Source organism: Platalea leucorodia (assembly GCF_965183815.1).
Source record: "Platalea leucorodia genome assembly, chromosome: 2".
NCBI classification, from domain to species: domain Eukaryota; kingdom Metazoa; phylum Chordata; class Aves; order Pelecaniformes; family Threskiornithidae; genus Platalea; species Platalea leucorodia.
Window position 1 is genome coordinate 122,195,333 of NC_138824.1, and position 72,089 is coordinate 122,267,421.

Sequence of the window (72,089 nt, forward strand, 5' to 3'; positions counted from 1 at the left end):
TTTGAATCAAGACCATGAAACATTTTTTTGTTCCTATTGTGACAGATGAAGCATGACAGACAAAGCAAGTCAAGAGCTTCACCTCTGACTCAGTGTAAAAAGAGACAAAAGTTCTACAATTCACAGTGCAAAGTATGTTGTTATATTTTATACAACTCAGCAGCTTTGGGGAATAAGGTAGCAAAGATCCTAAAAAACACCACAGAAACAACGAATCATGTTGGAGGAGTCCGCCTGCCCACCGACACCCAGTGAGACATTGGTACACATTGGTCATGAAGGCTCACCTATTTTAGCAGTGATGTAACCAAATCTGCAGCACTTGTAGTCTGGATGAGAAGGAAAAGGGTGAGCAGCCCTGTGACAACCCAGCCTAAAGCCTGAGGTTGGTTTTGACCTTCACCACCCCCTTGAGCTGGGCAAAATGGGGGGAAAAACGTTTAAAATTCACCTTTGAATTTTGCCTGCCCTCGCACAGGCACCCCGGGCACAGCTGAAGGCTATGCTCAGTGTCTCTATTACACTGACAAGCAGTGGTTTGAGTGCACATTTGATCTTTGGGTGTTGCCTCCCAATGAATAAAGGGAAATACTTCTCTTCAGTGGACTCCAAACATGCCCTTGCCTACCAGTACTACATGAACTCAAATCCATAAATACTACCAGTAGGACTACAGGCAAAACATTAGGGTTTTCCCTTTTCCTTCCAGTCCTAGCTTTAATTCATCACCTTCTCTCGTCACCATATAGAGTAACATGACCATCCAAATGAAAAAACAGGAAGCTCAGACAAATATTTGAAAGACCAGCACCATATTTACCACCTGACTGTACATGACCAAGCCTGCCAACATGGCCAATCAATACACTCAATACGCTCTCCACTGGCTCACTTTGCTTACCTTCGTGGCCCGAACTCTGACTATATTCGCAATGAAGAGCGTGCTCCACCATGCACAGCCAAGGCTTCGTTAGCAGAGCCCGCTTGGCTGGAGAGGAGCAGGGGTTTTGGAAGGCACTGTCTCAGTGCTTTCCCTCAGAGCAACTACCAGAAAAGAGCAAGCCTGCTGAGGAAAGGAGCAGCAGGCCACGTCCGTATCTCCTGCCATAACTCGGAGAAACATGCTGAGAGCCAGGAGTTCATGGCTTCAGTTTCTGCTGGAGGACTGCCTGAAGTGGACACGGTAGGACAAGATACAGGACAAGGAGCTGCAGTGTGTTTGATCTGCTACGTGTAAAGCATTCTGAAGGGGAAAACCACGAACAAGAAATGGGAAACAGCAGTGTCCAAGCTTCCCCCAAACACTGTTTGCTCACTTCACATTCAGCAACAGCTTTTTAAATCTGTCCTCCCACTGGAAATGCAGCTTCACGCACAGGAATTAAAAAATTCACTAGTATTTCCTGTACAGTGTTTAATACCCATGTTACTTGTCAGTACGTGAACTGGTTTTCTACTTGAAAGCTTTCCAATTTCATCCTGCGTGAAACAGCAGTAAAGTTACAGAAGGAAGCAAATCCCGATGAGTTTAGATGAGCTGTACATCTTAGAAAGAAACCACATTAAACAGGGAAGCCAAAAATGCAGCAGGGATATCAAACAACTGATTTGCTTAAGCAACAGAAAACAAACGGAAGTTTCAAACAGGTGAAAGGGATGGTGCATATGGATTCGCACAGCTAGGAAGAGTGGTTTAGCCCCTCTCTCATGCAGATGGGAAAACTGAAAAATTACTTTTGTAAAAGTTATGTAGAAGGCATTCACATCTGATCACGATTCACAAATTAAATATGACTTATTCACAAGATGGGAGAGTTCCCCCCTCACCAGTTTCCCCTGCCTTTCACAGCCTTCTGCTGGTAGGCATCCAAACCCAGCTCAGGACCCAAAGGCAAGCAAGCTGTCCTGGGTTAATGCATCGTCAGGAAGAATCCTGAACACTGAATTCAGTGAAATGGCTCAAACGAACGGTGCAGGGGCAAGACAAGAATCTGGCTTAGCATTCAATGTTTTTTTTCTGCAACGTTAGCTGCAAGAAATAAAAGTCATAACACTCAGTTTTACTCACAAAAGGAAATAAATATGGCTCAGTACGCTCAAGGAACAAAACTGTTACGTAGAGAAATGCTATTTCTACATATTGCCGTTACTTTTCAAAATACACATTTTTAATGGAACAATACAGAATAGCAAGATATGCATAATATGCATAATTTGCATAACAGATTCATATTTTCAGTGGTTGAAGAAAGATTCAAAATTATCTTCATTTCTCCTGAACACAGTTCTAGAATAGCTACAAAATATTTCATGAACTCAGAATACATCTACTTTCTTGTAACACAATCTGCTCTAGATATAAGTGTCAGGAGTTATAAGGTGAGCAATTATAACTGAGCTCCACATATAGCTCGTAGCCAAAGTACAAAAAATATGCAAGACCATAGGGTTTTAGAATGAGGGGAGAAATATATTGTTTTTATTAAAACACATTAGGATCTCATTTGTCTAATTCCCAGTTTAATGATGCAGCCTCTTGGCAAAAAATAGCTTTTCCATTAGTTAACTTGATTCTGTTGAGGGTGGATTTTTTTCTAAACAGAAAACCTTTAACATCAAATTGATTTTTTTCTCTATTCAAATGAACAAGCACAAACAGAAAGATCTTTTTTGTGGGAGTATTTTTATTGGGGAGTGGGATTTTTGTTCTGTTTTGGGGAAAGGTTTTGTGAAATGGATCATCACTAATCTAAGTTACATCTAATTGTAGCAGCCTATTTCCATGAAGTTATTCCTGAGTGAAATGTAGTTTTATTTCAATAGAAGAATAACTGTTGAAATGCCTCATTTATTCCTATTGATTTGAAAAGCAGCCAAAAGATCATTGTCTTGAACCTTTTGCAAATTTGTTACATAGCAGTAAGTTATCGACATAAACAGCCTCAATATTAAACTACTAAAAAGTTAACTCTAGGAAGATCTATTGAGCATTATTTGACCAAAAAAGAAAATCATGAAGTTGGGAAAGTCAAGATTTTATATACTTAGCTTTTCCTTTTCTAATTTCCCCATAAGCTATTTAATATATTATTTCTCTATGTTGTGTGTTTAATCGGAGCAACTGCTAGAACAGAGTTTTCATCTCAAAATTAAGACATGATTTAAAGTTATCAGTAAAGGTATATAGATTCATCTTTACTCCGGGTTTGAAGAAGCAGGGAAGTCATAATGATTAAGAAAGAAGGAAAAGGAAGGATACTAGGGAGAGGGGAGAAGGGTGTGAGGATGGGAGGAAACCAGGGAGAAGCAGGGAAGGCAGGGCAGGAGGAGCGGTGCCAGCAGCTAAGGACTTTTTCCACACCAGAGGCAGAAGATGAAGGTAAACAAACAAGCTGAGCAAAACCAGCATGTCAAACCCCCGACACACACCACCGCCACCACCTCTGCACCCCATTCCTCATGAGAGTTAACTTGCTGTGACATTACAGCATTTCTCACGCTTTGACATATTAGTCAGGACCCGCTTTCTGCACCATTTAACTCATTTCAAACGCAGTTTTGCAAACACACTTATTGGGAAATATTTATATTTTCACATGTTTAGTTAGCTACAAAGGGGCAGAGATGAGATTAAAATTCCCATGAAGCAAATGTTTTTGAAAGATACAGCTGTTCAGAAGCACAACCTATTGTGGAGCTTCTTATCAAGCTATTACGAGAAGTAGGTCACTGCAGCTCTGACTATTCAAATGTCACTCCTTCCTTCCAAGAATCAATCACTGCTAGGTCTTGGCTAATAAAAGGCAACTCTCCAGCAAAGGGGAGAAAAAAAACCCAAAAAAACACAACAGAGAAGCAATTTCCTAAAACATCAATGGCTCCCCACAAAAGCAATACTGACTTTGTGGTATCTGCTGATAGATTATTACTACTATAAGAAGTAGAAGGAGTGTAACTGGGAAGATACATTTCTTCAAATAACACTTCTGAGTTTCTCATACATCATTTAATGTTTAGGGAGTGTCCTGGTTTCAGCTGGGATGGAGTTAATTTTCTTCCCAGTAGCTGGAATAGTGCTGTGTTTTGGATTTAGAATGAGAATAATGTTGATAACACACTGACTGATGTTTTAGTTGTTGCTAAGTAGTGCTTACACTGGTCAAGGACTTTTCAGCTTCTCATGCCCTGCCAGTGAGAAGCTGGGAGGGGGCACAGCCAGGACAGCTGACCCAGACTGGCCAAAGGGCTATGCCATACTGTATGGTGTCATGCTCAGTATAGAAACTGGGGGGAGTTGGCAGGGGGGCAGCGATCGCTGCTCGGGGCTGGGCATCAGTCAGCAGGTAGTGAGCAATTGCATTGTGCATCACTTGTTTTGTATATTCTATCATCATTACTATTATTATTATTTTTCCCTTCCTTTACTGACCTATTAAACTGCCTTTATCTCAACCCACAAATTTTACATTTTTTTTCCCCAATTCTCTCCCCCGTCCCACGGGGGGGGGGGGGGGGGGGGGGTGGAGCGAGCGAACAGCTGTGTGGTGTTTAGCTGCCTGCTGGGTTAAACCACAACAAGGAGGTTTGTTGGCTTGAGTCAGCTATCCCTAAGATGTTTTTCCTTTTCTTCGTACAATACCCTCACTTTTATTCCTAAGCACGGATTAAGTCCATGCTATCACGCTGAGGCTTTTTGTTCTCCAACCCTTCACCTCCCACCATCTTACAAATAAAACAATATTCCTGTGTTCTCTCATGTGGTTGCTCCCTGCTTTGCAGAGGACATCTGATGATATTAACAGGTCTCCGCACTGTACTATTTCCCCCCTGCCATTCTCACAGAGGACACCAAAAATATGAGAAAATGTGAAATGCAATAAGCTCATGTGTCTGTCATCCACTGTCTTTCTAGGTAGGGCAGACTAACATAAAAAACCAAACCAAACTGGAGGTTATTACCCAAAGTCCTTGAGGCTCTCTGCTTATATTCTAAAGAGCTCAGGGTTTAGCAGTTACCGGCTCTGTGTAGTCCAATGATGACTCCAGAGAGCTTCTTTGCTACAACTGGACCTGGTAACGCAGTAGAAATTTCTGTGAGTTGACTCTCTATCAGGGCACATGGAGTAACACTTTGTCAGCTGAAAATTTATTGCCATTCTGCTTTAAGTATCTCCTTGCTCCTGGAGGTGCTCCACAACACACTACAGACTTGCAGTTTAAAGAGGCCAAAGACATTCTAGTTGGCCCTGAAATGAATATATAAATACAAGAGGGAAGAACAAGAAGAGCGCAGGAATGCTCTTTATGTTTTTTCATATCGTCAGTGCTTGGCACTGAATTATCTCCCCTTCTCTGTACCAAGGTAAGTAATGAGCGCTTTCTGTGTCCTCTGACATTAGTATACATAGCCCTTCCTATGCTGCGTGTCTTCACGACATTGCAGGGATGAATATATACATGGCATCAGTACCCCTCGCTGAGCTGAAGCTCAGTACTCCCAGTATCTGCTCATGCTGCCCCTCAGCCACTAAACCAAAATCATATGAATGAAGAGCTGGTGAGCGGCTCAGACACTTCAGCACACACTTATAGTACACTAGTGTAAGCAAGACATCTGCCACACAACCTACAGGAGGCACTCATCTTTATGGAGTGGAAGCCAGAGACCAGGCAGAACATTGCCACATGGTTTCGGCACCTGAAGGTTACCATCAGCGAAAATCCCTCTAATCCGAGTACAAGGGGATTACTGGTCTGACAGTTTTGAGATGTCACCTTTCCCAGCTTCCTCTAAAGTTAAGGGAGCTCGTGTGCTCGGTAAATCATTTGAAAAATCAGGCCAGCACAAAGCAAAACTGCTTAAATCTCATATGTAAACAGTTAACTGAACCTTCTAATGGATACAGAGGTGCCTTCTGAGAATGAAATAATTTTGCTCCTTTTGATAACTTCACAGGTTGTGAGCCACGAGAACATAAAGCAGAGAAAACAGTTAGTTACAGGAATTCAAACTGAAACAGAACAGTCAAAAAACTACCGGAGCTACTAGACTTCCAACAGTTTTGTTTTTAACCTATGGCACGGCAGCAACTCCGAAACAATGCTAACCTAACGGTGATGCTACATCCCGCTTGCCCTCAGGCAGGGGGCCTGACCTGAAAAACCACGGCGGCCAGGCCTGAGCTCTGTGAGGGGGACGCAAGGCAGCGCCCGGAGCCACCTGCTTCGCTGTGGAACGAGCGCAAGAGCAGCAGCTCCCAAGTCTGCCGCTGAGGGCACAAAACGAGCCCAGGCAGACCACAGCCTGCCCTGCAAACGAGCATGTCAGCAAGTCATGGCTCCTCATTAATGACGATACAAAAGCACGTATCCAGCAGATAATAGAGAGCAGATGGTCAAAAATCCAAACTAAATATCTAATTAACCATAAATCTGTATTCGTTGGGTGAGATCTGTCAAGGAACCCGTGCTTGCCTTGGCTGATAGGGATATTATGAAGTCTGAAATTACAGCTTTTAAATGCATCCCTTCGGATGACAGTGCAGAAGACTGTTCGGGCCTCGCTGCCTTGTAACGCCCTCAGCACCATACAAGCATTCACTGTGATGTATGATTTATTTATTACCCTTACCTGCCTGCAAGCAGAGGGGAGTCAAACCCTGAGGATCCCACACTAGGAGGTCACAGAAGCAAAAGTAATTTTTTTTTTTCTTGTCACTTGTTGGTATTTGACAGTTGCTCTCAACAGCTCCAACTCCAGCAGTGGCTTTCCTGCCTTTCCTCCAAGCCAGGGGGATCGCCACCTTGAAGCAGCTTACTCCAGGGATAATTTTGGAAGGACAGGCCTGAGCACGAAGACTTTCTAGGTACAGACATAGGGATTTTTAGTCAAAAAGGTGCTGTTCACTTCAAAACTTCAAACTGCTTCCTAAGTTTGTTTGCCTCTCTTCTACAGAGAAGAAAAGTATTTAATATAAAAGGAAACACATCTATTTGCACTTGCTGCTGACTTTTTAACTGCTTGGTCAGTACTTCTGAAAAAGCAACCTATTCCTCCTTGCCACCACCAAGGAGTTTATTACGCAGGCAACAAAGGGCATCTACTTGGCCTTTGTCCATGGAAAAAGCGAATAATGGTGCCATATTATAAGAAAAAAGAATCTCATATTGCAGTACAATGTACAGCATTATAAAAGCAAAACACAATATTACTCTGCAGCACAAAGTCATTTTCTCGGAACTCATCTGGGTGATGTGAAATGGCCTTGTTCAAGACTAATGATTGACAGACATGATATAAAATACCGAGATGGATAATATGAGTTGCAGGGCTCTGATTCCTCCCACCATTCATGGAATGAGCCAGTCCCAATAGGAAAGAGATATTGAGCTGTCATCGGAAACCACAGGACAGCAGCTTCACATCTTTCAACAGAAGGCAAGAGATCAGGTCAAGAATTTTAGGTCATCACTTTATGTACAAATATTTAAGTTCCTGATATGCCATACATTTTTATTTTTTACTGTTGATCTTTAATATCCCTATATGTCTTCTCCCTACTGCTAGATATGAAGTATGACAACTACAAAAGAAGTATTTTCCCCAATGCTACTCCAAGCAACCGTCTCATACAGCCAGTGCTATCAGCAGTGTTAATATAAGCAGTTTCTGAGCCTGCACCAATATTGCTGACACCACAACATTAAGTATACTAACCTGAATGATTCCCATTATGCAATGCCTCAGTAAATTTACTAACATTACCATAAACTAACAGCAGCAGCTCCTACGTCCCTCATGCTGGCTTGTATGAATGTGGAAACATGCTGGTTCAGAAACAAAATAGCACAACTTAAAATCTGATTGTAGCTGTGTATTAATTGTAATATTTGCTAGTTTACTGGTGCTACACCTTACTCCCTAGTCAGTAAATTGAACTTCAGAGTGTTGTTGTCTGGGACTATGATCTACCTACCCGATGTGTCCATACAGGGAAGGTGCTGCAATACATCCTTAAGACTACTCCAGTCTGGATTCAGGAAAACTTCCTGGACTTGACAAATTTTCAGCTTCCACCCACAAAACCTCTTTTTCGTTCTTGCTTGTTGATCTTAATTCTGACTCATTCCTGCTTTTCTGTCATTATCCGACTCACAATGTTAAACATTTGCTCCCTTTGGGATATGCCGCGAGGAAGATGCCCTACAGGATACACTGGTGTTGTTCCAGCCAAGCAGGAGACATGCACTCTGCACTCCGAAAAGCAGGCAGTCATCCTCTTGATGCTCCAGGAGTAAATGACACGCTAAGCCGGCCGTGGATTTACATTTTAGCTATCTTGGGGCAGCTACCCCATATCAGGTGTCTTACCCAACCCTGGAAGCAGGTGAAGGTGGGCAGTTACCACAGCGTAGTTTGCAAACTGCAACTTCGTACCTCAGCTTTTCCCGCAGTCACTTACTCAAGGCAGATGCTACCATACCAGTAAATAGTCCTTCAGCTGAGGGTTGCACAGGCTTGTCTCGAGTGAGCAGGAGTCAGCAAGCAAGCATCCTGTTGTCGAGGAGACATGCAAGTCCCAGCTAACAACTCATCTTCCCAGCCTTCCCATTTGGATATTAACCAAACCTGAACACCACCACCTCATCTGAACAGCTTCTCCCACCCTCTGCCACCTCAAAATGAGCGGACACATGATGTTGAGAGGTGTGCTTTCTCTCACGGGAATCTCTCTCCATCTCCCTGATTTTAAAGTAGCATAACTGTTCAGATGACTGAAGGAGTAAAATAGGAACAAACTTATTTTCTAATCTCTCCTTACAACCTTCACAGTCCCTATGTTCTCTGTATGCTACTACCCCACATTTATATTTCACTGGAAGAAACCCTGACCAGCCAAGTCACCCAATTAGAATAAAATGCAGATGAAGCATGTTCTAAAGTCTAGGAAGACAAGAGACATTTCAGCTAAGCTGGAAGAATACAAAGCTTTTTTCAAAGGAAAAACCTACACAAAGACTATTTTGCTAATCCTGTCTTTCATTGCTACACCCTAGCAAATACGTAGTCAAGGATATCTTGCAAAAATCAACAGAAAAAATTCAGATTGCTGTTTATTGTTTTCCTCCAGAAATACCTTTCCTATTGTCCCTAGCAGCTTTAAAAATAGCAGAAAAAGAGAAGCACTGTAACTATAATAGGCACCAGTGAGTTATAGCAGAAGTTAGAGGGTGAAGGACTCTGCTCTAGCAAATGAAAGGTGAATATTAGAGAAGGAGAGAGGTTTCAGAGAGCTTCTGAGGTAGGAAACTGAAATTTCAAAGGAAAGGAAACCTTTAACAGAATGAAACAAATGAGGAAAAGGAAGCACGCTGCCTACACCACAAAATTTACACCTCTATAAAATACACCCGTTTCAGTGTTTCTTTCAGCAATTCAAAGGGGGACCATTCGTGAGGCAACTGTATGAAAGACTGGACTGTTTTTACCACACTGAATCAACAGATACAGATACCATTAGCTATTCTGTTGTATATTCACTGCCTGGTAATCATTATAGAGGTATTTCTCACAGGGGGAAGCTGTTTCCAGACAGCGCAAACAACAGCAAAGCTCAGCTGCTTTGTCTGCAGGCAGGCAAAACCAAGTGATCTCCATACCCACCTTAAAAGAGATTATTGGCAGCCCCAACACACCTATAAGCAGAATTAACCCAGTCAATCACAGGAACAGAAACAAGAGGCAGAATACAAGTCTCTCTCCAGATTTCTTCCACCATAAAACTCATAAAACAATGCAAATAGCCTCTGCAGTGTCAGAGCAAACCTGTACAAATCATATGAACAAACAGCTGAGGAAGCATGCAAGAGGGATGCCCTCTGAGAACACAAAGTATCTTTATTTTATTAACTGTAGAAGGCCCTCATGCTAGATTCACATCCATGTAAATCAGAGTTTTTGCACAACTCCAGTCCAAAACAGCTACTGAAGCACATATATTTCAGTTTATTTTCAGTTATGAGGTAAATGCAAAAATATTACCATAAAGTTTTGCTGTTGCTTAACATTTTTTGCTTCCTCTTAATGCTAGTATTTCTTCTCTCCAGTATGACGACAGCAGCACAGCATGCTCAATATATTGAGCATCAAGATTTATTTGCTTAAGACCTACCCGGAGGAGCTGTAAGTTTGACATTTACCAAAACAAGAACTCATTTTCTAGACTGTTAGTCACTGTATACTTTCATTACTGTAACCAGAGGTCCCATGTGCCCTGTCCCAGGTAAGCAGAAACTGAGAAGGCAACAGCCACCTAAGAGAAGTTTGGCTTAACCAGCCCCACCCCAGGAGGAAGGGCACTGGCACTCAGAACCAGAATCAGAGTGGGGGTAGCGCCGACACGGCTGCCACACGGTCACAGCTTAGGGTTAAGCCAGGCTGGCTGGGCAGAAGCAGAAGAGTTGCAGTCAAGGCGGGTTGAGGTCAGGAAGGAGAAAAGGCAGGCGCCCGCCCACCCAGGGAGTAGCAAGAATTATGGCTGTGGGACAGCACAGAAGTTACAGTACCAAGGAGTCCTAAAAAAGAAGGCAAGGCCAGAATAACAGCAGACAGTGGTGGAAAGTTGTACCAGGAATGATACCAAGGATTAAGGTTAGGCTTGAGTAGACAGGATTTGGGGAGAAAGTTAAGAATTAAGGTACAGAGCACGACCTGAATTCAGTCTGTCAATTCAGCCCAGCCATATCCAGCAAGACTGACCCAGAAGCATTGCATAAATTAGCAGACCAGAATCAACCGGTTTAATCATGCAGCCGCCATCTCTCAGACCACTTCCCTGCCTCATTCACTGGAAACCATAACTTCTTTGGTAAGGGAGACAGGGTTCCACTGGGCAGTAACCTCCTTTTCATGTACTGCTTGAAACTATCCTGGTTCACTGTTCACCCTGTGCCTTGCAAAACAAGGCTCCATAGAAAATAAGAGCCTTTCCAAGAAAAGACACCATGCTTGAGCATAGCTTTAGTGCTTTACTTTATAACATTAGCCTTCTGTCCGGATTGGATTTCTGATGTAATTTCCTCATTAAAAATAAATTAATAAATCAACCTTCGCTGTGTAGCGTCATCATTGTCCCTGTCATACGTGATCAGCAGAACATGAACCTTAAAGTGACAGCAACAATCTCTTTCAGTTAAACAAATGGAGGAATGGTAGCAACTGCAGGCCAGTGTAATGACTGGTGAATGGGAAACAGACTTCAACCACAAGCTTCATAGCTACACTCAGCCTCCCGGGTTGAATCCCAAGTGTTCTTCAGCATTTGGAGCAATCATGCAGCAAGTACTCTTGAAATATATTTGTGGGCACATAGAGGAGGTCGTGGTGACTGGAAAAAGCAAGCATGGATTTACCAAGGATTAAAACAGTGCTTGACCAACCTGATAAAATGATTGGATCTATGATCAAGTGCACAGCACGTATCATTCACCTCAACTTCAGCAACGTTTCCACATGGTCTCCACAGCATTCTTCTACCTCAGTTAGAACGTTATAGTCTGGATCAGTGGACAGCCAGGTGGTAAAAATTTTGTTGGATAATTGAGTTCAGAAGTAGTGGCTAATGGGTCACTGTCTACCTGGATACCAGCAACAAACGGAGTACTGCAGGAGTCCTGTTTAACGCCTTTATCAATGACCTAGAAAAGGTGACACTAACTGTAAGTACATGGTGAGTACTTACCTCCTGACAAGAGTCATGGGCTCCAGAATCAACGCAAGCCCACACAGAATACATACCTAGTGAATGTGTGCGCTCGTATGTGCCAAATTACTCATTCAGTCCAGATCCCACACTGAGCTTTTACCCTTACATTCATTTGCAATTAACATTTGCATTAACAGGATCATTGTTTTTATTCACTACAATCTGGAGAGGAAAAAAATAAATCAGGAATATCTGCTATATAAAGTGACCTGTGATCACGCTGATGAATCCTGTTCACTAATTCCCCTTCCTAAGGTAAAAAAAATTAAATCTGTGTTCTAAAAAAGTTTTCAGAAAATCCCACAAAAACTATGCCTGTCCCTCAAAACAGCTGCTGAGCAAACAGATGTTACCACTTGCTAAAAATAATAAAATTGACTGAATAGAGGCAGACCTCAGCTTGAATCGAGAGACAAGGGATTAAAGCGCTGAGGGGAAAACAGTCACAAGAGCAGACATTGCCTCACCTGCTCTGAACAGTACCTGTAATGGACATCATTCAGCCTCTCCATTGTGATGGGAAATTTAGTGTGCTGCTGGCAGGAACATAAAGCCTCTCCTGATTCGTTCTCCAGTTCAGAGAAACCAGTTGAAAACATGCTGAAGCAAGCCTTTTTTCTTTTGTTTATGCAAAACAAGCAGGTTTGATAAACACACCTCAGAGACCTAGAATCTAAACATAAGCAAGCCAGTTCAGCATGTAAACAGAGAATGCAATACCTGCTCAGGCTAGGATACTGTATAACAACCACCATCTTATTAGTCCAAAGCACTGAAGATTTCCCCTTTTAGCAGGGGATTGCAAGTGAGCTTGCAGAACATTTGAGCTATTGCTAAACAGTATTTCTTGGTTACAGGCACTGGCGTAGGTCCTGCTTTAGCACAAAATACTTCTCACACTACACTGTGAAGTCTAAAAGCAGAGGTTATAAATGTAATATCAGCATTTGAAATCTGGCTGGCCAGCAACCCTCCTCAGTTTGCTGACAGTAATTAGTTTACCTTCTTCACAAGTCACTTGAGTAAATTTTCTGCCTTACATTTTCAGTTTCGCTGTCTCAAGGATGTGCTTCCTAATTGTACAAACATTCTTTTAAAGACTAGGAAAGAGTTAATTGACTAGTGAATAACAGAAACATTATAAAAACTTTTCAGAACAGACATCATGTCAAAGAGCCATAATATGACCCTGAAACTGCCAGTGTATCAAATGGCCAGTCCAGCCACTAGTGACTCTGCAGAGCTACTCTCTGCTGTTTCTTCCTCCTCCATCCTACCTCTTCTTCCTGAAAGGCATGGGAAGGGTCCAAGTGGCACCAAAATAAAACCTTGGAGTAACCTAAGGAAGGACCAATTCTCTACACTTGGAACATTTCCTAGTTTATCACAACACTCCTGCCTCTGTCTCCTCCACATGAAGAGATGAGTAGCTTAACAGGGCAAGGCTGCTTCTTCTGGCATATTTGTAGAGCCTAAGAGATATCAAGAGTAAGAAGTATTGCCTGCCAAATGAAGTGAGAAATGCGATTTACTTCCAGGTTCCCTTGCCAAGGCCTGTTTCTCAAATATCAGCTGAATTTATCCCAAGCACTGGTGTGCATAGCTACAGTTGGATATGCCATTTATTTCTTCCAAAGACAGGAGCCCAGGAAGTGTTTTCACCTCTTTATAGATTTATTAAATTCTACTAGATTTAGACCTAAGCTTAAAGTCTCGCTCAGTTTCTTTTCTGCCTGTCCCCCAGTTTGGGTCACAGACCTGAGAATGTTTCAGTACTCTGTGCTTACCTGCAGAAACCTGACCTCTATGCAAAAAGAGCATTTAAACACATGTAATGGGCACCCCTAATAGAAGTGATTTTATTAGCAGAGCCACTACTCTTAGTAATTCAGTTTCACACTTAACACCTGTGAGACCTCCATTATGTACCTGGCTAGAGTTCCTTCATCCAAAGTACAAAGTAGGTGTCGTCTTAATTCACTGTTCCATTTAAAACTTGGTATCTCGAGTGCCAGAAGTCCCTGCCCACTGTATGTAATTTATGTTTGCAATCCATTCCCCCTTCCCGCTCACCTAACATCCTACCCTTCAAAATGCAGGGTGTAACCTTCGTGCACATTCACCCAACTTCTACCTAACCTGTTTCTTGAAACGTGTGAGGTCACGAGTTATGGCCTCCACGTGTTCCTAAATACCTGTATACTTCTTTCAAACAAACCGGAATGGGGATGATTTTACAAATAGTCATCTCCTAGCTAAAAATATCTGGGCAGCCTGGCTTTTTACCTCCGCTAAAAACCATTCGTAAACCATTCCCATGTCAGATCTGCAAATGAATAAGCCTGGTTTTAGAGATCATTTTCCACCTGTGACTCTCCATGTTGCTTTACCAAGGAGGAACAGGTATTTATCTCATTTAATGAATGATGGAGACTAATATATTCAATCTATAGCAACCTCAGTAATGACTCCTACAGATGACTCTTGGAACTCTGTTCACTAACTTAACTGGTGCGGGGGCACCATTTGGTACCTAACAATTTTCATGTGAGGAGAAGTTACACAAAGAACATCATCTTATCTGGTTCTTCACAAAAACAAGTCACTCCAGAAATTTTAACTAACATAAGAAAAACATTTTGCCTGTTACATTATTGGGTAACAACTCCATTTTTGTAATAGGCTACCCAAGCCTCAAAAAGTTTGGTCAAGTGTTTGTTAAATACTGTAAATTACTTTTCTCTATATAAAATCAAACTGTCTTTCCAGATAAAATACAGATAAATTGAAATAGGACAAGTATGATGTTATTACATTAGCAGCTTTTGTTTTTCTTTTTTTTTTTTCAGCACCATTCACTATTTTTTTTTTTTTCTGTGGTCTTAAACAAATTATGCAAGATTTGTGTTAGAAAAAGGGTCTCCCCTCAGTCTAGCAGACAAAGAAGCAACAGTTTCTAAAGGCTGGCAAGTTAAGCTGGGCACATTCCCATTAGGAACAGTCTTTTAAAAAGTACTAAAGACAGCAATTAACTGTTGGAACAACTTACTAAGGATGGTAATGGCTATCTCCATCACCAGAAACTTTCAGCTAAAGCTGCTGGTTATGAGGTAGTAATTACATTAATGGAATTTCTGTGGTTGTCTTTATGAGTAAATTAAAACAGGTTATCTGAATTTATTTATCTCCAGAGTGGGGTATAAATCTCCAGAGTTTATCACCCTCCTTTAAAGGCCAGTAAAGCTATACTTACATTAATTTATCCTATATACTTAAAGGTCTTACCAAGCTGACTTAAAAAAGCATGTCCAGTTTTCATCTTTGTAGAATGAGGTCACGGAAAGCACGTACAAAACTGTAACAATATGACAGGGGGAGGCAGGCAGTGCAGACAAAGCATCCGTTCTGAAATGTTTCAAATAATTTTATTAAACAATCATGTTTTACATGTCATCAGACCTAACCCCTGAAGTGCAAAAATGTTTGAGGTATTAAGACTGGAGGAAAACAGGCACGGTATTGGTTGTTAGGGATACCACACTACAGCAGAGTGGACTTTGCAAACAACAGGCCTTTATACAGCATTTGCAGGATCAAAGAAAACTGAGAACAAGTCTGTATTTGTCTTTAAGTCTTGAGACCCAAAGAGCCCTGGTCGTTAGCCAGTTGTGTCACATCAATGAAAACAAAGACATGGTTAACACAGGATGATGATAAATATCAATGAGGTGTTTCTAGGCCAACATGTACAGTACATGAAAAATGAAATTTAACTGCTGTATGTGTGGCCAAAATCCCAACTGTCTATCCAGTCCAGCTTAATATATGTTGTGTCCACCATGGCCTCTCTAGTACCAGCATTTTTGTCTATTCTACACAGCTATGCCACTGCCCTGTGCTCCTGTTTGAGGGCACCTGGTCACTCACACTCACTTCAGATAAGTCTGATGTTTATCAGATTAACTAGAGTCAACAGTACAGTACTGCTTGTGCCCTGTTATTCTTTTAGTTGTCCTCTTCCCCTCATCCATGCAGTGAAAAAATTTGATCCATGCAGAAAATCTGCTAAAGAAATAAGCGCTGATTTAAGCTCTTCATGTAGAAAGGAAAGCCTTATCCGAGAACTGCAAAACTCATGGGGCAAAACTGGCCCTTACAAATTAGGATATTAATGAGACTTTTACTCAACTGCCAAATTGTGCTCCAAAAATAATTTTGTATGAGGAAAGTTTGGGCATTACACGTTCATATTAGGTTCCCTTTTCAAGGAGTCAGTGGGAAAGGAATACTTTTAGCCTTGTAGCAGTTCCCAGGATTAGAATTTGACTGAAGGCTGCAGATGTGGCAATTCTGTGCAGAATTAACTTTCTGCTTAGATTTAAAGTTAGGTTAAAAGTTTAGTTAGATTAAAGTTGATTTAAAGCTCTCGGATTCTCAATGATTTTGCTGGAAAAAGTTTTTTCCGCCTCAAGAACTGCAGCATTGTTCCCTGGGACCAACTGCAGTTTGCCCTAAACCATTTGACTCAAAGATACCCAGCCAAATTACGTCCTTCATGTGCTATCACCACAATTCAATGGAAAATATATTTAAGAAAATGTTTCCAAGTGAATAATAAGCAAAAGTCACTTATTCTAAGTCTCTCTGGGATTATTTTTAGCCAAGATAGATGAAAACAAGTTCCTCCTGAGACACAAGAGTTTTTTCAAATTTGTGAAAAATACTATGACAAAACAGAAGTGATCCTTATCTTAGTAGGTGTTTATGAACTTACGAATATTTCTGAATGTGTCAGGTTTTGTATAAGAATAGTATACTTGGAAAGCTTCTCACCTTCAGCATCTTCAGCTTTGAGACCTTACTGGGAAGCTGGAGACACAAGCTCTATTGTCAGCACACCCATGGGCATAATGTCATACAGTCTGATCAAAAACACAATTGAGATTCTCGTAATTTTCTAGGATTGTTACCAATATCACTGCTGCTTACCTACACAACATCATCTAGCAAATCTACAAATATAGAATAGCTGGAATAGAAGCTGGATACAGCTGGAGTGTTGCCTTAGTATCATTTTTTAATGGAATAATATTTCATGGACAGCAAAGGCAACCCCAAAGAAAAAGTGCAAGTAAATGATCTCTTTCACTTGAAAACTGGGTTTCGGATGCCACTCAAGACTGAACTGTTGGGCCACTTTCTGTGCAGAAGAGTTAGGGAACACACAAAAAAGAAAACGCTTGTGATTCCTAAGATGACAATGCCTGAAATCAGTGCGCTGGTGACCGAGTTCAGCTGGAAAGGAGGTCCGTTTGGATGAGCTGCAAGGAGAACAAAAATGTACAGGTAAGATCTGGTTAGAATCTCTCAGCAGTGCCAAACGCTTCTGTCTTTCCACTACAACATCCTATATACAGAATAATTAAAAGGAAGGGAATAAAACTGTACTTCAGAATGAGCACCTGTCTACTTGGATAAAGCTTATCTAAGTATACTTTGAAAATAGTTATTAGTTCTTTCAATACCCATCATGCTGAGGGATAAAGACAGTAAGGATACTTCTGAGGCATAATCCCTCACATGCCAGTAACCAACCTTGATCTGCACTATTTAAGGCAAGACTATCACTGTCCAAGAACTATACTAGAGGTATAAGGATTTGTGGCCTAACCAAGTTAATAAAAGGATTTCTTCCCTGATATCATTATCCACATCTCAATTTGAAGGGTATATAAACCCTTAGCAGGCATATCTGGCACCAGATATCTGAGCTACTCTAAGCTTGTCTGTACGCCTTCACAGAAGGCTTCTTAACATGTTCATCAATTCTCAGAGAGAGAAGATAACATATGTATTTACTATTTAGTGTAGCTCAACAGGCTGTTCATGGACCAATCCCTGGATACTGGAACACACACATCCAGCCTGTACCATCTTTGCTAGCAGGAGGGGAGAGGAGGAAAAAAAAAAAAAAAAAAAAAGAAATTGAGTGGTGTGTTTGCCATTACCAGTGCTGGAGGGTGAGGTGAGATAACAACAGAGCTTCTACCCGGGAAACAGACCGCTCCTCCCAGAAGCAGCCACCTGCCCTCAACACCATCAATCTCTCCCTCCTCACCAAAGCTGAAAAAAGTCAGCTCTGTTGATCAGGTTTCCCTCCCCTTCTCAATGCTGTGCTGCCTTCTGCGCTTACTTGTCTTCTCTTCACTACAGTAGCGACCCCACCTTGCTCTACCTCTACACTCCCCACTAGGACAGCAACAGGCACAGGAATGCTGTTGCTCTGGGATGGAAAGAGAGGGCTGCTGCTTTCATTGGATGGAAAGGAAAGGTAGCAGCCATTAACACAGCAAGCTGCATGCAGCAAATGGAGAATTTGCTTTTTATTATTATTATTTTAATGACAATATTAATTATTATACAATTCATTACAGGGAGAACTTTGTTTCCATGCCAGGAAAGAAAGGCAACTGCTTTTATGTGGTCTAAGTTGAGAAAAGGGAACAAATAGGATTAGAGTTCAGAGGACAGGATAGGTTGCTTGTGCCACTTGGTCCTGTTATGAACAAGAGGTGGAACAGCCCAATGGACCCCCTGATTACCTCGACCATCCTTTCCTAGTCATTAGCTACTCCTTGTTACTAGCAGAGAACATTGACAGACAGGCTGAAACAAGTCCACCAAGTGCCAAAGGAGAAGCACCCCAAAACTTAGAGACCTGATCTCCCCTGCAGCTTATTTCCTTCATTGCCCTAGCAGACCACAAGTTCTATCCAAGCTTCTCCATAGGCTCTTTGTGTTGTTAAATGCCAGGAGAACAGGAGCTGAAGCAGAGCTCTTCTGACTTTGAGCTGCGAACTGAGCTGGACTGCACAATAATAACCATTTTGCTGGTCTCCTCCTGCATGGCATGAGCAAATTTTACTGCTTAAGTCTGATTTTTGCATCTGGCAGTTGCAATGTTCCCTCACACTCATATGTCATAGCAGCAGATTTTCATTTCAATCCCATCATAGGAATTAGAGGTTGCTATTTTGATGGGGCTGGGCACACAAATTAAACTGAGCATTCCAGATTCACCAATTGCTTTCTTTATAGCATGTCAGTATTGACTCATTTAAGTCACAAAAAAAAGCCAAAAGGAAAAAAACATTCTAGCTCAGTGCATAGAGCTCAATCAAAATGGTTCATCTCCTCAGTTCTGTTTCACTCATAAACCCTCTTTTATGTTTCTTGGAATTCTGATTAACTTACCAAGCTGTGAATTGTTGGTTGGCATCTCATCTGTATAAAACAAAAATGGGATGCATTATATTTTACAAATACCTCTGCCTGCCTCCTCCCATCCTAGCAACACAAAAGCCAATATTCCTAGCTTTATTTTCAAAACACATCAGCTATACTTGCAACACTGACTAGTAGCTTTTAACATCTCTGGCAGAATAAGGATAACAACATTAATTACATGACATTGCTTCATTTTTAATGCGAGCACACCAATATGAAGTTACTTAGTATTCTGTGGGGAAAAAAAAAAAAAAACGACACACTTTCATGCAGGAATGTCTTAATTGAAAATACGTCCAGTTCTATTCTGTCCCTCAATAAAAATACAACCATAAGCACAGTATTATACACAAGTCCCTTCACTGTTCATCATATTACAAGATCTGTATAGGGAAAAAATCAACCTGAGTTTTTCAAGGAAAAATACATCAGTGACCATAAATGATTATAAAAATGCCCTTTCCCCATGCTCACTTTCTCTTGACAGTTACATAGTGGCATTTACTCAGGGAAACATTTGTATTTTGTCTTCAGTTTTTACTTACATACCGTTGTCCATCTCAGAACTACATTTCTTGTCGCTGTTTTTCCTTTTTTGTGCAACTTGTAAGCACAGCTCACGTATACATTTGTTTTGAGCGGCTGTCTTCTAAGTTTAAGTGAGACATCCATCAAAAGCTACACAATTTCACCTTCACAAGTAGGTACCTGCTTTGTTTCTATACACAGAGAGTAAAACATTTTCTTCTGTGTATGTCTCCTGTAATGACTTATTTTAGATTAACAAACAAGAATAAAGTTTCTCTGAAAAGAACAAAGTGTTAGAAATAAGAGCTCAGAAATACACAGGAGAAGGACCATTACTCATTTGCAGTAGCACTACTCAGTTCCCATCAAGGTAACTGCATAAAACAGCTCTGTTCCTGGGGGACCGGCCCCGGGACAGAAGCAGCACCAGCCTAAATGAGGGAAGCGAGGGGTTGCACACCCATGCAGCTGCAGATCTAATACTGGGGTACGTACTATGGTGAGTCCAGTGCAGCAGGTTTGATGGGCTCTGTACAAATGCATCTGCACTGAAGCTGGACCAGACTTCGCCTTGAAAATAGTATAAGCACCTCCATGCAGCATCGCACCAGAGTAAGCCAGCACTGCACCCTGGCACTCCTCATCCAAAAGCAGGTAATTCTGTTCAAGTTCTCTCATGACCTTCCCTCTTTTCTTGAGTATAGTATTCATTAACCTCAAATTTTTAACACACATTTTCACAATGGGAAGGGCCAGTGGGAGGAAATACTAATTCCCTCTTTCTGCTCCAGAAGTGGTGAAGTACAAGTCAGATTAAGTGACTTGCCCAATGCCGCTCAGGAAATTCGTGTCAGAATTCAGAACTGAATCCCATTTATTTCATAGTACTTCCCATCAAACCATCCTTCTATCAGCAGGAGTGGGATGCTCCAAAAGCATAGTATAGAGATGCAGAAATATGTCTAATCTAAAAAGTTTTAGCCACATATCTCGAGTAGAAGACTTAAAAAAATTGTTTTCCTTTTCCAGCCTTATTTATGTTTTCATTTTAAAAAACCTCAACTGTTGTCAAGAAATTATAAAACCATTTATCCTTTCTTTGGGGCCATTAAAGACCCATGGATAGATCTTAGTTCGCCTGAAGTTATACAATATTTAAAGGTAATTGATAAGTTGTTTTTTTTTTTCAATTCTGAAAATAGCATTCACATCATTTGAATATAAGCTATATTAGCTAATACAGGTGGCTCATATAACAAGCTTTATCTAGTTTCTATTCCTTGCTTAAGGCAGCATTTCTCTAGCATACATGTTTGAGCAAATCTGTCGTTCATTTCCCATAAGTACTCATGCACACAACTTTGAAGTTAGTTCTTTTCACTTTTTCTTGACTAATCAGATAGCAGCAACTTAATTGGGACTATGTATAACGCAGAACAAAAATATTTTCATTGCAGAAACATTGCTTTTAACAGAGGGTATTTGTTCTCAAAATGGTCTCTTGCTAGATGGTTCCCTATTCCGGAGGGTCAGTTGTTCTCTTTGTATATGTGAGCAGAACCACTTTGCACGTAAAAAAGGATGTTATTTCTCAAGCGTTTCAATTATTTTTCCTAGATAGGATTCAGTCCCGCTCTCAGCTTCCTAAATCTAAGACTGCTGAAATCAGTTGCTTAACTGCAACTACTTATAAAAATCTGTAAACAGAATTTCTTAAACATTTTTCAAATATTTTATTTTTATTATTTTATCAACAGCAGTCACAAATTCTTTTCAGACACTGCAGGTTGCATTCAGAGCTGTTTTTGGAGGGGGTTTGGGTTTTTTGGTTTTGGGGTTTTTTTGTTTAACTTTGTCAATAAAAATGGAAATCGTGGAATTTCACCCTGGATTTGAAGGAGTAGATTTTGGCCCACTCTATTTAGAATTTACAATGTGTTTGTCCCATTTCTTTCTTATAGCTGAAGGCTAAGCATAGCATGCATTAATTTTATGCAACACTTAGATAAAAACCCACAGGAGAAGCTGGAAGAAATGGTGAATAGAAAGTGACAGTGAATATTCATTAGCTGTCCAAATTAAATTGCAACACAGCACTATACCTTTAATTCCATTATCTTCAGTGAAATCTGACAAAAAAAGAAGTCAACCCACTAAGTTTGGGCTTTTATAATGGCGTTATGTGCATAACAGTATCCCACAGAGATTTTACTGGGGTAGTGAGGAAGCATGTGAGAGCTGAACAGAAATATTAGCTCAAAATTTCTACCAAAGACTCCAATAGTAGGGAAAAAAATACCCAGCAAACTCATGGAGAATCCACCCTTTCTCTATGTCACTGCAAATTTATATTAAACTGCAAAAAATTTCCCCAGATTTCTGAAATTCCTGCAGTCTACAGAAAAAGTTTGTTTATTCCTACCACTCCTTGTAATGATGGGGCCAGCAGAGATTACAGCATTGCCAGAGGTGCTCTGAGGGCTCCAAGTTGTCCTCCCACCAGCGTCTCTTCGTTCTCTGTTACTGCAAATCTGAGCAGTTAATCAAAACAATCACAGTTTCAGAGTGGAATGGAATTATCACCCTTCTGTGCTTCCTGCTTTAATGTAAACTCTTTTATAAGCAATACTACAACTTTGATTTTATTTCTTAGTATGCATTAAATTACTTTGCAATAAAAACAGCTGCAATATTCCCTAGAAATGTACCTTATAAATGCCCAGCTTCCTGTTGTATTTTGCCTCCCTTCATTTACAGAACTACATTGCTGTTGTGTACAAGACCCATCTTACAGTATATTAAATTTTCGGTAGTTAATTTCCCAAAGCTTTGCTTACAGACAGTTTTTCCGAACAAATGTTTTGCTTGACTAGGGATAGACAACATGCTACAATGCGTATTCTAGTAGGCTTCTTGAGTTAAAGTTCACACATTTTCCATGGAGTTCTAAATAGCAGTGACCCACATTAAAACAATCCCCAGCACTCTTTCCACCTTTAACATCTCTAACTTATCATCTACCTTAAACTTGGGTACTTAAGTATGCTTCAACCAAAAGCATTTCTTTAATTTCAACTTCTTATGAAAGAACTTCAAAAACCTCAGAACATAAATTCAATAGAAACAATGAATTATTTAAAAGTGCAATATAAAAGTATAAAATAACATAAGAAAATGTCAGAAGTATACTGAGCTGATAGCATTTTAAAATTCTAAATAGTAAGTCATTCAGTAGGAAATGATACTACATTCTGAACACATCAACACAGAATATTCTGTGTTTATATGTTTATTTAAATGTTTCAATTTCCAAAATATATTTGTTGTTCCTGACACTCCTAAAATGAAATAATTTTTTAATTGACACAACTTCATGAACTTCAACAAAACAGCAGTTTCCAAACTATAAGGGAGGTGGCAATAAACTATAGGGGATGTAGTATATTTTTTTTTTTCGTTATCAGAAACTCTTTCAAATTTTCCTTGTCAGCATAATGACATTTATTATAGCTTTAAGTCTTCCATAAATTCTGTTCTACGATATTTCTATTCATCTACTGTGATTGTGGATACCTCATTTCTTAGATGCTATAGTAAGAATATCAGCTCTGAAGCTGTCTCAGAGTTGCTACTTTTAAAAATAAATTAAGGGCCAAAAGGCAAAGAGGTCATTTCTCACATGTTCAACCACCTGTGTTTTGCAGGTCTAGTATTACTCTATCTCCGGATGACAATATTCATTGCCCTATTCTTCATCATTCAGACACAAAAAATGTTCTTACTTCAGACTCTACAAGTCACTTTTGTTCTGTGCCATCCAAACTTCCATAGTACTTGTATGCAGAATATCTGGATATAAAAATAGGCACACTGGAGTTAATTAACAGCGACTTCTGTCCACTGAAACTTACTGGCACAAGAAAGGGACAGTCATCTGCTCTGCACAGCTTTGTCACGCAGTGAAGGAAGACTGTAGACATCTTCTGGTTCTTGTGCTTCACAAAGCGAAACACCTCAAAGGAAAACCGGCCCATTTGGCTCTTGCCATTTTCAATTATAGTTGTCTGGGGGTCCTTGTCACAGCTAATTTTTGCAGAAAAGATTAAAACTAGGATGAGAAACTGTATGATTAGCATTTTGAAGTTCTTAGCTGAGAATAAGATAACTTAAGCAGCAAGTTCAATGCTCTAGCTCCTTGGAAAAAACACTGTGGCCTAGCATCCAACATGGGCAGCCACAGTCTGCCTGTTGGGCTGCACAGTCCTGTGCTGAAATGCATTCCTACAAAAATATTATGTTTTGGTTTGCAACATCACAGCTATAACCAAGGTACCATTTAATTCCTGTACCCAAAGAAACTTGAGACCTGAAGCAAAAAGTAATCAGGTATGCTAACTGGTACAGACAGGTAACTCCAAATGAAGACAGTATCTCTCCAGCAACTGTCACTGATAAGATTTAATCTGAGATACTACCAAGGTGTTTTTCAAAGTTTCAATTCAAATAAATGTTATTACTGCGACTAGAAGCAGAAGCATCTATTTATCATTAATCATTTGCTTAAACTGCTTTCCTGAACTGGAGTCTATGATGTTTTATATCACTGTCATTCACCACAAGGGTACCTTTGGTAAAATAAAGGCCAGTTTAGTCATTCAGTTTGGGTGCTTATGGTATCTCTAGTAGAACCATTTTAGATACATGCTTCTCTACCTTCGTAATTCTTATGACTTTGCATTTGCTTCTATGTTTATGTTCATAAGCAAGATAAGTCCTGACATGTTATCTGTAAGCCCAGCCTCCGGTCCTCCCCAATAATATTGCTTAGACTTTCCAGGCAGTTTAGAACACCACTATTGGAGAGATTTATAACTGTTTTTTTAAAGGAAGGACCCACAAAACACTGGGTTTGCACAGGACCTACCTGAAAAAAAGATCATATCGAAGATCATCGCTAGGATTACCAGATGGCGTAGTGTAACAGTAGTCCATCAAAACATTCCACCTGCACAGGGAGCAAAGTGATAGGTAAGGGCAACTGGCAACATAAAAGTAGAGGTGGAGAGTGAGTGAGATAACATTAAAAGACAGTACAGGCAAGCGTACAAACTGATCATGCAGGCTATTAGATTGAAGCTGAGTTACTGTATTTAACAGGTCACATACAAGTCATCCTGCATTCCCAATATATCACCTGTTTCTTCCCACGACTTACAAAACTAAGCAGCACAGCATAGCAGCAGAATCGTACAAATCAAATCACTTAGTTTCGTGCAAGTCAACCACCATACCAACACACATTGTATACCTCCTCTCAGAAGTCATGGCCACATAGGACTAGAAATCAAAGCCATCCCACTTTTAAAAGCTGTGCTGTTACAAAAAAATCTAACGGAGAGTGGAGGCTAACAGTGGACTACCGAGGCCTGAACAAAGTCACACTGCTGCTGAATGCTGCCGTACCAGACATGCTAGAACTCCAATATGAACTGGAGTCAAAGAACGCCAAATGGTATACAACAATTGGTATTGCTAATGTGTTTTTCTTGATCCCTCTGGCAGACCACAGTTTGCTTCCACTTGGAGGGACGTACAGTACACCGGAACTGACTGCCCCAGGGCTGGAAACACAGCCCTACCATTTGTCATGGACAGATACAGACCACACTGGAACAAGGTGAGGCTCCCAAACACCTCCAGTATAATGATGACATCATTGTGTGAGGCAACACAGTGGAGGAAGTGGAGAAGAATAATCCAGATTCTTTTGAAAGCCAGTTTTGCCACAAAACCAAGTAAGGTCAAAGGACCTGCACAGGAAATGCAGTTTTTAGGAATAAAATGGCAAGACAGGCATCATCATATCCTAATGGATGTGATCAACAAAACAGCCCTGTCTCCACCAACTAACAAAAAAGAAACAAGCTTTCTTAGGTATCATGGGTTTTTGGAGAATGCATATTCCAGGTTATAGTCCGATTGTAAACCCTCTCTATCAAGTGACCCTGAAGAAGAATGACTTTGAATGGGGCCCTGAGCAGCAGGAAGCCTTTGAACAAATTAAACAGGAGATAGTTCGCACAGTAGCACTTGGGCCAGTCTGGACAGGACAAGATGTGAAAAACATGCTTTACACTTCAGCCAGGGATAACGGCCCCTCCTGGAGCCTCTGGCAGAAAGAACCTGGAGTGACTAGAGGTCAGCCCCTAGGGTTTTGGAGCCAGGGATATAAAGGATCTGAAGCCCATTACGCTCCAACTGAAGAAGAAATATTAGCAGCATATGAAGGAATTTGAGCCGCTTCAGAAGTAGTTGGTACTGAAGCACAGCTCCTTTTGGCACCTCGATTGCCTGTGCTGGGCTCGATGTTCAAAGGGAGGATCCCCTCTACGCATCTTGCAGCTGGTGCTATGTGGAGTAACTGAGTCGCACTGATAACGCAATGGGCTTGAACGGGAAACCCCAGTCACCCAGGAATTCTGGAAGTGATCATGGACTGGCCAGAAGACCAAAACTTTGGACTGTCACCAGAGGAAGTGACTTGTGCTGAAGAGGCCCCACTGTATAATAAACTACCAGAAAGTGAGATGCAATACGCCCTGTTTACAGATGGATCTTGTCGTATTGTGGGAAAACACCGAAGGTGGAAAGGTGCTGTATGGAGTGCTATATAGCAAGTCACAGAAAGGGTTGAAGGGTTGAAGCACAAGGTGAATGGAGTCAGTTTGCAGAGGTGAAAGCCATCCAGCTGGCTTTAGATACTGCTGAATGAGAAAAATGGCCAGTACTTTATCTCCATACTGACTCATGGATGGTGGCAAATACCCTGTGGGCATGGCTACAGCAATAGAAGCAGACCAACTGGCAGCACAGAGGTAAACCTATCTGGGCTGCTAAATTATGGCAAGATATCGCTGCCCAGGTAGAGAACCTGGTTGTAAAAGTACGTCACATAGATGCTCATATACCCAGGAGTCATGATACTGATGAACATCGAAACAGTGAGAAGGTAGACCAGGCTGCTAGAATGCTCTGCTCTGGTGAGACCCTCCCTGGAGTGCTGCGTCCAGTTCTGCAGTCCTCAGCACAGGAAGGAAATGGACCTGTTGGAGCAGGTCCAGAGGAGGGCCACAAAAATCAGAGGGATGGAACACCTCTGCTATTAGGAAAGGCTGAGAGTTAAGGTTACTCAGCCTGGAGAAGAGAAGGCTCCGGGAAAACCTTATTGGCAGCCTTTCAGTACTTAAAGGGGACCTGTGAGAAAGATGGGGGACAAACTTTTTAGCAGGGCCTGTTGCAATAAGACAAGGGGTAATGGTTTTAAACTAAAAGAAGGTAGATTCAGACTAGATATAAGGAAGAAATTTTTTACAATAAGGGTGTGGTGAAACGCTGGAACAGGCTTCCCAGAGAGGCGCTAGATGCCCCATTCCTGGAAACATTCAAGGTCAGGTTAGATGGGGCTCTAAGCAACCTGATCTAGTTGAAGATGTCCCTGCTTATTGCAGGGGGGTTGGTCTAGATGACCTTTAAAGGTCCCTTACAAGCCAAACTATTCTATGATTCTATAAATTGAAGTGGCTCAGGTGTATCTGGACCGGGAACATATGGGTGAGCTATTTAGAGTTCGATGGGCCCATAACACATCAGGACATTTAGGAAGGGATGCAACATACAAATGGGCTCATGATCAAGGGCTGGACTTGGCTATTGATGCCATTGCACAGGTTATGCATGAATGTCAAACATGCACCAAAATCAAACAAGCTAAGCAGCTAAAGCCTTTTTGGTATAGAGGACAATGGCTGAAATATCAATATGGGGAAGCCTGGTAGATTGATTATATCACACTACCACGAACCCACCATGGCAAGCACCATGTGCTTACAATGGTGGAAGCGACTACTAGATGGTTGGAAACATACCCCGTAACCCATGCCTCTGCCAGGAATACTACCCTGGGCCTTGAAAAGCAAGTCTTATGGCGACGTGGCACCCCAGAAAGAATTGAGTCCGATAATGGGACTCATTTCTGAAACAACTTCATAAACACCTGGACCAAGGAGCATTGTCATTGAGTGGTTATATCACATCCCCTATCATGCACCAGCCTCCAGGAAAACTGAGCGATGCAATGAACTGTTAAAGACTACAGAGAGCAATGGGTGCTGGGACATTCAAGCATAGGGATACACATTTAGCAAAAGCCACTTGGCTAACTAACTCTAGAGGAGCTGTCAGTCGACAGGTCTCTGCCCAATCAAAACCCCCACACACCGTCGAAGGAGATAAGATTCCTACAGTACATATAAGGAACTTGTTGGGAAAAAACAGTCTGGGTTATTCCTTCCTCAGGGAAGGGTAAACCTATTCACGGGATTGTTTTTGCTCAAGGACCTGGGTGCACTTGGTAGGTAATGCAGAAGGATGAAGGAGTTCAATGTGTACCTCAAGGTTATTTAATCCTGTGCGAAAATGAGTTGCATGTTATGGAATTACTATAGCAGGAACCCCTTGCTGCTAGCCAGGCTAGGAGCAAGGGGAGGAGTTCATTGCAATGTCAAACCCTATAACCTGGCTCAAAGGGACCAGGGGTGGAGATTGTAATGGATATACATTTAAATTGTTGTAACCCAGAATTTGAGTTGCATGTTATGGGAATTACTATAGCAGGAACCACCTGAACCAATGGAGGACAAGCCTTACAAGAAGCAGTGCAAGTGCAGCGGTAACCCGACCTGAGCTGGCTTTGGTGCCCAAAAACTCCGTGCAACACACCACCTCTCCTGTCCTGAGTGACCATCATCACAGATGAAGCCCAAAGTCATGGACTAAATTAAATCAATGGACCTTTTGTGGACATTTCACAGACATTTCACAGGGGTGGTCCACAGACTAAGGGAATGATATCTGTATATTATATCAAAGGATGGAAAGCAGGGGCGGGAGTAATGAAGATGTATTGGATAGAATGAGACCTGAGGATGACGTAAATGGTATGGAATAAGGGGTGGAGAATGTGCTGGTTTTGGCCAGGATAGAGTTAATTTTCTTCATAGCAGCTAGTATGAGGCTATGTTTTGGATTTGTGCTGGAAACAGTGTTGATAACACAAGGATGTTTTAGTTATTGCTGAGCAGTGGTTACACAGGTTCAAGGCTTTTTCTGCCTCTCACCCCACCTCACCCATGAGTAGGCTGGGGGTGCACAAAAAGTTGAGAGGAGACACAGCTGGGACAGCTGACCCCAACCGACTAAAGGGCTATTCCATACCATGTGACATCACGATCAGCAATTAAACTAGGGGGCAGGTTGACAGGGGAGCTGCTGCTCATCAGGGACTGGATGGGCATTGGTCAGTTGGTGGTGAGCAACTATTTTCATTTGCATCACTTATCTTTCTTGGGGTTTGTTTCTCTTTGTTATTTCCCTTTTCATTACAATTTATTATTATTATTTCAATTATTAAACTGTTCTTATCTCAACCCATGAGTTTTCTCACTTTTACCCTTCCAATTCTCTTCCCCCCATCCCACTGTGGGGCAGGAGGGAGCGAGCAGCTGTGTGGTGCTTAGTTGCCAGCTGCAGTTAAACCACAACAAAAGCCCTAGAGTTTCTCACTTGGTCGTATAGAGGCCCTTTCTTAAATAACAGCAATATAGGATTTAAAGTATAATTCAGGAAAACTTTCATAATGAGGACAGCAGCAAGATATGCATTCACCATCAAGGACCCAATGCCCTCCAGCTAAGGGCAGTGATTACCAAACACCAACCATTATCTTAACATACAAAAGGCTATGAGGAAAGACAGTTGCTTCTAAATCAGAAAAAATTGCAACACCAAAAGCTGAATAGCAAGTAAGACAAGAAATAACATCCTTTATGGTACCTGCCATCAAGGTTGGTTGCTCTTACAGCTGCATATATTTTGGTTTTCAAAGGTAAACCTGTACTTGGAATGAGGAGCTGCTGGCTGTAGGTTGAATCCTGAAGAAGAAAAAAAAAAAAACAAAAACAAACCACCATTGTCTCAGCGTACCAGCAATCCCACTGTGACAACTCATCTGCATCCACTGACTGAACTCCCATCTAATTTTTCTGACCTTTCTATGTAAGGCAGTCATTTACTTTGTCCTCTGCAAGGGAAGAAGCAAAAAGCAGCGCCAGAGCATTTGCCTACAAGTTTGTCTGTAAAGATCAACAACACTTGACTGGCCTTATCCTATGCAACTGTTTTGGGGAATCTATTTATGACTTTATGAAGTGGTTGGATCAGTGATCAAAGAAAAGGTATCATTCACTGACACCTCAGTAAGTCTCCCAGCACCTACATGCAAACATAGCAGCTACTGTGGTTTTCTAAAGGAGGAGCTTAACTGGGTCATCACAGTGTACCCTGTCCCAGGAAAGGTTGTTAAGGTTATTTGATTTAGTGGAGATAGCAGCGCCACCAAGTTTTATATATCTTAAGCTGTAGTCTGGGAGAACAGACACATTGTATTATGCAAAATGTAGTTTCTGTGGGAGTTGGCTTGTTGAAGACTACAAGTAAACATTTTCATTTAAATTCTAATATTTCAAAAAAGCTCTTTCAAGAAAGCTGTATGTAACAAAAGTTGGAATTCCCCATATGCTACCACATAGATATAGCTGTTTTATTGGTTTCTTCTTCAAAGGCTGAACCATTAATGTCACTTTAGCAACAATGCCATGAAACAGATCTGAGTGACAGACATTAATTCAGCATATCAAAATGCATTTACTGGTAACATCACCTATACCAAATAGGTTGCTAATCCAGAAAGCACAGGGACTCAGCATGTTGAGACCTCTTGTGAGAGGCTGAAACACTCAATACAAAAAAAAAAAATTTGTTAAAGAGAATTTTGACCAGTTTCAGTGTGGCAGGTAAGATCAAGAGCAGCAGCTGATAGCAACAAGAAGGATTAAGCACATAAATCAAGTATTTTTTCAAAGGTAAAAATGCCAAAATTCACAGCACTCCCAATATTCAATCTCTGCAGCATCAGAGGCCTTGGGATGTACACATGCACGCACAGACCAGCTCTGCAACATACACAGAGCAAGTCTTTGAAGATCCATTCAAGTGAGATCAGGTACTTTTGCCTTCTTTAAAATTAATTATATATTTCTCTAATACATAGCTCTGTCACATTTTGCAAACTGATTAAAAAGTCTACAGCCAGTCCCTCACTATTGCATTCCATAGTTGTTTTTTTCCTTAAAGACTAGTTTTTATTCATTTAGACAGACATTTACAGGAAGGCCTAAAAGCACACAGCCACTTAGGCTCTGTGAAAGCCCATTAAATGTTTTGCTATTAAAGTCTTTCTGAGTCTAACATAATGGTTCCTCTTGTCTTTCCTAAGAATAACACACACTAACAACACAAAGTAAATGTAAACGTCACCTTGTGAGGGAAGATGGAGGTGAGCTAAGAAGATGAAGTGTCAATGTTAGGAAATAACACTACAGCTAAGTCTGAAAGTATGGCTGCTTGCAGTCAAGAGCCACATCTGTACACAACCCCTCACCAACACCAAGGGTGGACAGGAGCCTCAAGGCCCCTCCCAAAACCAGGACTCTCTAGCAGGGACCAAGTGAGCCCACAGGGTCAGAGCTCACAAGACCACAGGCGTCCCAGGAGGCGTGCCCAACCAGGCAGACTGCAGGCAACGCGCAAGCGTCTGTGCACACAGCCAGCCCTAGGATGTGAACTAGAAGGGCATATCCATCACTTAGATCTGCCAGCCTTAGCAGTATTATTCATGCTAGTGCTACTCATTAGAGTAATACGACTGAAATCAGAAGGATAAGATGCCACTGTTCATGGTCAACTTGTAAACTCACTGGGGTAGGGAGGATGAAAGCCCAGCTTGGCATATAGTATTTGAGGAAAAAATGTGCTCAGTACAAGCATCAATAGCATTTATAACTGACTGTGTGCAGAACTGGGCCCTGAAAGGCAACAAACATGAAGTGGTCAATGCTTGACCTCACTGAAAACTTTGGCTACCCTCACCCTGCCCCATCGTTTTGGTCACAGGTTTATTTAAAAATGAGAGAAGTATAATCTTCATTTTAACAGATTATAGGTTCTTATTTGGAGCTCTGCTCTGTCAAACAAACATGATTTTTTTTTTTTTTTTTTAAACCATGCCTTTGGAAAATGTTCTCTTACAATATTTATGGCTCATTATGTTCAAAGCATAAAGCATTGACTTTTAAATCAGTTGCATGAATTATAACTCAGTGTCATGATAGCATGAATAATAATGCAAAAAAATCGGATTCATAATTTACAAAAATGTTGCTTGATAGATTGAAAAATTGATATTTAAATCAGGTATTTAAAATGTATGAATAAAAATTTTAATCAACACGAAAATATCATTGCCGAGATTAATGTTGTTAAGTAGAAGTCCGTACATTTTTCACATTTTACTGTCACCATCCGTATTTACCTTGTAAAAGCTTATACAATAATGCATATTCAAGCTAAATTATCTGAAACAAATGGAAGAAGTGTCAGTTGAAAGCTGTTAAAATTAACGCTTAAAATCTTGGAAGTCCACACGATGAGGCAACAAGTACAGTGGGCTATAGATTTGGAACAAATACTACATCCCTCACTACAATTACAGATGATCAAAACACTCTGAGATAAGGCTTGAACATAAAAATACCCCAGCAAAAGTGCTACAGTTTATTGCTAAGGCAACAGGTCTAGAATATTTTTACAGAATTCTACAGCATACTCTGTACCAGTACAATGTTCCTATACACATATATACACACACATATACATAATAAATGCAAACACAAGTATGCACTCCAGAGCATGATTATGATTATTATTACTACAACTTGTTATTCACATGGCACTACAACCTGAAAGCCAGAGCTGTAAACTGTATAAATACAGGATGAAAAGACTGTGTGTCCCCTCGAAGAGCAGCCATATAAATACAAGGCAACAGAAACATGCAAACAAAAAGGACAAGGGAATTCAGAGATGACAGATGCCCAGATGAAAGGCTTTGTTCTTCATGGGAGGAGTGGGAAGGGAATAGCAAATAATGAAGAGTCTATACTTTGCTCTGCTAATCCAGTTTTATACTCACATTGTAAAGCAACAGATTCAAAGTGCTGATAAATGTACCATTGTTCTCTCTTACAGAAATAGCAGCTGATGACCTACAACAGAACCAGAAACCAAAAAACATCATGAAGATAGATATCTTAGTGTTTACGTACTTCAGTGTTTTTAATCATTAAAAAAACCTCAATGAGTCATGTCACAAGGCGTTAATTTATGTATTTGGGTTATAAACTTCAGAAATAAGAATTTATACTGGAAACACTGACAGAAACTTAACTATGCAGAAAGTAATGGATACTGGTGAAAACATGAATCAGAAAAATGATTAGTAGAGAGGCAAAGTGACAAAAAGGAACCCACTTTTTCATGATATACAAGGTTTACCCATTGAAATATTTTCTCTTGCACTCTATATTCACATGCTTACAAACTACTTCATGAAGAATTTCCATTTTTCTGCTGCTACCACTTTGCCATCAGAATATCTGAATTTTAAGGGAAGTTTTACATTATCTAAAGCTCTCTTCATAATGGCAACTCTTCATAAACTATGTTATCTCATACAATGATGCTACAGAATTTTCTTTTCCTTTCCCTTTACTCTTGCACAGCTAAAAATCACTATGTTGACAGTACTGCTATGGCATGCATATATTTAGGTGTGTACACATATATACACAAATACATATGGGCTTACATAAATATGGAAATGAAACACACAGAAATGAAAAGCACACTTACGAAGCAAGCTGGGTATTGTTAACCAAGTACTCCAGTGGATAGCTACAGCTAAATTTGTACAGAAGCCCAGGCAAATAGCTGATAATCGTTGGCGGGTCTGGCGTATCAATATAGCCTGAAACATTACCTATCTGTATCACTGAGGTATTTCCATAAGCATTGATACCTCGAGCTGAGGATACCTATTGAGGGAGACAGAAAACTGCTATTATCAGAAAGTTAACTGTGGAACAAAAGACACGTAAGGACACTGATGCTTTAGCCCATAATTTACCCATAGATACCTTCAGGAAATCCTTCAAAAATTGATTTAGTTTAACAACATGTTCCCTATGTTTTGTTTTTCACCTCCCTGAAATCATGTATATGCGGTTCACAAGCGGTATCCCTGTTCTTAAAACACAGACTGGAGCAATATTTGAAAAAGCTTGATGAATCCTGGAAGCAGGTTTTTTTGGTAGGTACTTTTTTTTCTGAGCATTCCCAGTGAATTCACATGACTTACTGGGAAAAGCTGAAGGAACATTTCTATTGCAGTTAAAAAATATTAGCTTAAAATGAGCTTCCATATGCAATAATAAAGTCAATACACAAGCAATTTCATTCACAGAAAAAAATACTCTGTCACTCTTGAGCTTTGTTTTTGGCACATCAAAACCAATGCACTTTATAAGCAGATACAAGCCAAACAGCTGAACTTTGAGTCTGTCCTTTTGTCTACATTATACATCTCTAAATCTAAATTATTGTGTGCAAAGAAACACTGTCAGAAATGCAAGAGCTGAAAAGTAATGCAACCGCAATGCCCATGCAACCTTAACTGAGTCCCTGGACACATGCTACCCTGTGTTGCTCAGGCTCACGGAGCGTGCAGAGCCAGCAATAACATGCGGCTCTCCAAAAAACTGAAGGACACCCTTTCCTCCTGGTAGCAGCCTAGCCCTACTCCACCTGCAGCTCCTGATCTGAATAAGGGGGTGGTTTGAAAACAGCAGATAAAGTGTCACAGATTACTTTCTCAGTAGGCACATACACAATAAGGCCAATTAACATGGCACTGGACTTCCACTGTAGCATTTCTTTTGTGTAACTGTATTAGCAAAACAGATGCTTTCAATAGCTTCAGAACAGTTTCTTAAAAAGATATTTCATTATGGAAGAATCATCCCGAGGTGTGCATGAGTTGTAACGTTTTACACTAAGTAGCACAGGGTACACAGCAGGTATTTTGATTTTGGCTACAGAAAAAACAGCTAGAAGACACGTACAGCCATACACTTTGCCAACAGTATACCTAATCATTTGCTAAATGGCAGGAAAACAATGAAAATCAGATTTCCTAGGATCTATTCCTTGCCTAAAAAACAGAGGCTAGAGCACTAAGGTAGTATAGCCAACTACATCTCTGTTTAGCTTCACCACCACCCCTCCCCCAAAAAATAAAAAGTTGTGTCTGCCATATTAGAGACAGACCTGGGTTTTACCTGAACTGTTGTCTTTGATTTACTTTCGTTGAAAATTATTGTTAAGGTCTTTGCTGTGAAACACAGCCAAGAAATGCATGAGATTGTACTACTCCAATGTGGGGAACATGATAAGAGATGCTCCCTGCTCCTTTATCCTCTTTGTTTGTGGCACAGCATGCATAAACTGAGAGAGGATGAGAGGAATTTTTGGTTATATTTTTAGCAGCTGCTACTTTGTCTTTGTATCCTGTACAGCCTTCTCAGGGGGCTTCATGGGGAGCTGCAATTATTTGGACTTACCAGACTGGTGGGTTTTTTTAAAAAACATCAAGCTCTTACAATTATAATCAAATCGCAAGTTCAGGGAGTTTACAATGTGACCGACTCCACGGGAACAAGAAAAAGGTGCTTCCTGGTAAATTCTTCTACTGCAAGACATGGAGGTGCTACAGATTTTCAGGGAAAATGGGAAAAGAGAATCTTGAACTTGCTGAGCTGTTTTTTTTGCTGAAATTTTAAAAGAAAACTCAGCCTGAGGCAAATAGGTCACAGAGCACATCGAACATTTTAGCCCAGTTTCGCAAAATTATTAGCAACAGAAAACAGGGGGGTTGTTATAAAAACTGGCAGGTATCAAGTGCAAGTATGAATTCCAGACAGAATATAAGCCTTAAAAATTATAAATTTTTACACCTGTTTTTGTAAGTTATTAATAGATACTTTGATAAAAAAAAGTCACACTGTTTGTATAGTGTAATATGCACGTGAACTGTACAACTCTCCTCTCCCTTGGTTTAGAAGGTTTGAGACCTGACTTCTCTCCCTCCCCCCATTCAGAGAGAGAGAGTTTCATTGAAGAAAATGAAATTATACTGGTACAAAACAGACTTCAAAGTTAGCTCCTGGATCACATTCTGGTTCCAAAAATCTCACCCACAGCTAAGGATTATTAGATTTACCCATTAGCTGTACAAAGATGTGCATTGTCCATGCATGAAACAGCAACATAAAATGTAGACACTGAAGTCACACCACCAGGCAAAACACCATAGCACAGAGTGGCTGTGCACTAAGAGACCAGAGTGGAACATACAAATCTGAAGTTCAGTCCCCCATCTTGACTTTTTTGTCATGAATTGAGAGCGTAGGTTAGATAGCCCTTTTCTGTGTGTCAAACATTCAAAATTTGATTGAAAACTTCAGTTTGTTGCCAGGCAGTTCCATATTGAGCTGAGACCTTCCAAGGAGGTGCAAGACATCAAGGCACTGCTAGCAGAGATGTTCACTGTGGGTTGGGCCCTCTGACCAGCCTATCTCCCTTGAGACTTTCAGTCACTGCCTTATTACAGAGCATAAGATCAGTCAATCAGTCAGCAAGCCCCTCTCATATGAGAGCACAGAAGTAGGTACCCACACTAACTGTCATCTAACCCACTCTTAAAAATATTTTACTTTCATTTTCCGAGTGGGTATTTGAAAAGTTTCAGCAAAATTTAAGGCATGTTCATCAAGACTTTTAAAAATGGCTTGGAAAAACCTCATTTTTCCACTAAAAAAAAATACTAAAATGAAAACCATACTTTCTAATCAGAGGATAAATGTGTTTCCCACCACATTTTCTACTTAGTAATCAAGATTATAAATTACCAGCTTTCTCTGATTTTCTTTGATGTATGCAGTATATTGCTAGCTGGGCAAGACAATGTAAACATTATCTGTAAAAGATACAATGCTGTCAAGGCCATTCACTTGATCCTATGCATAAACAGCCACGCTACAATTTCACTTTGACCTTGTCTTACCACTAAAGTGTTTCCACAGGACTCCAAAGTACTCAGATTGATGATGAAAATGACCACTGCTGGAAAAGTGTTGTTATTGATGAAACCCCTGCAGTGGGCATCCCCATGTTTCCCATTCAGTGCCAGATCTGTCTCAGAATAACCAGAGAAAAGAACTGTGCAAAAATTTATCTTCATAGTAATTGTCTGTACTCCACAGAAGACATTGATATCTCGTTCAGCTGCAAGAAAAACACAAAGACATTGTAAGAAGATGTATTTCAACTAATCTCCATATAATTTTTGTTGTAGTTATAGTCTAGTGTTGTAAATTCTGATCAAATCAATTTTTAGACCCCAGTCACAGCAAAATATTGGAATATAAAGGGCAGAATTGCATTATTCTGAAGAACAAATTTAACTCTACAACTTCACTAAAGAGAAAACAAGAAAAAACATTATTCAAAAATTCCCCAGCAAATCATTCAGTAGCACATTCATAAACTGAAGCACTGTAGAGCAGAAAACAGCAAGTGGTTAAATATTTAGAGTCTGATTAAACAGACCCCTTCTGGAACAGAAATTTCCAGCAATTTTGAGAAACTCAGGAGGCCGAGCTCTGCCTTCCAGCCCACTCTGGCATGGAAGTCAGGTGTGTTTGTCTGAGGTTGTCTGGAGTCCACGTTGTAGGAGACTGCAGTCTCAGGCTGTACAGACTTTGAAGTACAGTCAACAGCATATCAGAGCAATTTATTATATCTTTACAGTTGGGGGTTTTAAGAACCATCAACTTTAGCTTTAATGAAAAATCAGTTGGCTCTTGAAAAACAATGATCAATACTACAAAGCATCTTGCAATCTTTCATTCTGTACATTATAACAATACAAAAGACCTAGCAAACAGCAATTGTCACAACTGATCAATTTTTGAACAGCAGCAAAAAAATCTTCTTGGATAAATTTGACCTTTTATTCAAAAGTTCTGAAGATTTTTATGTACTTGAATGGAAAAGCATCAGGTTAGGATAAAGGCACAAGCAAGTTTGTTTTGCTTTAGAGCTATAACATAGCTTTTCTATAAGCTCTTCTGTCTGTAGATGACTGGGGGGGCTATTTTGGGGTTTTTTTTCCCTCTAGTGCTTTACAAAAAGACATACTGCATCATGTTAAACACAGACATTACTCCTTTATATAACAACTCATTTATTACATCTGCTTAAAGATTAAGTGCTATTAAAAACTGCAGAACAACTTCAGTCGATACTATACCATTAAGCCTGCTGAAATGAATTGTTTCACTGCATTGTCACAACAGAGAGGAAATGAAATCTCTGCTATAATGAACTAGCTCTTCCCCCATGGTACAGAGGCACAAGCGGTTTAATTTAGACAGCTTTAATGGTGGCTTTAAAGCCAAAACAATCAAGTGCAGGAAATAACAGGCTAAACTCAGTCCTAAGCTAATGTGGTGATAAATGTTACTCACTGGGTGTAAATTTGCCCAGAAAGGTATTGGAGGCAAGACAGGAGCTGAAGTGATTTTGCAAGAAATTCACCTGGTTTGTACATATACATAATTCCACTAACATAACCTACAAAGATCAAGAAGCAGCATGGCTTGGTATTCACCACATGAGGACTGTTATGATCCATTTAACGGGTATACTAAGGTAGAGGGAACAGTACAAAAAGGCTAGGGCAAAGTGCGCCTTTACACTTATTTAGACCAATGCACAAACAGTCAGATTGTAACAAATTGCAGGACGTAATATAAAGCAGCTCAGTTAATTTTATAACTCACTTCAAGCCTTTTAAAAGGCATGATATCACTTTACCTGTTAAGGTACCATTACCACTTGCAAAATTCTCATTTGACACTAAGGGAAATGAGACGATACAGTACCAAAACCCGCTTTGTGCTATACAGGAAGATAAATGACCTTTCTAGACTGAACCTTTTCTGCCCATTACTTTACAAGGAAGGATTGTTGCCAAATCAGTCCATTCTGGAATTAAAACATTGTTTGTTCATAAATGAATCTGAAACCAGGTGCAAACAGATCTAATGCTCCTTTAGATGCTAAACATCTAGCTCATTTCTTGTGACTTTAGAAAGGTAAATATTATTCTCATATATGTTTAAGTTTAAACAAAAAATACTTGCATTCCTGCAGTAAAAGCTTCTGGTTTTCTGAGTAAGAGAGGAGCAATGATCACCCAGCTGATAAGGCCTTCAATATAATGACCCATTTGTCACAGAGTTTCTGTACAGGCAAAACACTTTGCCTCTTTCTGACTCAAATAACACAAATTACCTTTAGTCAACAGTACTCACAGGGGTGTCACATGCAAAACAGTAAAGCTCAAGAGGTACATAGATACTACAGTAACAGAGACCATCCTGAATCAAGGACGGACCCACAGCAACATGAGCCAAATGCTGACAGCTCCACTGCCCGCTTCTGCTCTGGCACCTTTCCTCACATTGCCAAGACTCGCCCTAGAGCAGACTGCAAAAAACCTGTAGAGGACAAGAGTTTGCCACAGAACACCATTGACGAAAATCATTCCCCCAGAAGAGGTGCGCAAAGACATTTATAGTTCAAAAACAGCTTCTCTGCATGAGCCTCCTCTTTTATCAAAACACTGCTTTGATAGTGAATTAAAATGCAGAGTGTATGTGAAAAAAGCTGCAATATTTTCTTAGCTTCTGTTAAGCTCTCAGTATGTACTTACAGCAAGAGCCCCCTGAATCAAAACTGTGCATTTCCCATCTGAAGACAGGCAGACTGCTATGGCTTCATCCCCCAAAAGCCTTCTAAAAGCTATGCTTTACTGCAATGCAGAACTAAAGCTTTTTTTCTCCAGGCAACTCTCTGAAGGACACCAGGATCTGACCTTATTACATACTCTCTAGAACACATCTTGCTTTTGGTATAAAACATCACAGAGTTTTCAATCTACCAAATATGGGGTTTTTTTCTTCATCCCTGCTAACTATTGCATACCTACACTCTAAAACTAAAACCCACAAACTAAGAAACCAAAGTCCTGCCTGATTATTTATCATCCTATTTATGCAGCACCATCCCTATGCAAGAGTCACCCAAGCAACCAATGATAAAAGCACAAACAAATGAAAAATGGATGAGCTCCAAGGTTCCTTTAGGAAGGCTTAATTTCTCATCTTTGCTGAAGACAACTTCTGTTCTTCACAGCATTTAAAGAAAAAGAGCAGACAACTTCAAAACCCCATGGCTTCTCTGGTTTCTGCACACCACAGACCTCAGCAAGAAAGTCCATTCTCACCCCATGTTTGGAATTCCAGCTGATAACAATGAAGACTTCTTTTGTGTGGAACAAATAAGGAACAGAAAGGAAGTCCTATCCATAACCAGACTCTGTGAGCAGTATCTCAGCCTACAGGACGCTTGTTTTGAAACATTCTCTCTTTTGACCTCTTTCACCAGTCCCCTTACATTTGAATTCTGGAGGCAGTCAGGCCAGCAGCCTGAAAGCCACAGCCTGAGCTGAGCGCTGGGGAAGCAAGCATAGCGAGGGCAAGCCCCTTCTCCCCACAGAGGCTCTCTCATCCCTCTTCTGGGGTTCTTGAACCCAGAAAACAGAGCTCCAGCAGCCTCACTCAGCTCCACTAGCCCCAGCTCATTTCAGTACACAGAAGGGACTGCTATGTAAATAATACCCCTTAAATTTTGGGACAAAAGGGTTTTCTGTTTTTTACCTCTATCTCAAATGCACGACTAAAACAGAATTATTTTTTTCCTAGCTCTCAAAATCAGCACTAAGACTGCTGATCAAATTCCAGCCTTTGAATCTCTATTGCCTTAGATCACAAACAAGAAAGAACAGGATTCAACTCTCAGCTCCTATGGGCAGTGTGGGGTGATTAGCATTTACTTAAAAAAATAATCTGTTTACTTGTAACCTAAACAGATTTTCTCCCAAGTCCCTGAAATTTGGCAGACATGGAATCTGATATGACCCTTTTTTATGAGGCAGAACTGCAAGTGGCCCCTAAATACCCACAATAAGAGCTGGATTCAGTTCATGGATATCACATGGCAAATATAAAACCTTGGCACAGGACTGACTGTTGCAAAAAATGACCAGAGAAACATTTAAAAAGCACAGAAAAGAGGACTCCAGACTTCCTTCTAGCTGTTGCAATCCTCTCAAGAAGCCTGAAACAGAAAAACAATTACATGAAAAACTAAAGGTAGATCTGAAGCAAGCAGGCACAATTCATCCACTTTTGAGGCAAGCCTGTAAAACTTTTACCTAAGAAGGGAAATATAAAAGTAGTTTGTGAAATGCTCAGTTAAACAGTGATTTTTGCCAGGGATGGAAACAACATATTTGATCATCTTTGTTGCATGTCTTATTTCTCTACTCTTCGTATTCACATCAATTAAGTGAACAAGGATCAAACCCACTGTTGGTCTTTATGTCAACAAAGCACCTAGCAGTGTGGTGATAACACTCGAAACAATAAACAGACTGTAGGCTTTCTGCTGACTGAAAAGTTTAATCAAAGAGCTGATCCTTCCTGAGAAAAATCAAAACTATTATTATTCAGAAAGCAACAACACTGAAAGGTATTACAGCGTAATTCTACACTGAGAGTTCATCACTATACTGTTCAATCAATTGCTATCTCAGAAACACAACATGGGAGCAAGCCAGTATTCATGGCCTTTATTATTATTATTATTATTATTCTGTCCAAGAAACAACCAGGGCAGGAAGGATAAGCAATGTAACAGAGTGAAAACATTCTTTAGCAGAGTAAACTCTGATACACATGTCACTAAGACCAAAATGTCATTTCTATTTCTCATTGTATTAACAGCTCCGGACATCTGATGTCCCTAAAATGACTTAATTCTCATTTTCTCACAGGCATGAGCGTACATGATACATAGATCCCATTACTTCATCTGTCCCTAACCAAGTGCTTGATGTTCAAGTGAGGCACTGAATTTTGCCATCAACTTCATTTTGCTCAAAAATAGATACGTTTTTCTTTTTTTAACTAAAAGCACATAATTATATTCTCTTATCCAGATAAAACATGAAAGAAAACCCAGATAGAAGTTTCAGACTCAAATCTATAGAGAACACTTCCAGCAACATGACCTCTAGTGAATTTCTTGGGCAGGATAGAGCTCTGGCAAAAGCAGGTCAAACCCCACTGATGCGAGGGGAGGTGTATTCATTACTACGAGGCTGAATTTGACCCATTGTGCAATTAAGAGGAAAGTAAAGTGCAACATTAGAAGAGTTTCATCGTCACCAAGACAGTTAACACTCACTTAATGTGGAGTCCTACCCCCAGGCTTCAGACAAATTTAAAGCTTTGTTTTTAAAAATAAGCACCGCTTTGAACCAAGACAATAAAGAAGCCATTAGGAAAGAAGCCTATTAAACACTTACCAGGAAACCTGCTATGGAGGTTAGCATCACAGTTGTATCCATTGAACTGAGCAGTCACTGAAAGCACTTTAATCGTCAGCAGGAGCAGTAACCATACCTGTTCCATTGCAAAACCTAGCAAAACATTAGGTGGTTATTACACACATCTGTTCATTGCATTAAAGATGCTTACCGCAGACATTTAACCACTTGGGAGGTGATGGTCTCCAGCAAAGGAATTGGGGATAAAGCCCACAAGCTTATGGGAAAGAGGCCACAGGCAGCAGGGGCCATTTCTCTGCTTCTGAGTAATGTGTAATTTCTGTTAACTTCTACAGCTTTTAATCATAACTTGTGGCAAAAAAGCTACACAAGGATGATATAAAAGAAGGAAAATATCCCTAAAATATATTGATTAGGATTGCTTAAATATTTAAGCTGCAACAGCTTTTTTGACATTTTAGTGTAAAAATTCTTTGAGAAAGACATCTTAGAACAATAGTTTTATTTTAGACAAGTCGTTGAAAACCATACAGATAAATGGCTTGCTGAGAAATTCACAGGCTCAAGGTCCTAGAATAAAAATCAGTTCATATCTATTTGCCAAAAATCTGTTCTTTGAAGCATGCATGCAATTGCATTGAGCTCATGTACACAGTTTGCACAGACACTTGCATCTACTTGAATTGTACCTGGCAACCAGACCAGGAGATCAGAACATGTGAGTTCCTAGTGTCTTGAGTAGCTATTCCTCTTGGGAGAAAAACTCCAAGGTGTAATGTCTGTGGTACTTAGCATAATCAAAAAATATCCCATCCATGCTTTTGCCAAAAATATCCCAAAACATTGAGATTTTTGTCCATTAATCCAAGTGTTACTGTTTGTTGTTTTCTGGGGGTTTTTTTGTGGTTTTTTTGTTTTGTTTTGTTTTTAAATAAGATTTTGTAATCCTAGAAAATATCTCTGCTGATATAGACGTCAAATGTGGCAATGCTCTCCATTTGCCTAGACAGGAACTGAGCAATTCTAAGATTTAGAAGGTTTGCTTTCTCTAAGACTAGAGATGCTGATCATCACCTCTCTCCAAGTGGACATCAAAAGAACATTTGCAAACTCCATAGATGCAGCACACCTAAATGCAGCCATATCTGGCATAGCAAGTGGCTGTCATACATTGCTGAAAAGAGCTGACAACAGCACACAGAGAGAACATTTGAGACAAACCCTCACTCTTAACTGTATCTTTCATGGCCACACACAGTGGTCTGAGCTAAAGTCTGCTCAAATTAATAGAAAGGCTTCCACTAGTTTTCAAACCAGGTTCACAGAGTACACAAACCTGGGATTTAAAGCCTTGTGTTGACAGACTCACAGAGGACATTCCCAAGTGCTCCTTGTCAGCAAACAAACAAACTACAACAAAGCACTGAGCCAAACTCTACTAAAAATTCAAAGGGATGCCCAAATGCCTGGCCATTCACTCCTGTGTAATTCTGCTTGGAAGTATGTGGAATAAAAACAGAGAATTGGAAACGCCAGCTTCCTGCTAAGCATGCATGTTTTGTAAGTCAGGTATAACTTTTGCTGTCATATGCAAAAGCAGTTTTGCTAGCAAGATCTGCCCAACTTCCTCAAAGTGTCACCTACAGCAACAATGCAACCTCCTTTTAGTTTCAGGTAGCTACAAAACTCCGAATGAAAGCACTCTTTGACCCTCTACTCCTTTTCCATTAGATTTCTATAGAGATTGACGGCACTTGCAGCTAATGCTGATGAAGAATTGTGAAAACATAAGAAAGAAAAAATTCCTAACTGGGTTGCTATGAAACCTGTTATCTCCTCACCCTCTCCATTACTCTCAGATGGAGAAGTAAGGTGGTGTTTTGTTTGTTTACTATGAAAATTCATACTTTATTTTGAAAGAAACATTTTTTCTTTGGAAAATTGGCATTTCTCCAGCGTACTGGAGCCTTACCTCTGCTTGTACAACAGTTACATCGATAAAATGGCTATTACTGTTCTGTTGTATATGAGCTGGTTTCTGTCATCTGTTACAACGGTATAAATCAGGGGCAATTTACCAAGATCTAAATCTGACTTCAATTTTCTAACTGCCACAGTATTTTTTGCTACCAAAAAAAACTGTTTGAAAAGAATTTAATGAAAGATTACACTGACAAAGCTGTAGCTATTATTTTAGATATAAAGCAGAACTTACAATAAATTCCAAAATTTTAATTATTAAACTTAACTTCTGCTGCTGTGTTTCAGAGGAAGGAGAGATGATTGCTAAGGAACAAAGCTGAATTAAGACATTAAGTATTTATAGCATTAGTTCTCTAGCTGTATTCAGACCCAGTCAGATTTTAAACACAACCAATAATGTCCTACTTGCTTTCCGGCTATTGACTCATCTGCATATGGATCAACACACAGATCCACATCACTAGTTGAGCTGACTACTGCTGATTTCAGTTAAATAAGTTAGGAACATGCATTATCTTTCATTTCTCAGAAGAATTGCAGAGCTAGAAAGCACTCTGAGAGGCCAATCTCACCTGCCTTCCCACCCCAGCAAGAATCAAGGCAGCCGATCCTGCTTTTCCAGCCTGCTCTTAAAGGCCTCTGGCAATTTATTTCTCAATAGAAATTTCTAAAACTTCAGCCCCCTAAATGTATAACGCATCCTAACTAAAAGATTTGTACCATACTGATACTGCTGAACATTCCATCCAATTCAAGAAGAAAGCACAAAAATTTTATCAAAATAGTAACAGGAACATCATAATCTTATTGCTTGTACACAAATACGAAATGAAAATTCCATGTACAAAAAAAGGAAGGTAATATGCAAGCGTCAGGAATAGGGTGATTTATAATCCAGGAGTCACCAAATTCATGTGGAAGATATTTGCCTTTTTTTCTTCAACTTAGTGTGCAATTCTTTAATCCTTTTTGGAGGAATACAGCTCTTGGTGCTTTCCAAAAAAAGTACTACTTTGGTCTAGCAGCAAACATGTTTGGCTGTTAAGATGACTTCTATGATTCCAAAGATGCCAACACATACTGCAAGGGAAACATGATCCTTTCTATCTATGAAACACTTAATTGACAAACCCATACCACATTTTACTGATGTACCCAGACTTCTCTCCTACGTTCTTCAGACCTCATCTCCAGATTTCTGTGCCAAGCATCTTCAAGGATCTTTTAATGCTTACGTGATTTACCATGTTTTGTTTACGACATTCACGGTGCAGTGTTTAGTCTCACTGAAATGCCCAAATCGCCTCAAAAAATCCTGTCATAGTCACTTAAATAATTTTACTTCCGACTGTTTCTGCCTCCACCCATCCACCTAAGGATCTTCCAAACGAGGTCTGGTATTTTCTATTTAGCAACGGAACAGTTCTTTCCCCCTTAGCGTGGTGGTGGAGGTAAAAATCCATGTGCAGGACTTCCATTAACACGAAAAGAAGTTCACATGACAACTATCTCAAGCATTACTAGAACAAAAGAGCTTTAAAGGCCAGGTACAGACAAAGAGAGAGTCAGGGATTTAAAGACCTACCAAACATGGTTAATTAATTTCAGAGACCATGGTTCACGTACATTTCTAAAGCAATCAATTAAAAGGAAAAACCGCCCGACGTATTCGGGTTTCAATATAATAAAATTAGAATGAACTTCCAGAATGCTGAAATAGTCAGGGTATGAATCTCTGCTGAACCAGAGTTGTCTATATGTTCAGCACTGAGTCAAAACTGCAGGTCTTGCTGTTCTCTGCTGCATATCACTGAAGAATACAAAGAGGTAAGATGCATCCCTCCATTTAATTGTTACCATTTTACAAAGCCCTTATCCCTACTTTCATGAACTTCACCATGTCAGAAAACCCACACAAAATCTCAAAGTAAAGATGTTTACAATTTAAACAAAAGATATTTTGCAGTCAATTTAGGAATTTAGTTTCATGAAGAAGCAGTGGTTTGGCCTACCTAGATTCCCTATTCTTCTCTTATCACCCAACATTCATTTCTCTTCTTTACCCATCCTCTCTAAAAGATCTTAAAAAAATTCCCATTGTGAACAGCATTCACTGATTCAGCCCTACATTTTTATTGAAATTCATTTGTGAGCCAGTTCTGACTTCTGAGCGTACTACTTATTTCAAATATTCATTCTGTATTTTATGAGAACATCCTATAATCTACTGCTTGTTCTCTATTTTTCTTTCACAGGGTGTGGCAGTTCTGCAAAATAATATGGTGATCTTTATGTCTTTTGACTGAACAAGTCTTTCAAAAAACCTGCTAATAGTAATAATGAAAACTTCTGAAGGAAAATTATAGCTGTGATAAGCACATAATAAAGCTGGTGGAACATTCAAGCGTTTTCATACATGTCCAGTAACTGCCTAAATGCTCTCTAGCATTGTACATTAGGTCTCTACAAGTAATGGAATAGAAACATTACTACTTTTACTCAAAAATATTTTCAAATTATCGTTAGATAGTTCAATGAGTACTCCTCAGTCACCTCATGACAAAATAGTTCCTTGTCTTTTTGGTTTACAATTGTCTTACTTTCACACCTGCTTCTGCATCTGCACTCAAGTTGGGAATAGTTGTGAAGTGCGCCAACTGTACCGCTGTCAGGTCTTCCAGAAACGCTTTGCTTCTAGGTAAGTACTAGATCATTTGCCATCATTTAAAAGTAGCCCTGTGAACAAAAACATAGGAATACCTCTCTACCTCAAGTTCTTCAGTGGAACTTTCTCTTTTAACTTGTACATCCCATCGTAACAAATTATCCAGATCACGCTTTCACTATTGCCTTCCAATTTATCTCCTTGGCTTTTCTGATGCAGATAAAATAGGACTTGGATCTTTACAGTATCTGTTTTGAAGACAAGCCTACCAAACAGTGATAATTCCCTTTTTTCAAAAGGATTGTTACAGAAAAAAGGGCACCTGAGATGCAAAGAACTTTAAGACATTTCAACTATAAGATGTTCCTCTGCTTGTGGATAATGTTTGGTGCTGAGAGACTTTGAGACGCAGCATTTCTTTTCTTACAGATTTCTCTGGTTTCAGACTCTATAGTGCCATCCCTTTTCTGACACCAAGCAAAACCTGCAAAGTTTAAAAAATACATATATACAGACATGCACACACATATATACATGAAAAACATATACACAGAGGCACACATATATATCTTGAAGGTCAGCAGTTTCCTAAACAGAGGACGAAAGCCGATGACAGAGCTAAACCTATGAACAGACGGTATGTTCCCAAAATTACGGTATTTGAGATCACACAGCACAGAAATACAAATGTAATAATTTAACATATATGAGGAAATAACAACACTAAGATGACCAGAGATCAGTGCACCCTAGAACACAGAAAAACAGCTGATCCCCCCCCCCCAAAAAAAAAGGGAAAATAGCTTTGTTTTAAATAGGTAAACTAATCTCTCTTGCTCTCATAGCTATTCAGAACACAAAGAGCAGTTGCAGATTACACAAGAAAGCACACATTAAATGCACACATGTAGTTAGGCATACAGTTGACTTCGGCATCAATTACTTGGTCCTAGAACGACCCATGTTTATTTGCTATATATATATATTTGCATATATTTCCACTCAATTCTTGAGATTTAAAAAACAGGAGTCCTCGATTAGCTCCATACTACATCAGTTTTGTTATTAAATGTTGGGTCAAAGCTTGGAGCCCCTCCTTCATCAAACTTCCACCAGAACCAAACAGGAGTTTTACCTGATGAAGGGTAAATCATAGCTAGTTTCAAAGGCCAAGATGTTTTATGAATCAAGTAGGTGCCTACAGCGTTTGAGGAAAATGAGACTGGGGAACAAATTTTTTGATAGTTTTATTAAAAAAATATACAAAGTTTTTGCTTTGGTTCTAAAGTTTAAAAAATTCGGGTTTATTTTCCAGTCCTTTTACAATAATCTCTTTCACAGGATAAAAAAGCCAAAGGGACTGAGAAAGAGGCATTAATTTTCCACAAAAGGAAACCACACCAAAATCACTAGACTTTAATCTGAAAGACTCCAAATTTTGACCAGCACACTACATGGGCAACTGAAGTTCAAAACCATAAAATATTTACATGGAAGCAATCCATAGCTTGCTTATGAATTGAATTGAAATAACCATTCTAAACCCTGCTGAACACCAAGAGGCTGAAAACCTAGATCTAGTTCCCAAAGACACAGCTCAGTCTTTTTTTGTAAATCTTATTACTGGTAGTGAGAATTAAAAGTGTATTTTGGGTAAATAATAGAAGTCTTACAGCCATGCAGTGCTCTTCAACCTACAAAATCAGCAAAAGGTGTTCTTAAAGAGAGATGCACTAGCATAGGCCCATCTGGAGCTTCATCTCATAGCCTTGGATAGGCAAAACTCCAGCTGAGACTTTTTTTTTTGCCTGACTGAAGACTAGAGAAATTTAATTGGTGTACCATACTGCCAATAAGCTGTAAAAAAAAAAAATTTAAAAAGAGATCTACATTTTAACACTTAAAAAAATTCATAATAATCTTTTAAACATTGTACTTCAGTATATGTTTGTCTTCATTGTTACAACAAATCCTTGAATGCACTGGGATTTTTTTTAATTTGGTCTGAAAAGAAATTAACTTAACTGCATATTTACAAGGTAAAAAGAGAAACACTGATCAAATGAAGAATATGACTATATGAAATAGTTCCAAGAGATTTATATAAAGTAGCATAATACCTTCTTCCAAGGGGACAGACTATTAAGGAAATGCAGTTATTAAAGGATAAAACACTGAACAACTACTTGTTGAACAAGCCAGAGATCTTGACTTACTAGATCTATTTAAACTTACTTAAGACTGTTGAAGTCATGGAGTAAACTGTTTACCTGCAATTCTGTGATAAATATCAGAGTTGTTCTAGCTTTTCCTACATCCACTAGTGAAATACTAATATCCTTCAAATGCGCTACCTTCCCTCCACCTCATTCATAGTTTTTACTGTAGTTATGCTTAGTGATGGCACGGTTTGATTTTACTAAAGTATATTAAAGTATAAAAAAATATTGCCAGAATACTTGCTTTGCTGTCCCACAAAGACTTAAATAGCATATTAAGATCTTTCTTCCTGCATTTCACAGAAAATATTGCCAAAACTCTTCCAGCCATTTATTTTAATAACCTAAGGAAATGCTAGTGGTTTCCAAATCATGTCCAGTATATTATAGAAAGTACCTAAATATGTATCTGATAGATAACATAAAAATTTTAAGTTTATGTTTGAAATGATGTTTCCAACTCCATGGTTCACAGATGCCTCAATAAAATATGAAAACACAAATCAGCTTAAAGTTGCAGATATAAAGATGCACAAAAATCACATCTCCTGAGCCTCACAGGAAAGAGATTTCTATTCTGTTCTTCCAACCTGCATGAATTAACCACTGTTTCCCACAGGACATTCGTGCAGATAGGAAGCGCAGAATGTTGTCAGTGAGAGCAGATTTGAGAGGAAAACAGGTCTAAAGGAAGTGATTTATGGCCAAAGCTTTGGACCTGAATTAAAGAATTTCAGACAAATTCTCCTCTCACTTTCATGCTCTTCATGTTGTCTACTGCATCAGAAAAACTTTGACATCAGCAAGAGACCTGAGAAAAAAGAAAGGAAATTCAGTATAAGATTTGGAGACTATTGCAGTGATCTGAAAAGATAATTTTAGCCCAAATTTGGAGGTTCTTCACAAAGCAAGACCACCTTTTAATCACTGAAATCCACATAATTTGACTTTTTGCACTTAGCTCTGCATTTCTTTAATCTTGTATGTTAGAAGGTAGATTCTTTAGTGCAACTTCAGTAGATTCAACATGAAATGCCAAGAATATAAACCTACTGAAAACAGATATATTTCCTATTAAAGTCACTGTATATCTGACTGGCATCATAAAACTAAAATAAAAATAATTTTGGATTTTCCACTTCTCACTTCAACTACAAAATATTATAAACAAGAAAAAAAATCTATAGTTAACAGTTAAAACTGCACAATTACAAAACAAGGACCATCAGGTAACCACCAGCCATGCTGCCCCCACCTACAGAGTGGCTATTACATATAGAAGTATCTCTCATGAACACTAGTACAGTATTTTTTTCGGAAAAAAAATGGGCTGATTTTGCTCTCTTGCACCTGTTTTACATTGTGTTCCTCTTTCACTTGTAGTGGAAACACTGAAATTTGAATATCGCTGAGAGACTAAAGCAAGTCCAGGATCATCTTAGACTGAAACACAAAAGCAGCAGCCATGTCGAGTCCCCTGTACGGGGAGTGTACAAAGAGCATCCCTAAATCCTGGAACAAAGAGGTTTTTCCTAGGCTGAAATACATTCTCAACACATGCACATTCAGTCTACAGATTTCCTGCTCAGACCACTGATCATTATGGGGGTTCCATCAGCTAGCAAATTTACAGAGACTATCAAATCATTTGATATAGGCCACTGAAGAGTCATCACATGCTAATGGCCTTCAGTTGCCTCTAACCATGGTCTGGATTCAAACCCACTGATGTAGTGATGAGATGCTCTTAATCCTATTGCCTGCCCCCAGAGCCCTGCAGTCACATGGGCAGATAAAGATCTAAATGAGTATCATTCTACTTAATTACTCTTTTTACGCTTTTGAAGAGAGCAATATAAATATAAGTCTTCAGTAAATAATGCTTGATGTCACTAGCAACTAGATTATACTGCAGCCATCTGTTTGCAACTTGAAAAGTTACCAGTAAAATAAGACTTTCCTGACAAAAAGCAGCAACAGTTTATGCCATCATGATGACTTCCATTTCCTTACTTTTAGGAAAAGAAATTAAGCAGTAAAGTTGTAGAATACTGCTGCAGTACAGCCTTACCTAATCCTTAAAAGTTAAACAAATTTGCAGTAAATAGTGCTGCTAATATCTTGGTCTAAGAAAGTATGTAATACCACAGATTTCACAAACACTGTGAAATCAGAAAGCACTTACACTGTTCCCAGATTTATATTTACAAAGAAAAAGAATAATCATTTCTGTTGTGATAAAAAACATTCAATTATGGATATTTCTTTCACCACGTTTCAAGTCCCTCTCAGTCATTTTGGACTTAAAACAAGGTTTGAAGTCATTTTCAAGCCAACCTCTAAAACAAGCCTGAAGGGTACTGCCCAAGACCTAGCTGAAAAAAATCAAATCATCATGCACTGATAAAAATATTCTTTCATCAAGAGCATGCAAGCAGGGCCAACACTCCTATCTTCTGCTGCTCTTAGACCATGATAAAGTTTCCTCTCATAGTACGCAAAGCAATTACAGTAACTATGTCAATTTGGACTGTATCAGTTCATCAGCTTAACCGAAGACTTGATTTCAAATCCCCACTATCATCATTCAAGAATATATTGTCATTATTATTACTTTAAACATAAACAAAGGTGGTGCAATTATCACGTCCTATCACCATTGTGACTGGAGACAATGTCATTTCCAATCAGCAAACCCATGTCATTCGATTGCAGTGGAGCCAGATAAGAAGTCTCGCTTATCAAAATTTTCCTCCATCAATGCAATGATTGTGGGAACAGGCTGACTGACACCACAAGTTGGATAACATTGTCTCCTTCAAGCAATTGATTGTTTCCTTCCTGAAAGCAACATGAGTGGGTTTGACATACATTGACAGCCTCAGCACTGCAACAGGTTTGTAACCTTCCTCCCCTCACATTAATAGCGTGAGTCTGGCCTGGGTACCTTTAGGTAAAAGTTAAGTTGAAAAAAAAAAAAAAAAAATCACCTCTTTTCACAGTTGGATGCTAATTTGCCTTCCTGTTTTCATTAGCCATTCTCTGCATACTTCTTCCCCAACAAATTCCCACCAAAATTTCCCTGTGAGGTTAAATTTGTCTGACAGGTGATAAAACGAGAATTTTCTTTAAAAAGTAACAAATAATTTGACATTTACCGATATTTTAGTAAGTTCTAGTTGGCTGACATGGTGGGCACTTACCCAAATCCCCTGTAGCTGTTCAGTCAGCTGTACTCCATCTATCCTGTGCTCCTGCATGTGATCAAGTGTTCAACTCCTCTGCCCTGCAGAACTTTTTCAGAAAATGCTCTGAGCCTGTGGATGGGGGAAAAGAGACACTCATTATGAAAATTCTTTATAAAATAGGTCTGGATTTTAGATGGGAAAATTTGACAGGTCTCAGAATACTTTACAAATCTGTTCATCATCAGACTGAAACCTGAGCAGGATCTTTATGGTGGCTTTTTTCAATCCTCTGCCTCTTTTTTTTTCTTGCAGCCTTTTGATCTGCTTCTCTCCACTTGTATGAAGATCTCCAGAGGACCATGTGGGGCAAACAATCAACCTGGAGAAATTATTCTGTCATCGGCTTGTTGAGGGAAAACCTTGTCTGCTTAAAAAGAGGGGTGGGAGGAAGGAGAGAGATGGAAGCACTGAGATAGGATCAGTAACTAAGCTGCAAGGTTATCAATGTCCCATTGTGTGTTGTGAGAAGTGTCTATTTTTTTCAATTCTGGGCTAAACTCATAGTACTAAACAAAACAAAAGCAAAAAGAGTGACATTTCACACTGTGATGAAAATGTGATATAGGGGTGTCATCATGAATACAGGTGTCAACAGAATGATAATTACCAACAGGACATCAATGCACACAAAGCCAAGTGCACACAAAGGCAAAGATCAAGCTGCTAGAAACTGAACCTGCTTCATAATATCTACTTCCCCGTCTCTGGGATTTGGAGGGGGGGGGGGGGGGGGGGGGGGGGGAAGTGTTTAACTCCCTTTTGTTGCATTAGTTTTCTTCCTCCTGGCTCCTTTTGCCCCCTCCCTTCAGCTTCTATTGCAACCATCTATGCCTGGAAGCATTCATTACACCTTTGGCCAGGGAAAACTGTAGTTTATAGGCTTTGGCACCGCAGAGAAAGCTTTGAGGTGCCTGGATTTGTTGGGGCTCAGGGCAGTTTTTAGAACAGAAAAGCCCTGCCTCTGCCATGCCTTCACTTCAGCCAGCTCTTCTTAAACATCAAAGCGCTGCAGAGCACACTGTGCACATTCATGGCAACCCGGGCAGGCCTCGAAGAGCAGCCACGGCAGAACCAGCGGCGACAGGATGCACTGGCCCTCCCCTCCCCTCCTCCTCGGGGTTCTACCACGTCAGGGCACTGACAGAAGAAAGCAGGTTTCCCTTTTAACACTGAAGCACCTCGCAGAGGCACAGGCCTCCGTGAAGGAGCTCCTAGAGGAACCCCAGAGGGCTCATGGATCTTCATGTCCCCTGCCTGCTCTCAGTTTCTCCGGAGACATTCGTTTCACCTTCCTCCCAGTCCTGAGAGGGGGTAGCCCCTGCACACACAAACCTTGTGCTCTGCACCAGGGAATGGCAGACCCCACCTGCCCCTCCAGACCCAGCAAAGAGCCCAGCGCTGACCCTTAACTCGGACAGCCAGAGCTTTTGCTGTTCCCAGCAGGAGTTTTGCTCTAGAAAAGATCCAGTCTATAAGAGTTATACCTTGAAGTCATCAGGCACCAAAGGGCTCTTTACCTCTGCAAACTTCTAGCCCTTTATTCAGGTCCATACCCTGTAATATTTATGCTGCTTTGGCTGGGTAAGGACTCAAAAACTAAATCCGACCTCATAATATGAATAACATAATACAGTTTGGACTAGGGCAGCCTTGAACTGATAAAAAGATAAACCAAGAGATAAGCAGCAATGACGCGTTCCAGTCTTTTGCTTCATATTAAGTGTTTAGACAGCTTTGATACCTCATCACACAAATCCACAGTGAAATATCTCAGCATAATATCAGTTTCACAAACAACAGTGTTTAAAGCATGGTCTACCCTTGAGTAGGTTTCCAAAATGGGAATCTGGATTTTTTTTTTTTTTTTTTTTTTTTTTTTTTTTAAAGACACTTGTAACATCAAAAGCCATCCCTTGCCTTTTGGTCTTCAGATGAGATTATTAAAAACATCAAATCATCTTAAGACACTGTGTGCACTTTCTCTCCGTTTCCACTGACAACAAGTACAGCTTCTACAACATTTGGGTTTCTTCCCTCCATAGGGATATACACACAATGAAATCCTGGCCCAGCATCCCAGCTGTCATCCCATTTTTCTCTTGCTGCAGACTATGCTTTTCAGTAAATAAAAAGAGACAAAGCACCAGGCTGCAGGCCAGGTCCTTACAACCTGAGACTCCTGCAAGAAGCTGGCCATCTCAGCAGCTACGCACAAAGGAGTGGTGGCTGCGTCCCCCTCAATCTATTAAAGCTCCATAGGCAAGAGGGAAAACAGCCCCAACATGTTCTATCAGTAATTAACTGCTCTTACTTACAGAAAGCAATCAGTCAAATCTCTGCACTTAGTAGAAACGGGCACTTCACTGCTATCACACCATACCTATAAGTGACCTTAAGGATACGCTGCATGCACCCATAAAATCCAAGGTTCTGTTTCAAGTTCTCAATAAATAAGAGAATTGAGTAATTCCAGTGCTATATAGATTTATCTACTCTTGACATTTAAATTAGAAGAGAAATCCCTGAATTCATTAACATGGGAAAATAACACAAACTTGAATTTTTCACCGTTAATCCTTGAAGGAATATGCCCCCAACTATTTGATTCTCTAATCTTACACAGTTTATCGTAAATAAATTATTTTCACTCTGTATAATATTCAACAGTTTTGCAAGCTTTCAGTACGATTTCAAATAGTTATTTTGGCCAGAACAAATATAAGACCACAGTGCTATGAATATATTGTATAAAGAGCTTCCCAACTGTACCTCATTATGACTAAAAGACATCTTGCTCATTTCCAAATTCAAAATCTGTCTCCATTCCAAAACCCCTCTGCCTGTCTCATTATTTTGTGTATTATTTGAGATGAGACAAGCTGATTCTTCTAAACACTAATTTTAGAGGAGTTTTGGACACAGTCTGATTACAAGTTTTAGCAATTAGCATCTATAGAGATTTCTCTTTTCATACAGAAAGACACAATGCATAAGCAAAACCATTTCTCCTCCCCACTCCTCCAGTATTTGGAAAGCCCCCACTCACCCACAATTTGCTGCTGATATCTAAATACCTGCAAGGAGACAGAGTGGCTGCAAGAGGACTGAAGAACTCAATAGAAAAGAACAAATTCCAAATAAAAGGGTAAATCCAAAGATTATTAACCAGTCCATATGCAAGCCAAATTCTACTGCTGATTTGCCCATGATATAACTTCAGTTTGACAGATTTGCATTTCTTTTAATTAAAAAAAAAAGAGACAAGATTATCATTCATTATTTACCAGAATAAAAAAAAAATTTCCTTATGTTTTTATCACTATTATCCTCTTGTACAGAGCTCTGGAGATACCCTAGAGTTTCTTTTGCCAAATTTAAGCCAATATCAGAATTTCACCATTAATGCAAAATTCCACAAAGCTCAGCTAGATTGCTGGCTTTTTTAAGCACAGAGGAGAAATAAGGCTATTTCAAAACAAAATAGTCTCCGATATTATAAGTCACATGAAATTCCCATGCTCAGTTCAAAAGTGAAATGCTTTACCCTTGTAAGAGGGACCCCGCCTTTTTGGGAATGAGTTCTGAAGGTGCACAGTGATTGCCGGAGGGTTTGTGAAATGCAGCCTAAATAGCCTTCTAAGCGAACAATTCAGCCAAAGTGCATATTCATTGTTTAGGAACAGAGGAAGTCTTATACGTGATTAGACAAGTAGTTTATCCAGCCATATGAATTGTCTAGAATATACCTCAACAGCAAATGTTTCAAAAAAGTTCAGGAAAAAAAGGACACTTAAAAGCACAGCCTCAGCTGACAACACACAAACAAGCAAACCTTTCCCACAAAATAACCTGACAGAAGTCGGCTTATATTTGGGACATATATTGGCATATATAGGCTTATATTTGGGAGTGATCTCATGGATTTCCTCTCTAGACGTTATCATGATCCACACACAGCTATTATGTCTCCTCTTACCTGACTCTTTTCCAACCAGGCCTACACTAGTACTTTCGGTTCTTAAAATGAAATTTTGGAAGCCTCCAAACACTCCCCACCCCTTCTCCAGTTGCTTTGTGTTTCTCATACCTGTATTTATCTGCATTTAAAAATCCCCACACTTTCACTTTTCTAGCCATGTCTCAGTATTAAGCCCACATTAAGCCCCTTGGTATAAGCAATGCACGCTACCCAGGTTTCTTTTCTGAAAGATCAGATTTAAATCAGAATTCAGCTAATGCAGATTAACAATTTATATCATTCTTACTATAACTAGTCAACGTGTGCTATAGCCACAAGGAAAAATGAAATTTAAAGTCAAATACTGCATAAGAAAATCCTCCCCAGTTATAATCAAATATACTCACACAAACACATGGCTTAAAAATTGTCATGGCTATTTACATTATTGGCATCTAGAGAGAGTGTGCACCAGTTTTAAGTAACTGAACAGTATTCAACCTCAGAAGCAACCAGTTCACCTTGTATCTTGCCAAAGCAATTGTAATTTAAATCTCTCTAATGCAAAATGTTAGCAGAACAGAAAGCACAAGTGAGAAAAATGATCATGAAATTATACTTGCACTGAAACATCACACAGAACACAAATCCAGTTTATGCAGAGTTTTACCAAAGGCAAAAATGTGACCTGAACAGATTGTAAATAACCCTGGCATCAGTTTCATCTGGATACAGACCATAGAACTGAGATATATAAATCCCTGTTAGTCATACTAGCACACAACAACATACATCAAAGGACCAACATGTTTCAGTATTAGCAGAGGTAAACTTAAATGAGAAATGGCTGTGGTAACAAATTGTGAATTGGATTAAAAACACACACAAGACTCCTTCAGCTTCTCTGGCTTTATAGAAACCTGCCTGCTCAGAGGCAACAAATATATTCTCCCAGTGCTTTAGAACAGCATTAAAAACAGTTTATTTCTTGCTTTAAAATTGCTCTTCGTTTCACAATTTGTCTGCTTTTTGGTTTTAGATGTTTAAGCCCCTACCAGCAGAATCTACATCTAGTATCATAGATGAGCTTCAGCTCACCCGGGAGTGTTTTGAAAAAGAGTTTTCATGTTGACCATGACAACAGACATGACAATGTGCTATGAAAAAAAATCTGGAATTAAACTTCCTCTTGGATTATACAGAGAATTTTTATTTTCCCCCAAATCTAAAAAAAGTAAAAATCACTTTGTTACCACTTACCATCTTATCTTCAGTCATAGAAAGTTATACTGTCCGAACACAATATGCAAAGTTTGTTTTTAAGACTCCCATTTCCAAATATACATACATTTTATTAGCATTAGATGAACCCTAAACATTACACACTCCTATCTTTAACGAGATACATTCTTTTTTGAACCCATTCCCACCTCCTCAAACCCACAGTCCCTATTCCTTTCCTTTAACAACTAGATTATACTTTAAAACTTTCAGTACTTCAAGTATTTTTCTTCTACTGAAGCCTGCAGATTTTCAGATGAGAAAGAGAGGATGTTTTCCACCTGAAAGGCACATTAGTCTCGTTCTCTTGCTTTACAGCAGAGCCTTTCCTTGTCTCCCTCTGCCATTAGCTTCCTCAACTAAATGCAGATGTCACCAGCCTTTCTTTAGCAAAAGGAAGTAAGTGTCCCATTAAGTACTTAGAGGAGTGGACAGATTCTCCCATTCAGCTGGTTCCCTACACACTTGCTGGTGCTGAACAGCAAATCTTGTATTTCTGAGAAAGGGCCATCACAGAGAGGTTATTTTCCTCTAAGTGGTTTCCTTATTTCATCTGTTCTCAAGTTTAGTGTTAAGTTGCTGAAAGATTACCTCATTCATATGATTGGGAGCCTGTTAGCCTCCAGAGTGTAGGGTGAGTGAGGCAATAATTATTTGTTTGAAAAATACAGGTAGTTTAGCTTGCTTTGCAAAGAAATATGCCTGAATTTGCCATTATTCCAGGGACGAATCCTGAAGCCTTTATTTCCTTTTCAGAGATTCGGGCCCTGCTCACAATGGTGAAAAATTACATGCAGGTAGTCCCAGCTGCTGCTCATATTCAGCAAGAGCCCAAAGGGAACTGAAGCAAAGGGGCTGCCTGAGCAAGCACTGCTGCAGACCGCGTGTGTGCCCCCACACTGGGGCTGCTCCAAGGAGGAAAGCAAGCTCTGCGTAAGGTAGGATGCGAGTTTCATGTACTTCAATACACCAGTGAAGTTCCCCAAGCCAAGTGGGCTCCCCTCACCTTTGGTTTAAAAGGGGGTTTCAGTTTTAGAGCCTAGTTTACATTGCGCTCATAGCTCCTTTTGAGGGTCTCTTATTTGTGGGATTCAGGTTTTTTTTAGACCTACTTTTATTCAAGAAAAAAAAGTAAGCAAGTGCAGAGCTAGTGCAATAAACACAGAGCTTCGCATGTTTATTCAGGCCACAGACAGATTTCGAAGATCACTTTCCATGAGCTTTTTCCTAGGTAAATCCAGCCGCTGTTTTGGTTACTAGGACAATTTTCCATAATTTAATGTGAGATTAAAACTTCAAAACAATAAGACCATTAGGTGTCAGGAAACTCTAATCAAGGAGAGAGAAAGAGTGACAGAGATCAGAAAGTTTTTTGCACAGAGGACCCTTGACCTGTTCCTCCTAGGCTGTGCCCACTATCAGAATACAAAAACAGCAAACTGCCCCTAGCAAGAAAAAGGCTCACTACACAACCTCTATGAACTGGAGTTAAGATGCATGTTCATTATTTTGCAGAAGGAATGTTCAAGCAGGATCAATATGCCATCAAGATAAAAGAAGAGTATAAATTGTCCTGAGAGTTGGTCAGAATTTTCTTTACTGTCAGCCAGGGAATTAAAAACAGAGCAGGAGGCATATTAAAACTGTGCTTTTATAAGCTTAATCAGTAGGCTGGAAAATTAGTTTCACAAAGAGATAATGAGCTCCCATATCATAATTTGCCAAGGGTGCATCGATTTTCACTGGTCTTCAGATCATTTACGAGCATTCAGCACAAGAAGACCTTTCTGCCCCAGGCCCCCACCAAGAAGAGGCATGTGCCAGGACAGGCTCCACCTACGCAAGGAGGAGTTACCAGTTTAATGGTTGTATGAGCTAAAAGTCATAAATTCAGATCACCTCAAGATGGATATTTCACGGTTGTTACCAAAGCTGAGAAGGAAAGTGTTTCATGCCCTGTTGAATAAACATTTTGCTTTCCCTCTTGGGCATCTTCACAGAGATAGCAAAGGGCTAATCATAATAATTGATCACAAAATCGGTCATGCTGCTGCCACTGTGGCTTCACCAACCCCACAGTCACTGTCCTCGTTACCCTCCACCCCCAGCAACTATTAGGGCACTGATCCAGTAAAAACAGACTGAAGGTCCCTCCTCCAGCTCAAGGGAGCATATCTCCCCTTAGGGACCGCTCCATTAGGCCAAAAGGATGAAACCTACTCCCAGGTTAGCGACACCAGTTTTTGTCCCCATCAACTCACACTGAGCTGTTTATACAAAAACTCTAAAATCAATTATGGCAAATGAGAGAATAATCCAGTTTAGCACATGCTCTAGATTAGTACCTAAAGCACTGTCCTGAGAAACAGGACAAAGTTGAAATAAAGCCCTCAGACTAGAGCAGCATTAAACCTAGAGTCTTCAACATCTTAGTCAAGTAGCCAGATCACTGGACTAAAAGAGAGGAGCTACTGCAGAGGCAGGTTTCTATCAGGGCATCCAAAATTTGTTATACGTTACATCACAAGAGTAACATAACAAAAGGTTAAAAAAAAGGTCTTTTCATTCAAGTTTATATTTGATTTCTTCTTTTATGGCAGCACTCAAAAGCCATATACACATCTACATTCTTGCTACAGTGAATCAGGCTTGGTTTCTCCTCCCACCCAACATTACCAGTCCACAAATGCCTGTGCTGAAAGGACTGGATTTTTTCAGAAGGAGAAAGGCTGGAATCTGAGGGAATAGTCCTGTCATTTGACACCTCTATACATGATGTTCTTTCCATTCCTCTATTTATCTTATTTAGATTTTAAACTGATACGTTCAAAATTCAATGTTAACCCCTTCTCACTTGTTTCACCCTCTAGTACTTTCATCTTATTTAGTTGCACCCTGCTGTTGTCAGCAAGTTAGACTGACTAGGTACTAATCGTCTGATGTTCTATTACCTCACTTCTTTACTGTGTAGTAGGTACAATGTTCTCTTGTTAAGAGTTATCCTCATCCCAGGACCTGGTTGCATTCCAAGTGAGCTATTTTGTTTGCCAGGGCAAAATTCAATAAAAGTGTTGTTTATCTTTAGGAGTTATTTATCTTCTGCTAGGGAGTAGAGTCATTGACAAATGGTATAGGTTGGGGCAGCTGAATAGGTTGGAGGGTTTCGTTTGTTTGTTTTAATTTAGTGTTGCACTCAAAAGTTCGTTATCACTTAAAAAAAAATCATTTTCTCTAGCAAAAAGAACAGACTTCTAAGGGTGGGGGCTCTGGTCTTTGCATATACCCTTTCTTTTATCCATTCTGTCACATCTCTGCACAAGTCAGACATTCTCTAAGTTGCTCTTTTCAGGGGAGAATGAGGATGAGGACCCTTGCCTTAATAGTTGGGAAAATAACACCAGACATTGAGGACTACATGACTGGGGGAAAAAAACCCAAACCTGCAATAAATCCTGTTAGTCATCTCTTCCTCGTATTGTTTGAACATGTATTTTTAACAGCACAGTTTATCACACTCAACAAGAAACAGCCTACTCCAAGTTCTGCATCGAGAGAACTCAAAGAAGCTGTAGCTTTCTTCCTTTGTTCATTAGCTGAACATGCCCATCCACACATCTTAGCAGATGCGTCTCAATTGCTATGACTACTCCCCCTCTTGAACTGTCATTCTCAGAAATACGCTGATTTTGTCCTATCTTTGCTGTTAAATTCTGAGTGTCTGCAAAGAAACATCTTAGGACTGAAGGTGAAAACATACTGGTGGTACAGCATTAGAGACCTTAATTTTTGTCTTTTCCTCCATGCAAAACCATGCAAAGAGCTATGAAGCTGAAGTTCTGAACTTCACACTCATTTTCTGGAGAAAACATGGAGGAATGAATGCTTGTAAATCTTCATTAGTCTGTACATTACGGAAAGATACTGTAGGCTAAATATCAGAATTGCCTGTTAAGTACAATAGCAACAGATCAAAGTAAATGCTACTATACTAAACATTACAAAAAACCATTGTGATTAGAGCTAGTTCTTTTAAATAAGCCATAAAATCAAAAAGTGAGAAAAATGTATCCTCTCAAGAATTACAGCTCTATTTGATCTATTTCTTCCCTCACTATTAAGTCTACTGCATTATTTATTCATTCAAGTGCTTTAATCAAGATAACCACTCAGAAGTCATTTGATTTAAAAGAATGCAGTGTTAAATGTAGCGGTAACAGATCACAGCAATTCGCAGCCCACAGTGATGTACGGCAGCACAAAAAATAGCTGTATTGAGGACACATTACGTGGTTACAGCTGAGAAAGTCATTCTGTGGTGTAAAAAGGAGATTTTTTTTTTTTTTTAATAAATAAATACTGCTGAGAGAGACAGCCCACCCTCCCTCCCCTTTACATTCGACCCTGGGACCCACACCAACCATGCTGTACCACCAACCATAGTTTGAAGGCTTACTCTGCAAGACAAGACACTATTTAACTTAGGCACATTCCAAGCATGCAGCCCTACCTGTGGGGAGCCAGGCTGCAGCAGCAGGGGACCCTAAGCATTTTGAAAAGCCTATCCGAGAATCGGGTAAATATGCGGCATACTAACATGAACACCACCCTGTTGTAGCTACGCAATTTGCGCCAGTGCTGTCATGCTTTTGAGTGCAGAGCAGTGGTGGCTGACATGATGCAGGGCTAGCCACAGACTCTCACATTCATTACCAGCCACACAAGGATAACAATTCTACCCAAAACAAGGCTTTTTAGGTAAATTCTTAGATTTGTGCCTGGGCACTACAATGAAGAGTGGTATTCTATTCCTTATAAAACATATCTGAGCTAAACTATGCACGTTGTCATAAAGTGCACAATGAATGCTATATACTCAAGTAACATGTCAGAAGTAGAGAGGTTACACACATTGTTTGAAATAGTCTTGACAGGCTGAAATATAGTCAATGACAGGCTATTTCATCACATGGAAAGATTATCAGGATTGTTTTTAAATCTATTTGGCTGAAAAATATTGTCAGGTTAAGTGTTTCTGTTGCATTTTTCAAGCCATTTTTAGCCTTCTTCAAAACTTAAATTTAAATCAAAAGAAGTGTTGGTAAAGCCACATTCAACAGAAGTTTTCTTTCTTTCTCTACATGTTCTCACATTGTGGCTGAAGAGTCTCCTGTACTTTATTGTGTCTGAAGGTACCTATTCTTCTCTCTCCACTTTTTTGAGCAGTGAAAACAAAATCAGAATAAAAGGAACCAAAATAATATGTTGTTCATTGAGAATACTTCAAATAAAATGTTAAAAAAAACCCCATGGTTTGGGGGTTTTTTTTAGCTTGGTACATCTGAAAGATTTTTTTTTTTTTTAGAACCTGAATTCCATAGAAAATTTTGAACTTCATTTCCGTTTCAAATCAGGGTGCTGGAGAAATAAAGATATCATTTTCCTAAAATAAGTGTAGGTTTTTTTTTCTCTCCTGTGAAATGGAGAAATCCTTTTCTCAGCCAGCCGGGTCCATTAGATCTTTCTCTGAAATCAAGACACTAGAAGATATAAAAAACTTGTATGTAACATAAAAAGGAATACACTGAACACTCCAGCTAAATTGCAATACAGACAGATTTAAAATTAGAACAGAGAAAAGAATGTACGAATAACAATGGGTCACAAAACAGAGAAGTAGCAAGAACTTTAGCAATGTTATTCCCAAATAAAATACAAATGACAGCTTCAAGAGCGTCCTTGTAACAAAGGAGAGCTGCAAACCTACGATGAACTTAAAAGAAATACCGGAGACAGCTAGAAAGTTCAGTTCAGATTGCAGAGCTACAGAAACTGAAGATCATGTTTTAGAAATGTGTCAGACATACATAAAAGCTCTCTAAAATAAAACTTTAGCCTTGTGTAACAAATATTTTTATACATAAAAATATATTATTCTTCTTCCCTCAACAGGACCTGTGTACAACCTCGGAGACAGTCACATAAGAGCAAAAGAATCACTCTTGATGTCAAAATAGGTGTAAACTCATGGCAACAACATTACCAATAGTAAAAGAAGGAAACCAAAGAAATTAGATTAAAACTCTTGCTAAAATAAAGTACAACTCTAATCACTAATGATTATAATAGTCTCTGAACAAATGCATCAGGATGTGATCTTGTGTTTGTTTCAAGGCAATATGTCCACAGACTACAACTATACTTGTAGTTTAAGTTAGTGCATGGGAAGAAAGATCATCAACAAGGCCTACTGTTTTTACACTTCATGCAAGAAAACACTTTTTCCACATAGTCCAAATCATTTTCAGCTTTACTTCCAAACAAGTGTAATTACTATCGCTTTTTATTATTACATGCAAAAAGCTCCTCTCTCTAGATGAAGGCATGCTACTTGCAATACAAATACATTTGGGAAAACAATTGTGCTTTGAAGAGATTACTGTCTAGTTTAATAGCAAATACTATCAAAAGGGAAAAAAATACGCAACTTTATGCAGAAGTTAAAAAACCTTGAACTTATTTTTTCTTAAATAAATACCAAAAGCTTTCCAATTCTCTTTCAGCTTTATATTTCTGTTTTCTTTCAGCTAAAGCTCTAGTTAAATAGCTCTACCTAGTTAAAGCTCTCTATATAAAATCCATTGATTATTATATACTGTTTCTATTGTAGTAATGCTACATTTGTGCCAGAGACTGCATAAACACCAGGACGACAGCATCTGTCCCAAAGACCTTGTCATTATATTTGCAGTACACAAGAACATGGGGATACAGACAGGACAGACAGTAGAACAATGAGACCCCACTAGGCAGCGAAAGTTGTTGTGGTCTTTGGCTGCGGTTCCTTGGGCCCTTCTCTTGGGGCAGCAGGCGAAATAAGCCAATTTCATCTCTTCCCCAGCCCTGGGCCATTGCTCCCGGCCTTCCCATGCTCTTCCCTGTCGTGCTGATGCATCTCTTCTGGGAATGGAAGAGAAATGTCTTAGACCATGAGCAGTCCAGCCAAGATTTGTGCAGGCCTTAAGACAAAGGAGGGTTAGAGAGAGGAACAGGGAAGCAGATTTAGAGACATTTGTTAGGATTTCCTTGCTGGCATAAGAGGAAGCAAAAGGATGAAGATACTTTTTGAAGATTTAACCAGGACACATTGCTGTTTACAAGGAGAAGACAACATTCTCAGTACTGAAGGAGGAAGGAGCTACAACAGCTAAAGCCATAAAGGACCTCAGCAAAAAGCACAGACAGAGATCAGTGCAAAAAAAGGCAACAACAAGTCAACAAAGAAACAGGCAACCCTGTGCCCCCAGCCTAGCACTGCATGCTAAAAGCATGGTTTTAGCATGCTAGAGGACTACAAGCAGAGCATGAATGCACTCAGCAAGCCTACAGAAAACACTGCAGTCCCTATCTCTGGAACAAGACACTGAGCGCAAGGACAAGAACGGTCTCACCTGCTCGCACGGCTAGGAAAAGCTTAAGAGATTTCACAGAAGGGATCTGCAGTACTTGCACACTGCCTGGAGATAATCACATTAACTCAGATCAATACACCTGGGTATGTATATAAATGTTTGGAAGTAGTAACTCTCAGGATTCACTTATTTCTACTTATACTCACACTGTTTCTATACACACAGTAAATTAAAGCATTTCATCACTTTATTTCAAAAATCTACATTAATTAGTACCACACAAGGACTCTCAGCTAGTAAATACCTCAACTGCTTATATTGGGCTTAGACAAGGTTCCATAATGGTGTTACTCGGGGAAGAAAAAAAAAAACAAAAAACCACCAAACCTATGAACTATGCACAACAAGAGAAGAACAAAACTGACTATCAGCATAAATACCTAGATCTGATTTATAAACCATAACTTTCACAAGGACAGTTGACCTTGCGGGCATATTGTTTTACGGTAAAGATGTTTGTTCCAAGGATATGAAACCCCATGCAATTAATGATGCAGACAGACTTAGCTTTCAATAACAGTTTCATGTGAGTTCATTTATTGACTTAAGTTAGCATGGTAAATTTAAGAACTATTGGAGCTAAAATACACCTATAGGAGTAACAATTAGGCCACACAATTTTTGCATGCCCTGAAGAAAAAAGCCTACCAACCAACATAGCACTCCAGGCCACTTAAGTTTTGTGCCTAAATATTTATGCTAGGGAAAATTTAGGCAGAGACTCTGATGAGCCTTCAGACTATTTCTATGCATGTACGTAGTCATGATTTCCTAGTAACTAGCTGATGAAGCAGACTTAGTGGCTCTACTAGAGTACCTCATACTTACACAGTATTTCATCCCCTGTACCTTTAAGTTATTTATCTGGGAGAAAAATTCTCTCAGCTTAGATCCAGCCTAAGGCCTTTTAAGCACTAAGTAGGAACAACACAGTAGGTTGGATACGCCTATATGCCAGTCTTGCATAGATCAGGACAGAAGGATGGGTGTTTGGGAGCATGCATAAGAGGGACAAAAAAAATTTATATCTATGAGCAGCACTGGTGCAGAGAAGCTGACAACATAATCCAATACTCTGACAAAGTGGGGAGCAGGAAGGAAATGGGGTATAGGCAGTTAAACAGTATCATGATTACTTTCCTCAAAATTCACATTTCTCAGCACTTTCCATAGTGTGTTTTGCACCCTAAGATTCTCCTTTGGAAGATCAGACTTTACAAACACCTTGAATGCATCTCAAAAAACTATCTGATAAATGGAAGTCAGAATACACATCCTGACAACAAATACCTGGTTTTAAGTTATGTGAGAAAAACCCCATGTGGTCACCTTTCTCAGTTACAGAAATTCAGAATCCTTCTAAATCCATGATATACCCGACGTACATCATGTACCTCTTTTTTTGGTAATCACCCTCTACTATAACCACTCAACTGGATTTCCATAATTTTCAGTGTCGTTCCTGTCTATGACTGATTTGACTTAAATATGTAAATCAAGGTAGACCATCTTCCTTTGTTTTTCATGTAACAACTACCACAAGCTCCCCTGCTCTCCTAAGCAAATCAGGGCCAGCTCAGGTCACTACTGCTATGCTCCATGTCCCCAGACACCTCAATTTTAAGTCCTCTGCTCACACATCTTTCTTCTGAACACTGCACCTCTCCAGCCCTCTGCTTTTTAGTGTCAAATTTGTCCCACGTCTCGGACAGAAGCATGAATGTCTGCACTAGGTAAACGCATGGGTAAGACCCCGCAGAACTCAGAGCAGAGAAGCTGAGTCTCACTTAAGGCTGCGGCCAAGACTAACCTGCTCTAATGCGAGACAGCAGCACTAGATACTGCTCACTTTAATCTCTGGTCCCATCAGAACAAGCATCTTCCTTCTTCCACCAGACAACACAAAACAAAGAAGAGTCCACAAACTAAGTTCTAAAGAACATCCAGCTAAGAATCAAGTTGAGTTGTTTGCCGAACTTGCATGGTTTGTATGCTTCCCTCGTACACGCAAGCTTATACCAGTTGACTTCCATCAATTTTATTTCCCTTTTTTTCTGCAACACACTTCATGTAACCATTCCTTCTCTTCTCCGTTCAGGAGATGCATACAGGAGACTTCACTGAAGCCTGAGATGTTGTGTTAACATGGGCGAAGTGAATAAAATTAATTCCTGCAATTCCTCCCTAATTTTAAAATTGCCATGGAAAAAAAACTTAAAAGCTTTTCACCAGCTGAAACATTTTGCAAGATCATAGTTTCTCTGCACTTTCATACAACTGAGCAATTCCAAGCCATTCCCAGCCTTCTTCCAGCACCTCTGAAACAGTCCCGCAACACGACGATCCGAGCCAAACCACTGGTTCCACTGCCTCTACAGCCAAGCTTTCGCACTGCCACCTTCTCTCTTCCTGTCGCAAAGGAAAAGCACTGCATATGCTTTGTGGGTGTCCACGTCTAGAACTTTCAGATACCTTGCTGGTTGGCCTGGCTGGTACCCAAATTCATCATATTGCACTAAGATTCGTAGCAAGATTTACCATACAACCAGCACATTTAAGGTTTATAAAGCAACATTCAGTAATTGAAATCCCCGCTTTTTCTGTTTTGCCAGTCTTGCAGGACTTGTCTCAAGTGCTGTGTCTGTCAAAAAGAATAGCAGATGCATCCCACATTTCAGATCCCACCCAGCAGAAAACCACAGTTATATTTCTAAAGAACTTAGGCTATCATGGCATTGTTTCCTTATGGTCCACAAGAGAGATATCAAAGAGCTATTTTCTGTCACAAGCTACCATAAACACTAACATTTTCCCCTGTAGAGCTAACGCCCAAGATAAACAATTACGCAAGTCAAAGACTGTGGTTTCAAGACCCAGTTCCTCAAGAAAGCACCAAAAAAGACACACAGTATCTTCAGACACCCAAGTCACCTGGTGTCAGGGAGCAGAAAAGGGCTGGCTGGGTGAGCCAGAAGCCCTGGTGGCCCTCATCAGCAGGCACTGTCCCCCAGGGCCTGGGGGCAACAAATAGGCAGATCTTGGTCATGGGGTCCATCAACGGTCCTGGACAAGGCAAGCAAGGAACCAGATCCAGGGCCTGTCTGAGGAGCTCAGCTGGGAGACATAGGCAGCACTATACAGAGTCCGTCCAGGGGACAGGGCCACCAGCAGGGCTGGAGGCAAGCCACAGACAGCATCAGAAGAGGGGCTACCAACCACACAGGCCTGGGGTCCAGCCAGCAGACAGACCGGAGGCAGGACGGGGACAGGCACTTTGCAGCCTCCCTGGGGCATGCACCAACAGCCCTGGGGGGCTGAAACAGGACCTGGGCAGGGGCACTCAGGGCTGGTGGTGCCCCCAGGACTGGGGCACTCAGGACTCTGCATCATGTTGTGACAAAAGGTAAGCACTGGTTATCAAGCAGCTTTGTGGTCTGGCAGCTCTCTCCAGGCTCTCTGCTTTGAGCCAGGCAGCGATGCCATGGTGTGAGGGTGAGGGTGCAGTGTGGTGGTGCAGCTAGGCTGTCACAGGTGGCACAGAGCATCAGTCTCCCTCCCATCAACCACAGGTTTGGACCTTTCTTTCGAGCAGCACCCAAGCAAATGACAGACTGGTTTCCTGTTGCCATTCATAGCAGCTCCTACCCATGCCTCCCCAAAGGCAGCTGGTCTTGCACACCCATCATGCACGGCCTGTCGCTCATGTGAGAGAGATGTAGGAGCCCACCACCCTGCAGACCGAGCAAAGCAGCTGGCCTGCTCCCGAAATTAAGCAGCTTGTTTCTCTCAGCAAGCAGATATGTAAAAATGCACCACTTTGAGATTGTGATTACCGTTTGGTTTCATCAATTATCCAAAAGTTTGGCTTAAGAATTAGCTACTCTTAACTTATTTTGGTTTCTTAAGGCAGATTATTGAATAATCAGAAATATCCTTACTTGTCATTATTTTATACCAGAAGGATATGGACATGTCAATGCCAGGGACCCCTTGTCATGCCGATTAATTACCAGCCTTCAGATGAATTCTCTACCCCATCATCCACTCATTTCCAGCTGCAAGGTACCCATGCCAGGGCCCTGGAAATGCACTCACAGGGACCAGTTAAGCAGGGACATTGTCCCATGTCTGTGTCAAGTGTTCCTGCCAAGAAGTCTTTCCTGGAATAGTCACTAAACACCTCCAGGAAAGACAGTCGACATAGGTGAAGCAAAGGCACTGGGGGGAAAAAACCCACCAAAAATCTCTTACATGAAAACTGGTATTGTTCAAAACCCTACAAAATACCAAAGGGCAGAACTGGCAAAGCAGTGGCAGGGGGAAAAACAACCACCATCCGTTCATACAAGTGCCAGAAACAAAGTTCTGAGTTCTCTGTATCATGCTCCACAGCATGAATTCAATTACTGATATCTCTACCACAATCAGAAACATTTGTATGTTCCCTCTCTAGGCTGCAATTCAGCCTCAGAACAGCATAAATCCTACTTCTAACTTCAAATCAATAGTGAAGGCCAGAGGGACTTCTGTAACGTTATAGCCTGACCTTCCATATGACACAGACCAGAAAACCTCCCCAGTTCTTTCTGTATCAGGCTCTGACTCCTGCTTGAGCAGTTGTTGGTTTTGGAGTGGTTTTTTTTGGGTGTTTGTTTGTTTGTTTGTTTTTTTGTTAAGAAACACTTCTGGTCTTGATTTAGAAGCAATAAATGCTGTTTCTAACCTGGATCAATCAGCTGTGAACAGGCTTGTCAGTAACACAGGACTGAATATTGCCAACTCTAGGTAGTAAAATAAAAAAAAAAAAAAAAGAATAAAATAAAGATGTAGATGAAAGCGTACTCTGTGGTTGGAAGAGGTAGTATATTTAAAAAGGCAGGTTGAAAGACAAAAAATATTTCATTGGGACTCCTAGGTTGTTTTCAAACAGTAATCCTTGTGCTGGTAGAAAAAAATAAATCATTAATCAGAGTCCTGGGTCAATGGCCAAAAGTGGCTTTGATCTATGCATTCCCTATAGCATTTGGGATTTCAAGGCAGTTTTTGTTTCTGCCCCTAGAATCTAACTCTGAAGCATTCTAGAAGCATTTAATGTACAGTTTTATTTAAATTTACTGTGCAAACCACAGCATCAAATTTTCAACAGTTAAAGAAGTGATTACAAAACTGATCAGTCTTCACAGTAACAAAATGGGGATCAAACATTATCTGCTGGAACTAGCAGCACCCGCTTATTCCAAATTGTTTTCAGGCACCAGCTATGAAACACTTCAGCTCCATGGAAGAGATAAGAGATCAGACACAAAAAGAAAGGAAATAAATACAAAAGGAAAGCAAATTTAGGGTGCTTAGAGATCAAAGAGACAAGATAAAGAAATCTGATTAAAAAAAAAAAAAGACCTTGTACTTTACTATGGAATACCAAGACATTTGAGGCTCAGACAACCTGAACATATTATGAACAAATACCCTGAATTTTGATACACCTCTCTATCTAGGAATAGGATTTGAAAAATGAACACGAAAATCTTTCTGTATTTTTTCCTGTTTAAACTCCATTAACTTCTAGGAACAATTGTGCTCTCAACCAGGCAGACTACACGAAAAGGATACATTTACAAAATACAAAGCAAAGCCCTTCCAAGCCTCAAAATTAATTCTGTAAACCCAAAAACAGCTGCAGAAACATGCTTAATTTACAATGCTATACCATTTGCCCATTTGTATAACTAAATTTAAGACTTCCATATGATAGAAATACAGAAATTTGCACTGGTAACCTCACAAGAGAAGGCAGATACTTAATCCAGTTTTGCAAAACAGGATCCTCCAAAAGCCATTAGAGTTGCACACACACAATACCGCATGTGCCATGAACAGCATCAACTCCAGACAGAATTCTAAGAGCTGCACTAACTAGAAAGGTGCTACTATTTTAAGTTTAAATTCCTCGGACAAGAATGACCACATTTTCAAGCAGGCCAAATCCTGCATATACAGGTTCCTTGCACAATGTATTTTATTGAAAAAGAACAACCAAACTGTGGTCAGTAAAGAGCACGCATTTCTTAACTCACAATAATACAGTGGTAAATAGCTAATTACATAAGTTGGTTAGTTGCATATAATTACACAATGTAAATATACATCAAGTAAAAATTGATATGAATAGATTTACACACCACATGGTTTCTCATCATGGCAGCCACTGCTCACACACATTTGCCATTTCATAAGGGTATTGCTTTCTGTTATTTCAATGAATAAGACCATAGGATATCCAGAGAAGCACCAGCCTGCCAGCATCAGCTGTCACAGGACTTTAAGTAACAAGTAAAATAAGCACAAAAATGTACACCCAAGTATTAAACTTCTACTGAGTAGTAGACGAGAGTGTGGTTCAGTAGTCTGATGTACCTCTGCGCCCCATATCACCAGGCTGGAGATTCACTCCTTATCTCAGCCTCTCCACACTTATTTCACAGCCTTAACACTTTTTTAATGTAGTTGTTTGTTGGTGCTGTGAAAACAAGCATGGGTGCACTCAGCTGCACTGAGAAGAAGATTCATATCCCAGGTGAGAGACAACTCGAAATTCCATTCCCACTTCATAATTACAGCACCCAGCCATGGAACAAAACATGAAGCAACTGCCCACCCCACACAGAAAATGACAATCCTATATCATCAAAATGTATTCAAGGAAACAAAGCACTAAATGGACTGAAGTACATTTCCATATGTCAATATGCTTACAATGCATTCTCAACAAGAGGCTCCATCGTACTCCTCTAACAGCCCTTTTATTATGATTATTATTATTACAGTACCTTTCTCCCAGCCTGGACAAGCAGCACAGGCACCGAGATTGATGACACAGCCCTATCCAAGCAGGCAAATGACAGCTGTACCACACGCCAGCAAGCAATGACACAGGCTTTTTGTAATCTAAAATGCCTGTAGCCATAACTACATGCTGCAAGGTGTGAAGGCTGCTACTATTGTATTTGCACTGCTATGGGTTCCCCTCACCCCCCCTCTTTCGGAGTGAAAACAAAACCCCACAATGCTGTTTGCCTGCGAGATAGGCAGCAAAAGGTGCTGATGCAACATCTTACCTGGGTGCTCAAGTGTTTC

At 39.9% G+C, this 72,089-nt stretch overlaps 1 protein-coding gene across 1 annotated transcript; it reads right to left on the reverse strand.

Moving 5' to 3' along the window:
- Nucleotides 1-16,910: 16,910 nt before the first annotated feature.
- Nucleotides 16,911-42,256, reverse strand: ZPLD1 (zona pellucida like domain containing 1; the record flags this gene model as incomplete). The annotated part of the gene is made up of 10 exons (XM_082336571.1): nucleotides 42,148-42,256; nucleotides 36,715-36,935; nucleotides 33,447-33,628; nucleotides 32,728-32,800; nucleotides 29,472-29,569; nucleotides 24,505-24,585; nucleotides 23,492-23,663; nucleotides 22,003-22,111; nucleotides 19,020-19,049; nucleotides 16,911-17,086 (listed from the first exon to the last, which is right to left on the reverse strand). The coding sequence occupies exons 1-10, from the start codon at nucleotides 42,251-42,253 to the stop codon at nucleotides 16,911-16,913; spliced, it is 1,248 nt and encodes a 415-aa protein (XP_082192697.1). The 5' UTR covers nucleotides 42,254-42,256.
- Between the last annotated feature and the right edge of the window lie 29,833 nt (nucleotides 42,257-72,089).